Source organism: Sarcophilus harrisii, chromosome 1 (assembly GCF_902635505.1).
Source record: "Sarcophilus harrisii chromosome 1, mSarHar1.11, whole genome shotgun sequence".
NCBI lineage: Eukaryota > Metazoa > Chordata > Mammalia > Dasyuromorphia > Dasyuridae > Sarcophilus > Sarcophilus harrisii.
In genome coordinates, this window is record NC_045426.1 from 144,741,161 (window position 1) to 144,796,448 (window position 55,288).

Below are 55,288 nucleotides of genomic sequence, written 5' to 3' on the forward strand. Positions count from 1 at the left end.
AGCTCTGTGAACGGAGTACCCGAGTGAATGAAGTTTATCGAATGAAGCTTAAATTCATAGAAAGCATTCCAACACCCAAGAAAAACGAGACTTGAACGGGTCAGGTTTCCCGCGCTTTTTCATATTTATTACACTCTGCAGAATAAAGCCTCTGGCTACACTCTAGGGGACACCGAGCCCCCAGGTTGAACGGCGGGACTAGCAGCGCCCAGCGAGGGAAGTGAGGGCCTGGCACCGGCGCCGAGCTCCTTCTCCGCCCAACAACCGCGTCTCTCCCTCAGCGGAATTGCTTTGTAACCGTAAGTATATCTAGGGCCGCGGAGGCACGCGCCGTTTTTGGATCGAAGCCCCCATAGGAGACTTTCTCCTGCCGGCATACGCCTGGGGCCTCCGCACACAGTCTCGGGGGGGTGGGGGGGGGGAGCGCCCTGGCGGGAAACCGCCTGCCCCCCCCACTCCCCATCCCCCAGGGGAGCACTGAGCCGAGATAGGTTGCGGAAGGCTTCGCTTCGAGGGTGTGGGATTCGAATGCGCGGCTGCGGCGGGCGGGGCGGTGGCGGCAAGCGAGTTGAAGCTCGCCAGAGCTCTGATTGGCTACCGGCGCCCGTCGCCCGGTGCGATTTGTTGTTTGGATAGGGCACGTGACGCTGCCGGGACGCCGGCACGTGCGGCGGTTTAAGCGCCGGCCGCGTTTGGGCGGGACCGCTCAGTGAAGCGGTGGCTGCCTGTGGTCGCGGGAGGTGAGGAGGCGGCCCAGGAGATGGGACCGGGGGCCCCCAGACCGTCCGGCCGAGGCGTACGCCGTGCCTCGCCGCTGCCTCTTACCCCCCTTCATGGTCGGATGGCAGCAGCGGAGGGAAGGGAAAGAGGGAAGGCCGGGGTGGGGGCCCCGCATTGCCCGGCCTCGAGTAGGTGCCCGCGGGGGGTCAGCGGGCTCAGGCCTCGCCGCCTGGGGGACCTGGGTGAACCCAGGGCGGCGCCGGCGCCCGCTCTCGGGGACTGAGGGGATGGGGAGGGGCGGGGCGGGTTCCTTTGTATCCTCCATCCGGTCCCCCTGCCCAACTTAATTCACCTCCCCTTTGTTTAACTTTGTAGCTAGGAGCCCAAGTCTCTTGGGAAGGAAACTGGGAGTCTCCCCGATAGGAGTCCTAGAGTCTTCCGCTCCCTTCTCCTCTCTCCTGTTACCTCTCTCCCGGCCCCCCCCTCCCCTTTAGTTTTGTTCGGGATTCTTGAGTGGATTGCAGTTATTTCCCTTGGAAAGGGTGAGCCTGTAGTGTTCGGGGGATTGGGTGAAGGTGAATTTGAGTGTTAGATGGATTGAGCTCCCCTCGTAGGAGTCATTGCGCTATTGATGCAAAATTGAGATGAAAATAGTTGATTTATACATTCTTTTAAGGTGTTAAAGTGAGCTAATTGGGTAATTTTAAAAGCCTGAGTGTGTAATTGGGGTTTTGTAATTAATATCCTTATGATTCGGTGGTCAGATTATACAGAATTATGTTTTTGTTTAAATAGAAGTCGTGGCCAACATGGGAGATGAAGATTGGGACACAGAAATCCTCAAACCTCACATACCGTCTTTTGTCCCAGTATTTGACAAGGTGCGGTGCTTAAAGTTCGTAATGCGCGTTAAAATGGTGCACTAGGAGTTTTAAATGATGCAGTTTTAGTTGGCTTTCAGACACGTTTGGAAGTGATAACTGGACAACCTTATAGAGAACGGGAAAATAACTTTAAAAACAACAAGGTGTCTTAAACGTGACAAAGCCCTTTTATTCCTATGAATATTTTTATTTTTTAACAAGCAATTGAGTACATCATACAAGTTTGTAAACCGGAAGTAGTCAGATTCTGACTCAAGGTCACAACATAGGCGCGACAGAAAATGGCCATTTCTTTTGCGGAAATCAATTTTCTGTTAAGTTAAACAAAGTTATTGACTTGGGTTGAATAAAACCTTTGTTTAAAACAAAAATCAAGAAAGGTTAGCCAATAAAAAAAATCTTATGTCTATTCTTCATTAAACATTGGTATTAAATCCTTTTAAAAAGATTGTCATGGTTTTTAAAAGTTAAATTTATGTGATTATTTTATTTTATTTTTTTGTGTAAGAATTATTTTGCTTAGAAGAAAATCTGTGTTTTCTGTTTGTGGCAACACAGCTTAACCCTTGGTAAAATGTATGTACGTCTCTATGAAGAAGATAGATAAAAAGATGTAATTCTGTAGGGGGAGCCATGATTGCTTATTACTTGTGTGACTTTAAACAAGTATTTAGGTATTGGGTTAGACAATTTGGTATTTCTCCCACTATATCATACTATTTTTGAACCATAGCATTCCTTCACTTTTCTCTCCTCATTTTTAGGGAAACTTCATATTTTTGAAATATTTTGCCACCAATATGGGAGCAAAGACCAATCTTTCACCTTTTGTTGAATTTTGGACTTAAGGGAATCTTGAATATATATCTATATATCTATATATAAGAATTATACTATACTATAAGAATTAAGGTAACTCTAGATGTACTGGTTTTGGTAGTTTCAGGTCATGACTATAATTTAAAGTGGATAATTAAATTTCATCTATCTTCTTTTTGTAGGATACCTTTTCTTCAGGAGCAAATGGAGATGCTTTTAATAGGGCTTCAGATTCATCAGGTATGTGGTAAAGCAGAAATGTGAATCTTATCTAGGACACATTACGTAGAATAGTCTGAAATATTTTTGGACTTAACTCTGAATTTATCCTGATTTGGAGAATATTATTCTTCTGGATTAAAACTATAGGGTTCCTATTGAGAATAGGGTATAGAATTTAGAAAATGGGATGCTAAAAGTCCTGAAAGATGATGCTGAGGAAGAGGACACTCAAACCACAGAATAATTGTTAGATCTGTCAAGCAATTAAAGCACTTTATTCTCAAGGAATTCTCATCAGGAGACGGGGTTTTTTGACAAGTTTAACCCATATCCTCACTTTGATAACATATTGGTTGTTTGACCATAGGTAAATCACTTAATCTTTAGGGCCTCAAGTAAATTTTTTAGGACTGTAAATTACAGAACAATTGCTAATTTGGTCTGGTGTTGAAAGTTTACTCACTGAGCTTTCTACATTGATGAAAATACAACAGTTAATAAAAAATATTCCAAAATAGAAAATGCTGTTTCCTTTTGTAAAGAAGATATAATTGCAGAATAATGTGATTGAATGAGCTAATTACATACAAATTTATTTTTATGGTCATGATTCATTTGATATGTCTTTTAAATTAGATTTTAAGTCTTTTAGTGGAATGTGTTTGGTTCTGGCCACCACATTTTGGGAAGGACAGTGATAAAGTGGAATGTATCTCAGATGAAGAGTTTGGGAACACTTAACTTGGACAAAAAGATTATTTAGTTGAAGTTAGTGTTCTTTAAAATATGTGGAGAGTTTTCATGTGAATAATGGATTAAAAATTGGATGGTTGCATAGGAAAGAAATAGGGATAATGGGTGGGAATTGCAGAGTTTTCAGCTCTTTGTAAGGGGATACTTATTAATATAACTGCTCAGAGGTAGACTTTACTGCCCTGAGAGATGGATTTACCATTACTAGAAAACTTTTTAAGAAGAGACTAAGTGACTATTTAAAGAAGAAATTCACAAATAACACAATACAAATTGAGTGGATTTGAAATGAAAAAATTTGGATTCAAAAGCTGGCTTTACCACTTAACTACTTAACCTTCCTGGATCTATTTTCTCATTTGTGAGGAAATTGAACTAAATGACTTCTAATGTCTCTTAGAGCTCCACATTTATTCTCTCTTTAATTTTCCCTCTCTCCTTAATGATATTCTCATTCAACTCAATTTTAAAAGCACATTCTTGATGTATTTTCTTTTCCTCCTGATTCCTCAATTTGTATTATGTTTGTGTTTTTATTTTTCTTCCAGTTCTAGCAAAAACATCTCAAACAAAAAGATTATACTTTAAAAATTTTTGTATCCCCATAGTAGATGATTAATAAATTGTGAAAGAATGATTCTTGCTACTTGTCTTTTTATGTTACAAAAATTGCTCATTGTTAACTTAGAAGTTTGATCACTATCTCTCTAGACATCACTTTTCTAAAGTTGGGAGTTTTCAGGTTTAAGCAAAAACAAGAGATTATTCATACTAAGCAATAATATAGATTAACTTAATTACTAATAACTAATGTTTAATATTTAAAGAATAATTATAGAGTAATGTTTAACATAAGTATGAATATCTAGGTATATTTTGTTTCCTTCTTTATTAAATCTGGACTATTAACAATAATTGCTTATTCAGTCTGGGCCTGGGTTCAAGGTTGATTAAAAAAACTCAAAACAATTAATCTGAATCAATTTTTGGTTAGTTGTCTTGTTAAATAATAACTAAAGTCTATAGTGCTCTTTATATCTCCAGCTACAGTTTGTTTCCTTTTCATTCCACATTAAGTTTGGAAGCCCCCAAAGAGCATTTCTAGCCTCAGAAGTGCAAAGCTGCTTTCTTCTCTGTCCTGGTGAAGTAAAATAAGAAAAGATTATGGGGAAGGAGAAAGAGAAGTGGAGGAATCCCTAAACCTGAATAATAAATCTGAAGGCCCAACCTTTTTTTGTAGTAAAATGTTTAGTGGTGTACAGTGTTATTATTACAATTACAATTAAGGGAGAAGCCAGTCTTCCAAGTCAGAGAAAACATTTCTAGCTTATATTTAGAGAGCTAAAAATTACTTTTTTGGGTTTGGAAAATTTTGAATCTAATTGAGTTTGAGATTCACTACTAAATTGGATACCATATCAAATTCAACTCAAGGAACTGAGTTGTAATTTTTTTTAAAGATTTCTTTTAAGGTCAATCAGAAGCTGTATTTTAAAGCTATATTTAAAGTCTTTTATCAGGTTGTCATAAATCCTCACTAATTGGACTAATGAGACATGAAGGATGGCTTTGAAAAGGCACGGAGGTGGGAAATGGAGTACTGTGAGGAACTGATATGAGTATCGTCAACTTTTTAATGAATGTTTGCAATATATGGACTAAAATTAATCTGTACTTTCATTTTACTTAAAATATAAATTTGTAAAATACTATGTACTTACTCCTAGTGCTGTCTAGAGAATTGAATAAACCTAGGCTAAAAATAATCCAGAAAAGAGTTCCCTGTAATTCAGGAACTTCTACTAGGGTGAATAAAGTATTTTATAGAGATATGTAAATAATTAGGGAGAGTAAGGGAAACCTCTTTTAAGACTTCAAATAGACCAAGCTTTCTAAGAAGCTGAGATGTGAAGGAATGACGTTCTGGGCATGCAGGACAGTCTATGATAGAATTCTGAATTCTGAGGAACAGCAAAATAATCCAATTTGGACTATTTACACTTTGCATTGCAGAGTAATGTAAGAAAAGTATGGGAAGATAAGACCCACATTGTGAAGATTCTAAATCTTAGAACCAAGCTAAAAATTAGTTTGTCCTACAGTCTGCTAGAAGCCGCTGTAGATTTTTGAGCTAGAAATTGACAAGTTTGTTTTAGTAAATTTATTTGGGCAGCTCTGTGGAATATATATTAAAGAAAAGAGTGGAAGCTGGCCTATAACATAAAAGACATAAAAACATTAAAAAATCTGAGTTGATGAGAACCTGAACAAATGTGGTAGTCATTTGAGTTGAGCTATTGGTAAGCTATTGGTAACTTGGTAAGAAGGGAAGAATCAAGGATGACTGAAACTGTGACTGGAAGAGAATGATGGTATCCCTAAAAATGACATAAAGGAGGGATATGTTTAGAGAAGAAGCTGAATACTGTTTTGAATTTGAGGTGCTGATGGAACATCCAGGTGTAGATGCTGGCGGGCAACTTATGATAAGCTGGAACTTAGGAAAGAGGTCAGAACTGGATATACATATTTCAGTTATCTGCATAGAAATGTCAATTGAACTTCTGGGAGAAAAATTGAGAATATATGGAGAGAGAAAGAGTGTTGGGGGATAAACCATTGATAAGGAGAGAAGGATGTACTTAAACATGGCAGAGTAGATAGTGTTTAGGAGGGTAGTTATAGTAACGGGTCAGGCTGAAGAAGACTGAGAAGCAGCAATTTTAGCAATGTAGAGAACATTCATAGCTTTGAAGAGAGTAGTTTCAGTTAGTGGTTGGATTGGAAGCTAGATTGTAAGTTTTAGATAAGTGATTGGAAGTTTAGGATACTTTTCAGTTTAGGAGACAAGCATAGATAATTTCTCTAGGAATTTGTCGATAGAAGTGATAAAAATCAGGAAATGGCTTGAGAAGGTGATGGTCAATTGAAACATAAGGGTGGGAGGCAATGAACAAATTTTTAGGTAGAGAAGATAAAGGGGGGTTATTCAAAGAAGCAAACTCTTGAAGGAGAAGGGAGAGGATGGACTAATTATAAAAGTAGGGGAACAGGTTGTCCTTATCAAGAAGTGTGACCTCTTTTGCTGAGTGTAGCAAAGGAATGGAAAAATGGGGCATTATGTCAAGATGTTTCAGAGGGGAGAAAAGGAACTGATGATGGATAACTTCTGATTTATCAGTCAGGTAAGAAAAGAGGTCCTCACAAAATAAAGGCAGGGTGGTGGTGGAGGACTAGAGTGGGAGGCTTGGGGGGGGAAGGAAGGGAAGGTTTGGAATATTTATGAATCAGTTAATCAAATGAATAAAAAGGACTGCTTGTTAAAGGGCCCAGTTGAAAATAGCTTAAATTACAGAAAAGAAGTTAAGGAAGGAAGAAGAATTTTAGAAAAGTTAGGTATAATAGACCTTTGGAGAAAATTGAATGGGAACAGAAAGGAATATGCTTTTTTTCTTGGTGGTACATGGAACCTACACAAAAATTAACATGTTAGGGCATAAAAACCTCAAAAGCAGCTTAAATTTGTAGTGCATCCAATGGCATGATTGTATGATTTTCTTCAGCATGCTAGAAGGAAAGACAATAGATATTGAGATAGCTCAGTGTTGTAGTTAGGGTATGGGTGATATTTAAGAAAAATGGACAAAGGACTCTAGTGAAAAAGACATCAAGAAGTGGAATTGGTTAAAGTTATATTGTAAAGTGAGGTCAGAATTAAGGATAGATAGCATGACCAGTGATCACAGTGAGTATAATGACTAGGTTTAGGAGAGAGCCTCTAACATCAAATACAAACTCCTCTGTTATTTAAAGTTCATATTTTGGGCCCAGTCTACCTTTTGAGCTTTATTCATTACTTCCCTTCTTGGACTCTGGTCTATTCAGACTGCTTTTTTACTATTATTTATACATGACACGCCCATTTCTTGACTCTGCTTTTGTACTGGTATTTTCCCCATAGCTGGAATGTGATATCTTCTGATAAGCTCATTGAGGGAGCTTACTGTATTACTGTTTTTTTGTGCCTATCACAATATTCATAGTTAGCACTAAATTTTTTTTGATTGCTTTTTTCACACAATATATCTAGTAATATAAGGAAAAAAATACACTGATGTGGATTCTGATGAAGGGAGTTGAACATATTTGGAGAGGGAGCATGGGAGATGAATATTTGAAATAAACATTTTTCAGAAATTTTAGCTTTCAGGATGACGATATATGACAATACAACAAAGGAAATTTAATTTAAAAAATTACATAATTTCATTTTGGAATGAATGGAAATTTTGGAAAATTTCAGGGCATTTTTGTGGTTCTTATTGTGCTATATAGCCAATTCCATTTTGGATACTTACTAATTTTATTATTAAATAGTGCCTTCTAAATATTAACTGGTACTTTAAAAACATTTTTTAAAAAATCATTGAAATAAGTATATGTATGTGTGTGTCTGTGTATATAAAACACATATATACATACATAATTTTTCTAAATTTACTTAAAATGTGAATTGCTTTAGAAATCAATGATGTTCCTACCCGAAGAGATCAATTCATGAGAAGTGGATTTCCTTCCGGACGTAGTTTGGGAAACAGAGGTACAGGTAGGTAGCAGTGATAGTAAATAAGTTGCTTTTCTGTTTTCTGTTTTTGTTTTTTATTGGGAAGAGGAGAGACTGTTTTTTGTCGATAATGAAATCACTCTATATGACTGATTTTTTTTTGGTATAATTAATGTTGTTTTTTTTTAACTTGGAACTATTAATAAAGTTACTCATGAAATGTTTATTGGAAGACATAGGTGCCCATCTTATCTCTGAGTTGTTTTGAGGATAAAATGAGTTAATGAAAGTGAAAATACTTCATAAGCTATACATTGCTACGTAATTGTGAAGTGGTATCTTTCCATTTAAAATATGTTTAAGCATTTTTTGTGTATGCCGCCATCATAATTAGTATTTCCAAACCTTTAGCTTTTCATTTTTCTTAAACTTATGAAATTGTATTAAATGTCCCAATTATCAGCTTTATTATATAAAGAAAATGGTATTTTTCTAAGAATTTTCATTCATTTTTGTAATTGTGATTGTTTTTAACAGAAATTGGATCAGTAAACTACTATGCTATTTTAAAATCATAAATACTGAGGAATAATATCTTATACAAACACCAAAAAACTTGAAATATAATTTAGTTTTAAAATATTTCAAAACAGAGAATAATGTAAATATTGTTTTAATGAAATGAAAAGCAATGGGGAACACATATCCCTAACATTTTTTATGTTACTTTCTGTGGAACATTTGATAGGTGGGTGGTTTGAAATGCTTTCTAGCTGTATATTTTTGAGAATTCTTACATTTTTGGAAACCTAAATATTGGAGATTTTTGGAGAGGCAAAATCAACCACATATGAAAGAGTGAGTTTGTGGTTTAGAACTGATCCTCAAACTAATAGAATAAAATAATTCACTCCTAAGTTATACTGTTCTTGTTTTCATCAAAATTATCATAGATGTAAGTTTTGTAATCAAACATGTTGATACCTGAATCTGTAAATTTACTAAAGTTACATTCCACCCTTTAGATCCTCCCCTAAAGAATATGAATAGTAAATAATATTTTGGTAATGCAACTGAGGGAAATTGCTAGCATGATTTTTGTTGAGTTGTAAGATACTTACATAAAAAGAAAATAAACAAATGAAAATATACCCAACTGGGAATGAGTTAAATTAACTATAGCTTCCTAATGTTGATACAGGAACATTGATCAGTGAAGATTAAAACTGATATATCTTTTAAAAGAAAGCTTTTTTCCAGATGTCCTTGGTTGAATAGCATAGCTAAATTTCTGTTCAATGCCATTCATTTAGACTTACAGGATTGTAGATTTAGAAATAACAGAATTGTAGTATTGGAGGGCCAATCTATACTTGATAGCCTCTGCAACATGTTTTACTTAATTAGTATTTTTGAGAAAAATGAATTGTCGTCTGATTTCTTGTACCTTTTGGTTTGACCTCGCAAAGCCTGAAGAAATTTATAGAAAGAATTCTGAGTCCTGGTTTGGTTATTGGTATATGATATCAGGCAGATCTACCTCACTAGGACTCAGTTTTTAACAGATGTTTTTGTTTAAACGTCTTATTGAGTATTTGAACTAGGATATGTGTGTATGCACATATGTGTATTTATGTGTATATGTACATTCATACATAAACAGGGATTGTCCATTTTAAACTCTTTTAACAGTTTGATACTTAAGTTTTAGGAGGCCTTGGTTGTTGTGTTTTTTATTTTTGTTCTTTTAACTGCTAATATACAGTTGGTACTTAGAAAATAAAGTACTACACTTCTTTAGCTTGTCTTCTATTTTTAATGTTAAGCAATCTAGTCTGTTTTTCCTTAGTTCCCTTTGATATTTTTGATTTGGGAGCGTATGATCAAGGTGATGAGGGAACTTAAAGGTATGCATTATAAAAATTGGTTAAAGAAATTAATATGTTTAGCCTGGATAAATAACCTTCAAATTTTTTAAGAATTTCTCATGGAAGAGGAATTGGACTTGATTTACTTTGGTCCTGGAATGCAAAACTGGGATATATAAGTGGAATTGCTATAGAGGCAGATTTTGGCTCAGTATAGTTGTAAAGATGGTCCATTTAAATTTATTGAGTTGGGTCATGTAAGTGGCACAGTGGATAGAGCACCAGCCCTGAAATCAGGAGGACCTAGATTCAAATCTGGTCTCAGACACTTAACACTTCCTAGCTGTGTGACCCTGGGCAAATCATTTAGCCCCAATTGCCTCAGCAAGAAATAAATAAGTAAATTTATTGAGGCCTGTTTTTGGTTATCTTTGATTTGTTGGGGATGTATTTGTAGAATCATTGCTATGTTGGACTAATTTATTTCAGAGGTCTTTTCCAACTTTCAATTCTATGATTCTTTGTGTGGTACTATTGGTATTTACCGAGCTTATCTGTGGAAAAATTTTTTTTTATACAGTAGCAATAGGTTTAATATTATTTTAAATTCATGTTTGTTCTGGAGCTTTTTATTTTGCTTTTCAGAGTTAGTAGAATGCCTAGAGGTAGATCATTTTTAAGAATTTTTAAAAAATGTATTATGGATTTAATTCTGTCTAAATTTTTACAGATGCCAGTGATCAGTCTTCTAAGAGAGAAAATCTACCCACGATGGGTGGATTTGGACCTGGAAAGGGTTTTGGAAACAGAGGTAATGATCTCGTCATGAGGAATTACTTGCTAGAGTGAGAATAGTTACCCCCAAATTTTATTAATGCATAGAGGATAGAAGTAGAAGATTGCAATGTAATAGTAGTTTCTTATTTGGTATATGGTAAGTTCTTCTATAATAAAGTATATATTCCTAAAAATTATTGTCCTATGAAAAGTCCAATAAAACCCACAGGACAAAAGGGGAAAATGGGATTTCTGAATGCAACACTCAAAAACTTCAGTGAAACATAAAAAAGGAACTCAATGAAAACAGCACATGTATTTTAAATTATTAAGAAATAAATAATATCATAGTATAAATATATGTTGTACTGTTATATACATATGCACATATATAATAGTACACACACACACATATATAAATAAATGTAAATATTGTAGGATAAGCAAATAGTGGTAGTGTTAATAGTCTTGGGCTGCTTGCAGCCTTAAACTCACATTAGCAAAAACTGAGTTGCTGTGGGTGAAGGTGAGGTACTTTTACATATGACTTATGTAGTTGCAAAAAGATATGATGGTGTTTTTTATCCCTAGACATAGTGTTTTGACTACTTATTAACAGAATGATAGACTAAATAATTGTTGTGATAATTCGTATGTTTTTGTATTTTTCCTTAGGTTTTTCTAGTAACAAGTTTGAAGAAGGTGATAGCTCTGGCTTTTGGAGAGGTAAATTAAATGTTGTGATTGTGAGTTGTTCCTGTTGTGTGACATTTAGATTATATTTTGAAGAGAAATTAAGATTTCTCTAAGTTTATTTTTCTATCCCAGTTTATTTTTGCTTAGGTAATTTTAAAAAATGAGGTTGAAATTACTTTTTTTTCCTCCCAGTGGAAACTTGGGAATATTATTCTGGAAAAGATATATGGTTATGTTTTAGATTATAGAAAATCAGACTACATAGGCAGGACAAGTGTGGCTTAGTAAATACTGTGCTGCATTTGAAATGAGGAAGACCTAATTTTTAACATTCTACCTCTGTTACCTAATAATGTGCCTATGTACAAGTCAATAAGCATCTATTTTTTTAGTCTTTTCAAGATAATATTACCTTTGTCACCTCTATCAAAGGTAAGTTAAAAGATTGAAATGAAATAATGTATGTAAATGGGATTTACAAACTAAAAGTGCTATTTTAAATGTCAGTTAATCACTTTTATGGACTTCTTATTTATAAAATGAGGGAGTTGACTTAGATAATTTCCTCTATCCCTTCTAAATTTATGATCATAAAAGTAATCTCTGGATACAACCCTTTTAATATGTTGTATTATCAAAAATGAAACTAGAGATTCAAAAATAAAAATCTAACATATATAAAAATATAACTTTGATGTTTAGAAATCTGTTGGTTTCAGATTGGTCTCTTTTTAATCATTGAAGATCACATAGATTAAAGAAAATCATCACTGTCCTTAAAATTGTTAATTAATATTGAAAATTCTAAAGCCACATTTGCTAACACTTATGTTGTACCCAAGTTTTTGGAATTGGTGCACAAAATGAGCTTGAAAAAGGATGAAATTTATGGAAAAATGATCATAGGGTAACCTAGAGAATTGATGAGACCTGATTTTTCTATGCTCATGGCAATGTATGTAAAAATAGTGTATATGTAAAAAGAATTGGGGTAGCTGGGTTGTACATTGAATAAAATACCAGGCATGAAGTGAGCAAGCCTCATCTTCCTAAATAAATATTCAGCCTCAGACTCTTACTAACTGTATGACCTTAGGTAAAATCATTTAATTTTGTTTGTCTCAGTTCCCTCATCTGTAAAATGGGTTGGAGAAGGACATAACAAACCACTTCAGTATCTTTGGCAAGAAAACCCCAAATTGAGTCAAGAATAGGACTGAAAACAACTAAACAACAACAAAATGTCAACAATTGACATTTGGGCCTTGGTGATTTTTTTCTTTTATTGTTTAGTCATCCTTTCTGCTAATAACTATTCTTTTAGTTACACATATTTATGATGTCACATTTTCACTTACTTATTTTCTTGTTATGCCCTCTGAGCCACTTTTGCAGAAGTTTGAGTTTTACTATTATCTTGGCATAAGAGGTGTGGCATAAGGCATATGTGTGTGTACACACATGCAAGTTCTCATTAGTAACTTTTACAGATAAGCATGATTTCCATGTCCTTATGTTATTAAATAGGAAAATAGGAACAACTATCATCCATATCATATCTTTTTAATATGAAACCAATCTGAAACCAATATCTCCTTTTCTCTAAGATACTCATTTACTTAAAATCAGAGATTTAATTGTCTTGATCTCCCATGTCATGCTATTGAGGAAAAGTGTAGGTCTTAAAGTAGAAAATTTTTTCTCTGGACCTACCCAACTGTTTGGCTTAAAATATGCTGATAGTGAACTGTTGCAAGTGTTAATTACATTCTTATTTTCTCATTCTTTGTTAGAGTTCTTTTTCTCTTGTTCCAATCTAACCACCATTCCATCCAATGTTCACTCGCTTCTAGTAGTGGATTATCATTCCACTGGATTACATGTTCTGGGTATTTTGCAGGAGAACGATATTTATGTAAAAACTTTAGGCAGGAGTCAGCAGCCAGACCACATATATTCTTGTTGTTAGCCCTAATAGCTAAGGATTCTTTGCTCTAGTGAAACAAAATTAAACAGATTATATTTTACTTTAAATTGCCAGAAAGATGTGAAAAAAAGGATTTGAGCTTTAAACTGATTGATCATAATTGATGTTACAATTACATAGGAAGGAGGTGAAAAATTTGAGGTTGAACAAAACACCGTAAGGATGATCTATGCCTCTTCTGTTTCTGTTACTTAAATGTCCTACAAATTCTAAAGAATTATTGGAGGAAATTGGTATAAGTTTTGAGATATCACGGCAATGTTTCATAAAAATTTAGAGAGAAATATTGAATACATTAGGACTTCAATGAGACTAGGCCACAAACAGTGGAATAACAATTCTATTCTGAAGATATGATTCCTTTCAGATGTACTGCTTAACTATAATATATATTCATTTGTCGTTTAAGAGTCTAATGACTATGAAGATAATCAGACAAGGAGCAGAGGATTCGCCAGGAGAGGCGGTAAGTATGTTTTGTATTTAGTATTTTTTGCGAGTTGTGGTGGTTTACTACTGAATTCATTCTAATGAGAGAAGCATTACATACACACCCCTCCCCTACCCCTTAGATAGATATTTACCCTTATTTAAAAACTAGAGAGAAATTGTAGCAGAACTTTGATTCTAGAACAACAGTCTGGGAATGAGTTTTAGTGGTGAAGACAACCTTTGCAAGAAAACAGTATGCTTTTGACCATATTTAGCAGGTGCCCTTCTGCTTCTGAATTTACAGGAACTTTACTTCTTAGGTGTTTGCAGTATTTTTACCAACTATAGGCTTCAGATCATCTGAGTCTTCGTCAGGTGAGCCCAAAGTTGACTTTGCCTCTGAGGATGGGTGATAAGTTATTTTTTGCTGATGATCAGCAATCTTTCACCACATTCGATCAGTCAGATTTTTTAGTATTGATGATGAGGAAAGGTTATATCTAGAATATTTGTGATGTTGTAGGAATAGAGTTATATTGATAGCTGTAGTAATGTTTATATAGAGTTTTATAGTTTTCCAAGCTTTATATGAATAGTAAGTACCTAAGCTTGGATTTGAACCTTTGTCTTCTCTAAGAACATTGATGATTCACATTTCTTGACTTTTCCATTGGCCCAGTAGTTTTAATAGCAGCTACTCTTGAGTATTGCCAGCACTTGGGTTTTTAAGTATCCTGAAGATAACTCAGATGTGCGGAGCTTTGCTTTGTGAAACAAGGGATGTGGCTTGTGGATAAAGTTGCTCTTTATTTCTAGCCTATCCTTTTATCACAACTCTTGATTTTTGAAACTGTGAAGGACACTGGTACATCCTCATTGGAAATAACTAAGAATCATTTGCTTTGAGTGTCCATTTGATTTGAACATAACTATCGTAGAAACTGAGCTCTCTAATGTTGGAAGACCTGAATTCAAATCCAGCCTCAGACATTTACTAGCTGTGTGACCTTGAGCAAATTCCTTAACTTGTTTACTTCAATTTGTTCATCTATAAATGGGAATCTTTGGGGGTACCTATCTCCCAGGTTTGTTGTGAAGATCAATTGAGATGATAATTATAGAGAATTTAGTACAATGCCTGCCTCATAGTGCTACATAAATACTAGTTGTTAAATTATCATTATTACTGTTATATAACATAATACATTAATGAACCTGAATCAGTATCAGCTGCAGGAAATATCCATAATCGATAAACATGGCTTATTTGAGAAAAAAGCAGACCTATATTGATGATACGTATGACAATCTGGAACTGGAACATATTAGAGACTTTGGCTTATGACATCTGGTGACTGACAGTTGGTACTGTACTTATTTATGCCCTTTTCCAAGAATGTTTCTTTCCTTCCCATTTCCATGATCTACTTTTTCATAGCAGAATGTAAATACTGTATGAAGTAGTTACAAGAAGAACTGCTAGAAGGTAGGTAGATTTAGGTACAGACCTAGTTGTTAAACCACTCTTTTAAGGCATTAGTGATTTTGGATCACCCTGATAGAGCAATTTTTTAATCTCAAAATCAAAGCGAAATAACCTGTTCAATATAATTAGAAACCTTGTAGTTTTAGAGGAATAAGAGCTATTTTTGTGGTCACCAGGCTATCTAACAAATCTCCTTACCTTTGACCTACTTCCTTGTCTCTGTTTTTTGTAGAATGTTTAGCAATGAAGGGAAAAAGCTAAAAGTAGTCTTAACATGAACATTCCTTGTTTAATATTACCACTAATGTTTATATTCAGAGCACAGTCAAGCTTAGAGTTTGAGATTTATGTGCTTTGAGATAGTATTTTCTTTTTAAAAACTTAAGCTGGAGGGATTTAGGGATACTATGTTTAAGAGATATTACGTTTTGAATTATGTGTGTTTAATTAGTAATAAAGTTGGTATCAGGTGTAGGGATTAGTCTAGAGGTAGAGGTAAAAAAAATATATAACATTGATAGTGTTATGATAGGGAAGAGGGAAAAGGAAAAGGAGCTTCACAATTGTGAAATAATCTTGGATGAGATGTTCCAACAATTTTCAGGAAACTTAAATAATGTCCAAAAGCATGAGAAATGGAAGTCAGATATAAATTAGTAGATGTGACAGGACAAAGATAGAAGAGAATTTGAAATTTACTCACCTGAAAAATAAGTAACTAAATTCCAAAGCCTCAGAAGATCAGTGAATCATGCAAACAACCAGGAAGAAGAAATTTACATTAAAAACCAATACCGGTTCAAATTTTTAAGACATATGGAACATGTCTTACAAAGGATAAGAATCAACAAGGATAAGGAATATGAGACTGGGATGTAATAAGTGAAATTGAGTTATATCATCAGAATTACCTATGTTGTATAACCAAGCCATAGTGATCCATCATGAGAATGGATGGCTCTTCAGTGAGCAGAAAATTTAATTTATCCCTGTTGTGAATTTTAGAACAGGGAAGAGCCTATGATGTACACATTGACCAAGCAACTGAAGCTGTTGGGTAGTCTGTAATTGAATGCAAGTAAGAAGTAATGGATGACTCAATATTAATGTGCTATATAAGGAGATGAAAAGTCTATTCTAGATTTTCTCAACTTGGAGAAGGATCTATACAAAAGCAAACACAGAATTTTAGGGATTAATCTCGAGAAGGGAGCAGATGGAAATAGATTATCTGATGGACAGAAAGAATAGTTAGAGGAAAAGTGAACTCTAGAAATGGGATAATAAAAATAAGGGCTAATCAATCAGTGGGGTATGAAGGAAAGATAACTTTTACAAATTATATCAATAAAAGTGAAATTTGGTTGGAGGTGAATAGATAATAGATAATTAAAAAGTGAACATTATTTTTGTGTTTGGTGAGGGCAAATGTGTGTGCATGTGTTAATGCAAAAAATAATGTTGGATTAATAAAGTGAAATAGTTGATAAAAACAAAAGAGGGTAGAATAACATAATAAAGTCTAATGGAGGAAAGCCAATTAAAAGCTTTAGTGTTAATAGACTGAATTTCTCGATAAAAAGGAAACAATTTGTAGAATGGATTAGGAATGACAACCGTTGGTTGATTTGATGCTTACATTCATTTAAAACATAGGGATTGATGACAGTTTCAAATGAATGGCTAGATTAGCTAACATATAGAATAGCATAAAAAATATTATACTTTAACGCAATCCAAAAAGAATCAGCAGTGATTTTTTTTCCCCCAATAAGGCATTAACAGATAACAGTGAAAGACAAGTGGGAAGACTTACATTATAGTTAGAGGTACTATCAAAAATATTAATAAAATTACATGCACTAAGTGACAAATATAGCAGCTGTTTAAAGAAAAAGCTTACTTTTGTAAAGTTGATGTGTTAAAAAAATGACTCAGATTATAAAACTAATTCTAAGCTTCTTTCAGATTTTTCTGGCAAAGCTTAACAAATCCTAAAGAAGGAAAAACAAAAATGAAATGATAGGTTTGCCCAAAACATTGGAAAAACTCTGGTCAATAGATAGAGACTTCTGGAGATCTTCATGGGTATTTGATAAGAATGATTAAATGCAGCTAGAATAAGATGAAGAAATATGGACTGGGGAGCATCTTTGCACAAAACAGAACTCCTTAAAAAGTCCCAGAATCTTTAGGAAATGAGTATCTGTAAAGTTGAGTCATTCTTTAATAGTTAAGATCACAATTAAAGGTCACTGGATATAAACAAGTGCTTCTCAAAAGTAGAAACATAGTATCTGCTAAATTGCTAGTCACCAGAAAAATGCAAATTGAAGTGTTCTGTGATGTACTTTTGGCAGATAAGGCAAACATTTTTAAAAGAAAATATTTATGGGGATTCTAGAAAATTAACATATCAATTTACTGTTGGTAGAACTATAAATTGATTCATTCTGTTAGGGCAGAGAATTTGAATTAGACACAATTGGGGAATAGCTGAACTAATTATAGTTGGTTAAAATGGAATATTACTACATCTTAAGAAATAACATGAAGCTTTTAGAGAAATATGGGAAGAAATCAATTAAGTGAGTGAACATTGTAGAAATAAGATCAATTATGTACAATTGCTACAAGTACTATAAATGAAGACAATTTAAATTAGCAAGAAAACTCAGATGAAGATATTGGACACTGTTAATAACTTTTAAGTATCTGGCAAATAGGTTATGCAGTGATAAAATATTGAACCTAGAGGCAAGATGACTCGAGTTCAAACCTTTAAACCAACTTTTAGACACTTGTTAGTTGCATAATAACCCTGGATAAATTGGCTAACCTCTCTGACCGTTTCCTCATCCCTATAATGGGGTAATAACATCGCCTTCCTCCCAGGGATGCCATGAAGATAAAATTAAATATTTATGAACAAATACTACATAAATACTAGAAATTATTGTAGATGTTAATAGCGTGTGTTTGTGTGTATAAAAACAATTACTGAAATGAGGCTATATTATATTTTTCATGGATTGCATGTTGGAAATGCATCAAATTTTTGGCGTGAAATAATATATATATATATATATATATATATATATATATTAAATTTGAAAGCTTTAAGTGAAAAATTAATTTTTTTCAGTGATATGCTAGCTTTAGCAGCATTTTCAGCAACTGTAGAAAGATCTGATAAATCCTGTTTTCCTTTATAAGATTTAAAAATTGTTAATAAGAATCAGATTTTTTTTGTCTTTTTAACCTCATTTTAACTTCCTGTTCCTCTCTCCTCAAATAAAATAATCCTTTGTAACAAATAACTTGTCAAGCAAAACAAATACACTCCTTGGTGGTGTTTGAAAGGTTTTTATCTTGTTCATTATCTATGTTCTACTTTTCTCCTGAGAACTTTTTATGTGATCCAGAATATATGAAACAAAAATTTACTGATAATCATAATTTCACAACCTCCACATTCAGATACATGGCCTCATTTGGGGTCACAAAGCACAATTAGAAAGTTTGATCTCTATCATCTCTCTGCTTAGAAGTGAAAAGCATGCTTCACCAATAGTTTTCTATAATCTTGCCTAGTAATTACTGCATTATCTTATATCACTGCATGTAATGCTCTCCTAGTTTTGCATCATTTACTTTGTTTCAGCTCATATAAATTTTTCTGATTCTATCCTCTGTTATTTTTATGTGGCAGAAGTTTCTATTATGTTCATATACTTTAGTTTGATCACTTGTTCCCCAATAGGTGGGATCACTTTTTCATATAGTTATTAGTAACTTAGATTTCTTATGAAAATTCTGTTTCTTTGACCATTATTTGTGGTGGAATAGAACTTTTTTTTTGAATAATTATAACTTTTTATTGACAGAACCCATGCCAGGGTAATTTTTTTTTCAACATTATCCCTTGCATTCACTTCTGTTCTGATTTTTCCCCTCGCTCCCTCCACCCCCTCCCCCAGATGGCAAGCAGTCCTATGCATGTTAAATATGTCCTAGTATATCCTATCCTATCCTAGATACAATATATGTGTGCAGAACCGAACAGTTCTCTTGTTGCACAGGAAGAATTGGATTCAGGAGGTAAAAATAACCCGGGAAGAAAAACAAAAATGCAAACAGTTTACATTCATTTCCCAGTGTTCTTTCTTTGGGTGTAGCTGCTTCTGTCCATCATTGATCAATTGAAACTGAGTTAAATCTTCTCTTTGTCAAAGAAATCCATTTCCATCAGAATATATCCTCAGACGGTATCGTTGTTGAAGTATATAATGATCTCTTGGTTCTGCTCATTTCACTTAGCATCAGTTAATGTATGTCTCTCCAAGCCTCTCTGTATTCATCCTGCTGGTCATTTCTTACAGAACAATAATATGGAATAGAACTTTTACATTTATATCTTTTCCTTGTGTATCTTGGCTAGGAGACCTTTATTATAGAAGCTTGATAGATCTTCCCCATTTGACTATTTCTTTTCTAATTTTAACTAGTGATAGTGTTCTGCAAAATCTTTTGTCTTATGTAATTGAAATTTTGTATTTTGTCATTTGTTATCTTTATATCTTTTTGGTTAAAAACTTTCTTCTTATCTATGGGGTTAAGAGATTTCTTTTCCTCTAACTTTGTTATATCCATTTGAACCTTATGGTATATGGTATAAGCTTTAAGTGCTATCCTAATTTTCCCATATTGTTTCTGACTTTTACTATCAGTTTTTGACAAATAATGAATTTTTAATCAGAAATTGGTATCTTTGGGTTTACTGCTATTCTATTTTGATTGTTTTTGGCTTTTGGGGATCTGATTTGACTGGTCAATTTTTTTTCCCCTAACTTTTTTTTTTCCTGAGGCAATTGGGGTTAAGGGACTTGCCCAGGATCATACAGCTAGGAAATATTAAATGTCTGAGGCCAGATTTGAACACAAGTCCTCCTGACTTCAGGGCTGGTACTTTATCTACTGTACCATCTAGCTCTGCCCCCTTTTCCTAACTCTTAACCTAAGTTCCTAGAATTCCTTTCATACCTCCCCTCTCCCAGATAATTTCCCTTGAGATTAACATTTTATTCCTCCTGATGAATTGTTATTATTTCACTTTTGTTCTATAGTGTTTGGTAGTTTGTTATGGCACTGAATTCTTAAATTAGTACTGTCATTTTTAGACGTTATAATATCCAATCATAAGCAAGTAATATCTTTCAAGCCTCTTTTTATTTTGGTAAAGAGTATTTTTTAATTGTATTCACATAATTTTCATTTTTATTTTGATAAGTTAACTATTTTATATAATCTGTAGTTATTTTGAATCGTTTTTTTTTTTTGTTTGTTTATGCTGGGTTGGTCATATAAAAAGAGTTGATTATTTTTTTTGTGGTTTTCTTTTATGTACTACTATTTTATTGAGATCAGATACTTTGGAAGTTCATACGAATGATATAATAAACCCACGTGGGAATTTTCTATAATCCTATGGATTTTGAACAAAGTTCCAAAACTCTCAATGTTGCCTAATGCATGTGAACAATTAGACTTTACTGGAGGAGGTGCTTAGCTAAGCACCTAGAACGACTGCTAATCGTTTCAAGTAGAAGGGAAAATGAAAACTTTTCTAACTTAAAGGAATTTACCCTTACCATTGTTTATTAAGCTTAGGAAATAACTTTGTTTTTCTTTCGTATAATTAAAATTAAATTTTTGCAATTTGTGACACTTGTGAATAAATGTTGCTCCCTTAGCTTGCCAGCAATGTGGGCAAATTATGCCCATATCATCTTCTTCTTCTCTCTCTCTCTCTCTGTCTCTCTCTCTCACACACACACACACACGTAAAATGTAAATCTCCTATTTTCTATCATGGTAATCTATCATTTTCACTCCCTAGTTAGACACTGTCAAATAAGAATAAGGAAATCTATGAAATTTTAGAGGTTTGTGGTGAATTGCTATTTCCAAGGTAGCTGTTTGCGAAATTTTCCATTAAAAGGGTCTTTATGCAGTTTTAATACTAACCTGTCCCTAGGTGTTTGTATTCATATGGTTTCTGTGTGCCTTATTTTGATTTTTTTTCCCAAAGAGAATCTGATTACATTGGTACATTTTAGTGTCTCATCAATTTAAAATGAATTCCTGTTTACAATGGCAAATTTTGACTTATCCAAAACTTAGTGTCTAGGCTTACAGGAATCATTCATTTCAACTTAAATAAAAAAATTTGCTTTTAATGACTCCAAACTTATTCTTGTAATAAAGAATATGAATGAAATCACATCAGTTTTCTTTCACCAATACTGTATGTCATATAATGCCTCAGTCTCTAAAGAATTAAAGTTTTAATTTATTCAAAGGACAGTGTTTATAAAGCACAGTGAAAAATATGCACAAGAAAAGTAATATAAATATATTTAACACACTCTGGGTAAAATTGGGCATTTCTGTATTAGTTGATAATTTCTTAAATAGTTGTTATGTACTAATTAAATTCCATGAATTTGAGCATCAAATTTTAATTTGTTGTAACTTTGTAGGTTATCAAGATGGAAATGATTCAGAAGCTTCAGGGTCATCAAGAAGAGGTGGACGTGGCAGTTTCCGAGGTTGCCGTGGAGGATTTGGTCTCACTCACAGTTAGTAGAGTGGTGAATTGTGTACCACTTGTGATTTAATATTGATTGGTACTAAGATACTTTCTGGAAGTGAAATTGAGAGGTATTTCACAGCTTACTTCAGCCCCCTTTTGATGAATGAATCTCTTTTGAAACAAGTATTAATCTACCCCTATTGTACTTTACCCTGTAATGGGAAACTTAGTGTGTAATCCTTCTGTTTGAAAAATCAGAATTGCTGGGTAATTCTGATTGTTGAAATTTTATTTCATTTTTACTTCTGTTTATTATTTCTGGTTCTCCACTTAAAGTAAAGCAGAATAAATGTAATCATTTTACATAGCAGATCTTTAAATTTATGAAAACTATTATTGTGTTCTTCCTGCTCAGATGGCTACTTCTTAAGTTTTTAAAAAATGCGTATATATAAAAATGAATGAAAATTAGAATGGATTTGGGGAATGAACATTTCTTCAGGATTTTCAATGATAGACTAACTTTGTTATATACTTCATTTTATATGGTATGATTTGAGGAATTCTTCCAATGCCTTTTTTGTCTGCCATTTTGTCCAAAGTGCTCACTTTGGTATTGCTTCCAGAAAGTCACCATTTAAATAAATGTATGTGCTTCTTGAGAGAAGAGATCATTTGAAGACTAGGACAATAAAGTGTTTTTGATTTAGAGATAGTGGGGTTGGGTTCTAGTTACGGACTATTTTGATGGAGAGCTGGCTAGAGTGAGATGCTGTAGGGGGATGTTTTGGAGAACATGAAGATATTATTAAGAAGTGTAATTTTGGTTTACTCAAATGATTTTGCATGTGACCAGTCCTAACTAATATTAAGGAATTTCTTTTTATGAAAGGGAAAAGATGTTTCTGAGAGAAATTAACTGCAAGACAGCTTTCTTAGTTTAGAGAATTTTTAAAAAATATATTTCTTTAGAACTTAAAAAACAGAAAAAAAGCAGAAAAAGAAAAAAATTGTCATGTGCACAACAGAGCATAAGAAGGGGATTCAAAATATATAACAAATTTCCATTTCAAGAAAGTATATAATAGAACACATTGTGTTCATAACTGCTTCTTTTCTTTGCTTCCTTGTAAGTTTTCTTTCTTTTTCTGCTATGCGCTTTTTAACTTTATTCTTTTTCCTCCTTTTCTTCTCCAAACCACATCGCCCTCTCCCTCCCTCCCTCCCTCTTTGATATACCGACACACACCCATATATACATAGATTCTTTTAATCACATAAAAATATATTCACATACATCTGTGTAAGTCTATGCTATGCTTTGCCTTTTTTTTTTTCCCCTGAAAGTGGATAACATCATTTTTAGGTCTAAGTCCTTCCATATTTTTCTAAATTTACCAATTCATTTCCTTACACCGCAACAGTATTACATTATACTATCTGATTGTTTTGAATAGTCTAAAACAATGTTAATGTTTTATATATTATGTTGTTTCCTTATTTTTTCTTTTGATTGGATTTTTAAAACTAACTTTGTCTGAGATCAATGATTACTACCCCTGCCTTTTAAAATTTTTTTAATAAATTCTACTCATGATCATTATTGTGCTTGTATGTATCTCTTGTTTTCTATCCCTGCTGAGTCTTCTATTTAAATTCCACCTGCTAACTAACTATCCTCCCCTGCCCAGGAATCCCTCCCATATCTTTTCCCTTTTTCTTTTTTTACTCCATTCCCATTAATCTGTACACTTTATCTCATTTCCATTAATCTATGTGCCTTTCTATACCCAGCTTTATCCTATTTCCTCTCACATTTTATTTCTTTTAAGTTTTAAGGAGTTTTATACTCTTCCAGACATGTACTCAAATGTTCCCTCTTTAACAGATTTCTTATGTAAGATTTCAGAACTACTAGCCTTCCTCCCCATCTACTCTGTATCACTTCTTGCTCTCACACCTCATTCATATAACATAATTATTATTTTTATATTTGTTTTTTTGATTCACATAATTTTACTCTTATCTTTCTTTTTGAACTACCCAGTTACCAATCACAATCTTAGACATGGTTTATATTTCCACGTATAAAACTTAAGCAGTTTTTCCTTATTGAGTCCCTTAAAATTAGTCTTTGATGGTTACCTTATTTCTTAATGTCAATTTTTCTATTAAGTTAAGGTTTTTTTTTTGTTTTGTTTTGTTTTTGCAACAAAGTCCTGAAAGTCTGCTAATTTGCTGAATATCCATTTTTTTTTTTTTGTTCACAGTTATGGTTAATTTTGCTGGATATATTTCCAACTGCTATCCTAGTTCTTTTGATCTTATATATAGTATTCCAAGACCTGTTGTCATTTATTGTAACTGCTGATAAGTTTTGTATGATTCTAATTGTGGCTCCAGTGTATTTGAATTTTTGTTGTTATTGCTTGTAAAATTTTCTCTTTAATTTGATGGTTTCAAAATTTGGCAGTAATGTTCATGTAGTTTTCCTTATGGGATCTTTTTTAGATGGTGATTGGTGGTTTTTTTCTATTTCTATTTTCCCCTTTTGTTCTAACATTTCAGGACAATTTTCTTAAATTATTTTTTATCGTATGATATTGTTTCCATTTTTTTGATCATAGCTTCCAGGTACTGCAATTATCATGTTTTCTAGATCTGTGGTTTTTCTTATGAGACATCTCACATTCTCTTCCCCCCCCCCCCACTTTTTATTACTTCTTGGTCTCATGGTTTCACTGTATTACCCTTGTGCAGTTCTAATTTTCAAGGAGTAATTTTCTTCCTTAAGACTCTGGATCTCCTTTTCTATTTGGTTAACTTTCTTTTCATAATCTTGTTTTTTTTTTCCCTAAGTTTTTTTTTTCTCAGTGTCTCAATTTTTAAAAGTCTTTTTTTTTGGTTATATTTCTTTTCTAAAAATTCTTTTTAGACAGATAATGTATGTGTTTTTATCCCATGGGATAGAAGAAGCTTGCTTTTATTTATTTTTTTCACTTCATTATCTTTCTTTGAAAAAGAACGCTGGTCTTTCCTATTCCCATAGTAACTGTCTATGGTAAATTCTTTTAGTGCAACCTCCTCCTTGGCAAGGTGGAGAATGTTGGTACCTCTGACTTCAGGTCCTCCTTTAGTTCTCCCCTTTAACTTGGAACCCAAAACTAAGAACTCTGCCCTCTTGTTAGTGTTGGCAGCCAGCAGTATCCCTGTCTCACTGTTTTTGCACTCATTGAGCGTAAGCTGGTTCTTTCTTGCCCAGAATGTCTAGTTTCTGCAGTATAGCTTGGCCTGGCATTCCTTATCTGTAGAGGTTCCCTCAAACATCTCCAGCTCAGATTTCTGACTTCTATATTGTGTGAGAAGTGAAAATTGCTGGGATTGGACCAAGGCTACTTCCCAACCCAGCAAACTCCAGGATGCCCTGATTGTTTCAGTGGAATTAACCTGGAGGTGTTACAGTTCACAGGGGCCAAATCTCCTTCCTGGTATCTTTCTTGAAGTTTTCTCTGATTGTCCCTGGAGGTCCACTTTTCTGCTCCAACTTCTATTTGTTTTTCATTGCTCTATGATCAATCTGAGGTGCGGTTTTGTTTTTTTGAGGGGAAGAGGGAAAATTGAGAGACCTTGGAGTTTTCTAACCTACTCTGCCATCTTCCCAGAATCTCCAGCCTATAGAATTTGTGGGAAAACTTTTGAGATTTGTTGGTGAGAAAATATTATTCCCCAATCTGGTTAAATTTAAAGGATTATTCATTTTGTAGGCCTTTAGTAAACATTTAGCAGGACAGTGATATACTATACAAGTTGCTGAAGATACAAAGACAAAGTGATAAAAGTCCTTGACCTAAAGTGGTATCTTTTCAAATGGTGGATGCAGAGTGATGCTTATCACATTTATAAAGGTACATTAAGATTAGATTGAGAAGGGAGAGAACAGTTTTGAAAGGTCGGGAATGGCTTTCTTCAAATGTTGATCTTTGAAGGAATGAAATTATTACCAGAAGCAGAGAATGCATTCCAGGATTGCAGAATAGGCCTTCTAAGGGTATGGGGACAGGAAATGAAATGCCTAGTCATAAAAGCCAGTAAACCAGTTTTGCTGAATTGTAGAGAGCACAAATGTGAAATCGGTCTTCTGAAGGATAGGCTATGACCAGGTTATGAAGGGCTTCACAAACTAAGCTGAGGAATTTTAATTTTATTCTGGAGGCAATGGAAATTTACTAGAGGTTCTTTTCATGAGGAATAACATGGTCATATCTGTTCATGGTTATTTAGAGTGGTTGTGTGAAAAGTGGATTGATGAGAAGATAGATCTCTGCCAAAGTCCAATGAAGAGATAAGTGAGTAGAGAGAAGAGGGCAGAGATAAATGAGAGCTGTTATGGGGAAAGGATTGACTAGAAGCGGCAGCTAATTGAATGAGCCTCTAATTATCTTTAGGCAGTTTAAACATAAATCATTTAAAATATAATTAAGTGATTTTAAAAACATTTGAAAAACAACAAATAATAAATCTATTTGAGGTATATAATACATTTTATATCTATGAAATTTAGATAGTGAATCTGAACGCGAAGATGGGCCTCAACGCCCTGGTGGATTTTTTAGTTCAAGAAGAACAGGATTAGTTGATCCAGCAGGTAAGAATCTAGAATTTGTTATTAAAAAAGGGGTGTGTGCGCGTGTGTGTGTGTGTGTGTGTGTGTGTGATGTATTCATTATTTAATTTTTAATAAGTACTGTATATGCTATGGTAAAATGCATACACATTCTCTCCTCATTCTTCATTCTCTATATTTTGCTCTGTTGAAGTATTGAAGTCAAGCATAAAGAAAGTAGCTCATTCCCTTTTTGTATTTGTGTAATTGGTTTAAGAAAAATTTTGTGGCTTTTTAAAATCTATGTACTAAATATTGTTATCTTTGAGTTAATTTCAGAGTATAAATTAAAGCTGATTAAAATCATTGGGGGGGGGTGCGGGGAGGAGATGTCTTGGACCAGTGTCAGGGAATGAAAAAAAGAAAATTAGAGGAATGGATAGAATTTGGGAGTAAATGAAAAATGAGAGCATATTAGTTGTGGAGAGATTTAACTATAAGGAGGAAAAGTTTGAATTAGATACATAAACAGAAGAAAGCTTTTTACTTAGAAAAATTAAAGTAATTCCTTCTATCAGTCCAGCAGTGATGAAATAGACTTCTCCATTTTGGCTTGTATGCTTGAGGAGAATTAAAACGTTTTAAGTTTGTTGTCAAATACTTTTCAGGTAATGGTGACAATTTCCGAGGCAGAAGTGTTGGTGGAAGAGGTGAGGTTTGGGGGTTGGGGGTGCTTACTTTAAAATTTGATAACAGTAATTTAGATTGAAATAAAAGTTATCCATTCAGCATGTTGTCTTGTTCTGCCTTAACTTCTTATGGGGAAGTGCTAGTGCCTAGAAACAACTGTTTTTATATTAAGTTGAAGGGTAGGGCATTTGACCTGGAGGTGACTGACGAAGTAAGTAGCTCTATATGTCAAAATACTAAGGCATTGTTGCAAGTCATGTAAAGAAGTTTTTAAAATGCTGAAGCCTTTCAGATTGGGAGGAGCTTGTTTTGACTTGTTTTACTGTGAAAAATGAGCAATATTTATTTTGATTCTTTGTCTCATGAGCTTTCTAATATCGTTTCCCTTCAGTTCTTTCCTACTTAATGGGTTTTCCATTGCAGAAATAATTAGTGAAGGGCCATTTAAAACCATATACCACTGTTTTTTGATATTTGCTAGCAGAATTTCCCATGCATTATGTGATTCTATTTGCAGATGCTTTAGTAGTAAGGTGTCTGATTACTTAGGTTGCATCTTTTGGAGGTACCAGGTGAGAGAATTTGTTAGGTCTCTCCCAATCTTTATTTCCTTTTGTGACTATCCTCTTGGTCTGTGGAGTGGTTCTGCACCTGAGAGGAAAAATTCTGATTTTCCTGGAGCTCCCTCCAGTTGAAAACCAAATTCTGGAGTATGCCTTTAGGAAATAGAGAAGAAAAATTGACTTGGTATTAGTAGGAGGGCTGCAAAATTGTACACATTTCTGGATATTAAGATTAATTAATGTAGGTTCCTACTTCTGATACTGAATTCAAACACTTATTGAGTGATAGTATGCTTAACTTGTCTACTTTTTGAGCACTAGTGATTATTGAAAAAATAAGGAGTTCACAAATAATTGTAAATTTGTATATTTACTGTTTTACTGTTATCTGCTTTAATAGGTGGTTACAAAGGATTCAATGAAGAAGTAGTGGCAGGTTCTGGAAGAAGTAAGCTTTAATTTTATACAATGATTTTATTTGTTTGATTTTATTGTGGCAGTCTTTCATGGATGATTTTGTTTAACATATTTTTCTTTTTCTTTTTCCTTTTTTATTTCTTACTAAGACACTTGGAAATCAGAAGCTGAAGGAGAAAGTGGTGACTTTCAAGGTAAGCTGGTTCACCTTATGTATGGTAATATATACATAGTACATATTTAATATGTATAGTATATTTAGAGCATTGATGTGTTTTCATGATCACACTGAATCAATAAGTTTACAACACAATTGATTCTACAAACATTTTGTGGATAGAGTTGTGTAACTTTTAAAGTCTTATTATGAAGGAAATGTAAAATCTAAAATGCAGTGGCTTGTTTTCCTAAACCAGTTAATTTCCCCTATTTAAATATTAAAGACTTTATAAAAGGGTGGAGAGTGAAGGAGCATTTAAAACTTGATCATCTATTTAACTTTTAATATTTACAAGACTTTAACATATCTCTAATCCCTTATTTTTTTTTTTCAGTCAATAGTTCATTCTTTAACTGTTGGAATGTTTTATGTTCAAGGACCGAAAGTGACCTACATACCACCGCCCCCACCTGAAAATGAAGAAGCTATCTTTGCACACTACCAGACTGGCATAAACTTTGATAAATATGATACTATTCTTGTGGAAGTATCTGGGCATGATGCTCCACCAGCAATACTGGTTAGTATATTTATACTTTGTATACTTTTTTCTTTTACCAAGTAAGCCTTTTCCTAGTATCTTTTTATGACTACTATCTGAAAATACTTAATGTCAGAGAATGTCAAGGTCTTTTCCAACTTTACTATCAAGTGTATTAGGTATGAAGTTTAGGAACAAATGAACTATTCAAAATGGAATTTTGTACTGTTATATAATAAAATGGACACAATATTCTTTCAAATATGAAAACTTAAAAAAAAGTTTCCTGAAAGCCAGAAACATAAATTCTCCAAGCAATCCAAAATCTTTACTTTTTTTCAGGAATAAGAGAGAAGTTAGTTTTGGTTCATGTTTTTGACATTTTGAGAAGTAGTTAAATTTCTTATTTTTTGGGAGGGGGGAGGCAATTGGGGTTAAGTGACTTGCCCAGGGTCACACAGCCAGGAAGTGTTAAGTGTCTGAAGCCATATTTGAACTTGGGTTCTCCTGACTTCAGAGCTGGCTCTATCCACTTACACCAACTAACTGCCCCGGAAGCAGTTAAGATTCTTGTATATGGCTTTTAGAGTGAGAAAACTTGGTAGTATCACTTTAGGATTTTAAATGAATTTAAATTTTTAAGGAAAATGTGAATAATACATGATTTTTATGGAATTTAATTTATAATTATGATTTTACCCTTTGTACTTTTTTCTTAGACTTTTGAAGAAGCTGATCTCTGTCAGACACTCAATAACAACATTACAAAAGCTGGTTATACTAAACTTACTCCTGTTCAAAAATACAGTATTCCTATTATATTGGCAGGGCGAGATCTGATGGCTTGTGCTCAGACAGGCTCTGGGAAAACTGTAAGTTACTTTCCATGTATTTTGTACTATATTTGAATGTTGTAGAATTGAGAATTTTGTAACTTACATACAAGTACCTTGATTCTGTTTTGTTTGTAAGGGAGAATATTAGCTTGCTGTAGATTATCATAAAAGTGATATAGAAATGTTATACTTAGCTTTCTTTGCTTTTTAATTCCTAATTTTGTTGGGCTCTACTTATGTTATGCTATTTCTAATATTGTTTCAATCTACAGAGGTTATTTTCATTTAAAGGATGTTTGATCTATAGAAGGTGGTAATGTCTAAAAGCCCAATCCTGTAATTTAAACACAAAAGTTTGAAAAAGAGAAACTGTTGTCTGTTATACATAAAGATAGGAAGTTGGGAACATCATCTTGTGGATTGTTCCCATTTGTTTAGGTTAGGGACAGCTGGTTAGCTTTAGTTTACAGGCATGTAGGGAAAACGGCTTAGTTCTGAAATCATTTGGGTTTAAGTAGGAAGTTCAGATCTTGGGTCTTGGAAAAATTATCTGGATTATGAAGTTCATTCTCTATGCTTCCACCAGGGTAGGACTGGAAGGAAAAGAGGTGAGGTGATTGAGAGCAGTAATGATATGACTCACTGAGGAAATGATAGCCCAGAATGTTAGTTGTATAAGAAAAGGTCATAGTTGATTATCTGTGTATGGATTCCTCTCCCAGTGCTCTATGTTTAGAATGTTTGTCTTCTTCCAGTCAGCCTCTCTTACTTTTTTCATGTATTAAGCCTACTATGTGCTAGGTAGTATGTAAGATGCTAAGAATACAAAGACAAAAACTAAGCAGTTCTGTCCTCAAGGAATTTAATTCATTCTTTGATGAGCTGGAGATATGATACAATATGTATATGTATGAATGTTGCAAAATTAATGAGGGAAGGCTAAAAGCTTAGGGGATCAAGAAAATTTTTATTTATAAGGTATTGAGAATACATTCTGTGAATGGAGGTCAAACAGTGCAAAGTTGTCAAGGAGTGCAAAGAAAAGTCATGTATAAAGCATAGCAAGAATACCAATTGACTGTATAGGGTATAAAGTCATTTAATAATTTATTTTAATAAATTAATCAATTTTTTTAATCAGTTAATTATTAATCAATAATTTAATTAAGCTATTTAATAAAGAGTGTATAGTCATATTTAATATTGGAAAGAGTATATGACCAAGCTATGAAATATTTCCAAAGCTAAAGAGAGGTGTTTGTCTTTGATCTTAGAGATAGTATGATGCCACTTGAAGGGAAAATGGAAGGGAATAAACATTTGTATAGAATCTATGTGCCAGGCATGCTAAGTGCTTTTTACAAATATCTCATTTGCTGTTACAAAAATCCTGTGTGATAGGTGCTATTATCACTACATTCTTGCAGTTGAGAAAACTGAGGCAGACAGGTTAAATGACTTGTCCAGAGTCTCGCAAAGAGTGACTGTGCAGGATTTGAACTCAGATTTTCCAGATTCAAGGCCCAGTATTTGAATTATTGCTGTATGAACTACTGCTTCTTCCACTTGAGTCAGAGTTTTGATTAAGGAAAATCATTTTGGCATTTATGTACAGCAGGGCTTCTTTTTCTATTTGTAATCCCTTTTCATCTGAGAAATCTTTACCTGAATGCAGATACATAGGTATATAAAATAGGTGTACAAATCAAATATTTACAGATATTATAATTTTGTGACCCCCCATATTGTTATATGACCCACAATTCAAGAAGCTTTGGTGTAGTGTAGAGAATGTATTGAAGAGGAAGAGACTTTGAAGTCTCTTCAGTTAGACCCATGAAATAGTTTTGGTGGGAGATAAATGGTACCTTGAATTATAATTGTAGGTATGGGAGTAGGGAGAAGGGATGACAAGTTTTTTCATCTATTTCGGTGTGTGGAGAAGCAACAGTAAGGACGCAAAGGCAAGGCGAATGTTGTGAACCTACGTGAATGAAAGGATAATGGTATCTTTGATAGAAATAGGGATCTTTAAAATGCTGGTGTTTGAGAAACGATGAGTCCTGCTTTGACTATATTGAATTTTTAGATGCCTATTGAGCATTTAATTTGAGATAACCAGTGAATAATTAGAGATGTGTGACTAGAGCTCAGGTGAGAAACTGAATTTGAAATATAAATCTGAGAATCATTTGCATAGAGATGATAATTAATCTGTGGGAGATGATGAAGTCTTCAAGTGAGAGAGCGTATGGAGAGAAAATAGAAGGCAGCCCAAAATACAATTTTGAAGTACAACCAGTAGGGTAATGAGATCTAGAAGAGGAACCAACAAAGGAGACAGAGAAATGGTCAAATATGTAAGAGGAGCAACAAGAGAGTGTTGTCTCAAAAACCCAGAGAGGATCTAGGAGGATATTGAATGATGGTTCTATAATTACCTCAAAAGATGTAATTTTGGAACAGTGTGCTAAAGACATCCTTTGGTGATGATAAGCCTCAGATTATGTTTATATTTTTAAAGAATAAAGGTATCTTATTTTCATCTTCCTGACTAATATATCATATAATCAACAAATATTTATTAAGAATCTATTGTTTACATTTAAGATACAGTCCTGGATCTTGGGAATAAAATTAATAAAAGAAAAGAAAAATCCTAATTCTCAAGATGTTTCTTTTGGTGGAGACAATATACACATGCATAAATATATGTAAAGCTAAATATGAAGAGAAAATAATTTATTTAGGCAAGGAAGGAAATCAGTAAAAGCTTTTATAGAAGAAAGTCATGTTTGAATTGAGTCTTTTTAAATGTTTGCTAAGTTCTTTTTATATGTTACTTTAAATTTTTTTAATATAAGGAAACTTCAGAATATTTCCTCCCTTTTCCAAAATGTGTATGTACACATAAAATACACTTGCTTACATGATGGAGAATTTTTAACCATAGATTTTTTTTCTCAGTAGTATTTTATTTCTCCAAATACATATAAAGCTAGTTTTCAGCATTCATTTTTATAAGATTTTATGTTCCACATTTTTTCTCTCTCCTTTCTTTCATCTCCCCCTTCTTCAAGATAGCAAGCAGTCTGATAAAGGTTATACACATACAGTCCTTTTAAACATTTCCATATTTGTCATGTTGTACAAGAAACATCAGAGCAAAAGGGGAAAAAAGGGGGGAAAATGAGAGAAAAAACATACAAAAGGGTGAAAATATTATGCTTCCACTCACATTTGATCTCCATAATAATAATTTATTTATGCAGACAGCGTTTTTTTCCATCACAAGTCTAGTGAAATTGTCTTAGATCATTGAGATCATGCTGTCCAAGTTGATCATTGTACAGTATTGCTGTTACAATGTACAATGTTCACCTGCTTTTGCTCACTTCACTCAATATCAGTTAGTGTAAGTTTTTCCAGGCTTTTCTGAAATCAGCCTCCTCTAATTCATATACCATATCTTATTCAGCCATTCCTCAATTGATAGACATCTACTCAATTTCTAGTTCCTTGGCACTCTAAAAAAAGAGCTGCTACAAATATTTTAGCACATAGGGTCAATTTCCCTTTTTTATGATCTTTTTGGGATACAGGTCCAGTAATGATACTGCTATATCAAAGGTAACATTTTTACATTTGCATTTCCCCTCTTTTCCTTCCTGCTGCTTCTGTTCTTTCTCCCTCAATGAATGAAAAAACAAGAAAAATAAAATCCCTATTACAGATGTACATGGTCAAGCAAAGCAAATTTGCACATTGATCATGTCCATAAAATATGGCTCAATTTGTACCCTTTTAGACCATCAAGGAGATGGAAAATGTGTTTCATCTTGAGTCCTTTGGAGTTGTGAGTGATTGATTACTGGACTGATCAGAAATCCTAAATTCATTCTGTATCAGTTCATAATGAGCTTTTCACACATCTCTGAAATTGTCTCTTTCATCATTTCTTAAAATGCTGTCATGTTCTGTCACACCCTTAAACCATGACTTGTTAGTTGTTTCTACAAGTAATGGACATTTTTTCATTTTCTAATTCCTTGCCACCACAAAAAGAACTGCTTCAAATATTTCTGTCCAAATGGTTCACTTTCTTCTTTTATTGATATCTTTAGTGGTATCATGATAGTGGTGTTACTGGTTCCAATGTATATGTGTGTTTTAATAGCTTTTTTGTCATAGTATTTATTGCATTCCAAAATAGTTGGATAAGTTCATAGTTCCCTCAGCAATGAATTAATGCGCCTGTTTTTCCACAGTCCTTCCAGAATTTTTCATTTTTCTTTTTTGTCAACTTAGTGAATATGATTAATGTGAGATGGAACCTCAGAGTAATTTTAATTTGTATTTCTTTAATTAGTGGTAATTTCAAGTATTTTTCTTTATGACTATCAATATCTTGGAATTTTTTTCCACTGAAAACTGCCTATTCATACCCTTGATTAGGAAGTGACTTATTTTTATAAATTTGAATAAGTTCCTTATATATTTTAGAAATGAGAGTGTTAGTCTGTAGAGACTTACATGAACTGATTCCAAGTGAAGTAAGTAGAACCAATAGAACATTGCACACAGCAATAATAACAATATATGATGATCAGCTGTGATGGATTTAGCTCTTTTCAGCAATGAGGTGATTCAGGCCAATTCCAAAAGACTTTGGTAGAGAGAGTCATTTGCAATCAGAAAGAAGCTGCTGGTCTCTGAATGTGAATCATAGCATAGTATTTTAGCTTTTTTTGCTGTTTGCTTGCTTTTTGTTTTCTTTCTCATTTTTTCCCTTTTTCATCTAATTTTTCTTGTGCAGCATGATAACTGCAAATATGTTTAGAAGAATCACGGGTTTAATCTATATTGGATTACTTGCTACCTGGGAGAAAGGAAGGGTGGGAAAGGAGGAAGAAAAATTTGGAACACAAGGTTTTGCAAGAGTGAATATTGAAAACTCTCTTTGCATGTATTTTGAAAATAGCTATTATTAAAAAAAAAAAAGAAATGATACTTTTATCAGAGAAACTTGTGGAAAAGATTCCTCCTCAATTATCTGCTTCTTTCCCAACTTTAGCTACATTGATTTTATTTGGACAAATTTAAAAAATTTTATGTACGTAGTAGTGACCATTTTGCTTTCTCTGATCACTTCTCTATATTTTATGTTCGCAAATTATCCTTCTACACATAGATTTGACATGCAATTTCTTGTTCAATTTTTAAAAAATATGAAATTCCTCTTTGTGTCTTAAGACATAATTGTTTGGAGATTATCTTAGTATACAATGTGCAGTTGTATAGTTCTATGCCTAGTTTGTTAGGCTGTTATTCAATTTTCCTCCACAATTTTTGTTGAATAATAAGTTCTTGCCCCAAAGTCTGCGATGTTTTGGTTGATCAAAAAGTGCTTCCATGTACTAATTTGCTTCTCTATATTATAGTATAGCTAATCTGTTCCACTGATCAGTCTACTTCTTAATTAGTACAAATGTTTTGATGATTACCGTTTTGTAGTATAGTTTGAGCTGATACTGCTTTTTTCTAACCATTTTTCATTAATTCTCTTTATATTCTTTTTTCATTTTTCGGGCGAATTTGATTATTGTTATTTTCTAGCTCTGTTAGTTTATTGTTAGTTTTATGTAGTGTGGGCCCACTTGAATTGAATCTTTAGGAAAGAAAGCAGTTTCATGAAAAAGGAATATCTTTCAGGCCTAGGAGACAGCCAGGGCAAGGTTTTGAGGATAAGAAATAAGGTGAGTTATATATAAAGAACAAAAAGAAGGCCAGTTTGTGGAAAAGATTCCTCCCTCTCATTCATCTGCTTCTTTCCCAATTTTAGCTACATTGATTTTATTTGTGAAAAATTTAAAAAATTTTATGTACTCAGTAATGACCATTTTGCTTTCTCTGATCATTTCTCTATATATTATGTTCACAAATTATTCTTCTACACATAGATCTGACATGTAATTTCTTTCTTCAATTTTTTTTTAAAATGAAATTCTTCTTTATGTCTTAAGACATACTTATTTGGAGATTATCTTGGTATACAATGGGAAGGGGGGAGTATTGTATAATGAGACTGTTGAAATAGGTTGTTAAGGTTTTAAAAGCTAAAGAGAGAAAATTTTTAGTTGACATTAGAAAGTGTATTGAGTTAGGATTGTACTCAAGAAAATCTGCACATTTCTGAAAAGGTGATATTTAAATGACATTTCATCTCTCCTATGTAAGATGAACTTTATAGATCTTAAATGTTAAATCTCTTGATTAGAAATTTCAGTTTTCTATTTCCCTATTTTTAATTTTTTTCTGTAGAAAAATGTCTTATTTTAGAAAATATTGTAAATTTTATAATTTAACCTTTAGGCAGCTTTTCTTTTGCCAATTTTGGCTCATATGATGCGGGATGGAGTAACTGCCAGTCGTTTTAAAGATCAGCAGGAACCAGAGTGTATTATTGTTGCTCCAACTAGAGAGTTGATCAACCAGATCTTCTTGGAAGCAAGAAAATTTTCTTTTGGGTAAGTGTGTATGAGTTTGTTTTCTTTTCATAGTTTCTGGAAAAATAACCTTTTTCTCATCATGGATAGATTTAAGAATAGATATGATGTGATGTGATGTTATATTAGCACAATAATAATATATTGCCCAGTTCACTGAAATATTCCAAGGTTGACTAATTAGTTTTCAGGAATTTTGTTTTGCATAATTATTGCATCTTTTTGTTCATTTGTTATTTCTCAGTTGAGTTTCAAATTAAAGAAGAGAAAATTTGAGTCTTTTCAGTTCTTATTAAATTTATCCAAAAAAGTGGGTGTGGTTATTTTTCAGCATCATTAGTAATATCATATGCATATACGTGTTATTTTTCATGGTGATTCATACAGTGACTTCTTAATGAACTTTATTTCTTTTTAAAGAAATAAAAAATGGTATTCTTTTTGTTCAAAGGACTTGTATAAGACCTGTTGTAATCTATGGGGGAACACAATTGGGACATTCAATTCGCCAAATAATGCAAGGCTGCAACATTTTATGTGCTACACCAGGAAGACTAATGGACATCATAGGTAAAGAAAAGGTAGGCTTTACAAGGTTATATAAAAATTTTGGAATAATCACAAAATTTCTATATTGGAAAAAATCTAAATATGTTTCCTAACAAATATTGTTGTGGTTTTATACTGGAAGAAAGCTTTCATAGTGTTTAACTCAGTTTCTTATTTTTTTTCTTACTTCTTTGCAAAGTAAAGGCAATTCTCCGTGATATGTACTTAGCTTATTAGGTCTTTATATGGGGTCTTATGAAGGAGGAAGGTGTACTAAAACTCCTAATAGGTAACTATTTTGAATCTCTGAATCAAGTTACATTGCATTTTACACACACACACACACACACACACACACACACACACACACACACACTAACTTAGAAGTAATTCATCACTTTTTTTTTTAACTAACCATCTATGTATCACAGAATCAGGAAAATACCTGACTTGAAATATATATTATTTATGTTTCATTCTATATACCATTATGCTTTTGTTAAGGATTAGTTTTCTCTTTTCATAGATAACTTTTTTTGAGAATATTAAGTTTAGTGAAGAAGTTAGCTGGTTATTTCTCCAGATATTTTCTGTAGCAATTTCCACAACAAATCTTGAACTTTTCATCAAATTTAACCTGCAAAAATTTACAAATCTACTTTTAATTTTCCTTTCCCCATATTACGATAATTGCTGCTGCTTCTTTTTTTTCTCTTTTTTTTTCTGTTTTAAACATTTTGCACATTGGCTTCTGTGAGAGTGAGATTCTTGGTAGTTCCTGGATGGTGAGAGAATGGGATGCTTATTTGGCTTATTACAAGATAATTCTGGGAGCCTAAACAAAAATAAACTCTTTTTTTAGGTTAATGTTTTAATTTAACCAGTCATAAATGTTTTTCTTTCTGTCTTTTGGAAAAGATTGGCCTCAGGCAAGTCAGATATTTGGTATTGGATGAAGCTGACCGAATGCTGGATATGGGTTTTGGCCCTGAAATGAAGAAGCTAATTTCCTTTCCAGGAATGCCATCAAAAGACCAACGTCAAACCCTGATGTTTAGTGCTACTTTTCCAGAGGAAATTCAGAGGTAAAATTTTTTGTTTTAAAAATAGCTTTGATATATTCATCAACATTTTTATGAACAGTTAAGTAGTTTATCTTAACAATTTTTAAAATTTTAGGTTTTAATGCATCTTTAGTTTTAATTTATAGATCAAGCACATTTCTGAAAAGGTAATACTTAAGTGTATCTTTTTATAATTACCTTCCTTTTATAATTTCAGAGATCTTTGTTTCCTTCATTTCTGCTTGTTACTAATAACATTATAGTGGAAAATAATAACTGGCATATATATATATAGTGCTTTAAAAGATTGAGTGTGTTAGATATATTTCATATAAGCCTTATCATAACCTGTAAATTATAAGTAGTATATATAATTTTCCCCATTTTTGAGATGAGGGAATAGAGCTGCAGTGGTTTAAGTGTTGTGCCTAAGGTGCTTAAATATCAAGTCTTTGGATTCCAGATCCTTTTCTCTTTCTCCTATGTGGTGTTCTTTTTCCAAAACATAGCCAGGTGATAAAAGTTCAGATCTTTTATTGTGTCCTTCAATATTGCCCGGTTAGATCAGAGACCTATCTCTCCGCTTGGTTCTAAGAGCTCCGTCCGAATGTCTCCAAATCCAAAGGTTTGTCCTTCCGACTCCAGCCAGCACCAAGGTAGAAGATACAATGAATTTCTCTTGCCTCGAAGATAGGGCTTGTGGGCTTCCTCCCAGAGTGCTCCTCTCCGACCCCTGGCAATGTTCCCCAATAACTCTCTCAAGTGGCTCACTGGAGCTGTATTTATGCTACTTCTCCGAGAGTGGGATTATGGAATATCTCCCAGCATGCTCTCTGGCCCTAAGAGAGATGTGAATTAGGATATCTCATACTGAGCCATACTAAGCCCTGAAATCTCCCAAACGTGTGAACTCCATTGAGTGCTTAGATACTTATGAGCTCTCTAAAGGTGTGAACACAAGCATCGTTTCTATCAGTTGTACTTAGTACCTTGTTTCAAGTTCTGCCCCAAAATATCTCCTTCTAAGATCAAATCAATCATATAGTAGAACCATGCTAAATTAGACAATTATTGTCTCTATCAACTCTAATGGCTTAACAGTTTGTAAAGATTCCAACACTCCTATAACCTCAGCTGTGTTGGTTCTAGGCTTCTTCCTCGTGTTAGTATTGGATCTGTATAAGATTTTCTGGTGCATCCTTTTCTTTATGAAATGTAAACATTTGAAGAACTAATCTGTAAACATTCCAAAAATAAGTCTTATGTAACATATATAAAATAAATGCTCTGATTCTGCATTCTTTTATTATTCATTTGTATAAATAAGGTTAATACCTTAATTTCTTCACTCTGTCAGACTTCCCTTATAACTTTTGATTTTGCTATGATAGGGTCAGAATAGTGGGGAAAAAATGTCATTCACAGTTTTTAAATCATTGTAAATACTGATTTAACTTTTGGTTCAATAAAAATTAACTTTCATGCATTGACATATTTCTATTTTATTTGAAAAATTCAACCATTTAATATTGAAGTTCTTTCTGTATTTGAAACCAGAAGACAAAAGAAGTGTCAGCTAAATGGAAGTAGGGTTTTTTGCAGGCTTTCTTTGGAGAAGCCAATAAAGAAAACACTAGAGTAAATTTCAAATTGTGCCTAAAAGCAACAAGAAATATCATTCCATTGACACTCTTGATAATTTCATTTGGCAGAGGATAGAGTAGTGAAATATTATGAAGAATGTGACAAGATTCTCCAAAAGGAATCATTATATACATTGATAATTTTTGTTGACTTCATCATGAAGATGGAGACTGGGAATCCTGAGAATAAAAAGTAACTAGAAAATGATTCTGAATTAAGAAAAAAAGGAAATCTGTCCAAGGCTTGTAGAGTACTCATAGTCATATATCATGAATATGGGTTTTTTTTTTAAGGGACTTTTTTGGGAGGAGGTATTCTTAAGAGGTGATTGATAACTTCTTTTTTTCTTACTTTTCTTTCTATCTACTAGATCTTGGCAATTTTCCTTTATATAAAATTTCTTGAAATATAGTGTCATGGTGTATAGTCTTTTTTTTTTTGACACAGTGACACAGTGATTATTAAATTAACTCTTCTGGACCAGTTTTCCAGGTCTTTTCTTTTTGCTATCTTATAAATAATTTAAATTTTCTACTTATAAAATTTTTAATTTCTTTATAATATTTTTTGCTGTTTCATGAAGTCGTTAATTTCTACTTTCTCTGTTCACTTTTTCAGCAATTGTATTTCTTAGGGTTAAGTTTACTACTTTCTCTTCTAAGTTATTTTTTCCATTTTTTTCTAGTGCATTTATTAAGTTTTAATTTTTTTCTAGTTATGTATAGAATCTTTGTAGTAAATGCATTCTTTTTCTTTTGAGTCTCTGCTGGCAATTATAGTATTAGACTGCAATAATTTTTTATACTGGATGGTATTTTCTTTGATTTAGTCATCTTTTCAGCTTTAGTTACTGAATGGGGGCTTTGCACCAAGGGCAGGCTCTTCTGATTCTTTGCTTTGGGGAGAGAGGAGGTTATTTTGTGTTGTCTCCTTGGACTCTAATATTTACCTCTACCTGATGAAGTTAAAATCAACTGGTTCTTTCAGGATTAGAGTGATGGATTATCAAGACCTTCTCTGCCATCTTAGAACAGAGTTTTAGGAACTTTAGAGTCATTGGCTTTGGGCTATTCGAGTTTGAGGGCTTGGGGACTGCACTGACTCCTGACTATTGTTTTTTTTTTTTTTTTTAATTTATTTAATAGCCTTTTATTTACAGGATTTATACATGGGTAACTTTACAGCATTAACAATTGCCAAACCTCTTGTTCCAATTTTTCACCTCTTACCCCCCCACCCCCTCCCCTAGATGTCAGGATGACCAGTAGATGTTAAATATATTAAAATATAACTTAGATACACAATAAGTATACATGACCAAAACATTATTTTGCTGTACAAAAAGAATCAGACTCTGAATTATTGTACAATTAGCTTGTGAAGGAAATAAAAAATGCATGTGTGCATAAATATAGGGATTGGGAATTTAATGTAATGGTTTTTAATCATCTCCCAGAGTTATTTTTCTGGGCATAGCTAGCTCAGTTCATTACTGCTCCATTAGAAATGATTTGGTTGATCTCGTTGCTGAGGATGGCCTGATCCATCAGAACTGGTCATCATCTAGTATTGTTGTTGAAGTATATAATGATCTCCTGGTCCTGCTCATTTCACTCAGCATCAGGTCGTGTAAGTCTCTCCAGGCCTTTCTGAAATCATCCTGTTGGTCATTTCTTACAGAACAGTAATATTCCATAATTTTCATATACCACAATTTATTCAGCCATTCTCCAACTGATGGACATCCATTCAGTTTCCAGTTTCTAGCCACTACAAAAAGGGCTGCCACAAACATTCGTGCACATACAGGTCCCTTTCCCTTCTTTATAATCTCTTTGGGATATAATCCCAGTAGTAACACTGCTGGATCAAAGGGTATGCACAGTTTGATAACTTTTTGAGCATAGTTCCAAACTACTCTCCAAAATGGTTGGACCCGTTCACAACTCCACCAACAATGCATCAATGTCCCAGTTTTCCCGCATCCCCTCCAACAATCATCATTATTTTTTCCTGTCATCTTAGCCAATCTGACAGGTGTGTAGTGGTATCTTAGAGTTGTCTTAATTTGCATTTCTCTGATTAATAATGACTTGGAGCATCTTTTCATATGACTAGAAATAGTTTCAATTTCTTCATCTGAGAATTCTGACCATTGTTGTTTTAAGCCTTTTAAGGTTACCAACCTGGAGCTTTCTGATAATCCTGGAGATTTTTCAGGGCAGCTTTTGCTCTCTTTGCCTTTGGACACAGCCTAGGAACATGGTGTTTCCTTAGTCATTTCTGGTAGCTTTGGAAGTAACTGAGTTAGGGGGCAGTTTTGGTGGCAGGACTTTGCCTGTCTTGCTTGTGTGTGTGTGTGTGTGTGTGTGTGTGTGTGTGTGTGTGTGTGTGTGTGTGTGTAGTTCAGGGGAGAAAGAAATCACTTACTGTAGTTTCTTCTTAATAGATTTCTTGATAATTATTCATATAGCATGGACTTTTTTTTTCTAGTTATTTTGTTGGAGTAGGTATATGAGAGCAAAGTGGTCTGCCTCCTATTCAGATGACTATTAGCAGGAGATATCTTTCACATATTTTCTTTTGCAAAGAAATAGCCAACATTTTTGTAGTGCCTACTATCTGCCTGCCATTATGCTATACAGATATCTGATTTTATCCTCACAGCAATCTTGGGAGATAGGTACTATTTTAATCTCCATTTTTCTCTTGAGGAAGAAAAGTTAGCTACATACGCAGAAATGTTCTATTTGTTGGATCAAAAACTCTGAAATTCCTTTATCTGCTTAAAATCTATTATCATTTTATCTCTGCCTCAGTCTTTCTGTCTCCAGGACTGGCACTCTATCCACTGCATTACTTAGTGCTAATCTTTATAATTACCAAGGGTTTAAAAATTTTCAGATCTAAAGACCTTTTGCTCTCTGTGATGTTTGATACTGTTGATTGACCACTCAGATCTCTAATAGTTTCTCTTTTCTGAATTTTCTTGATACTGTTCTTTCTTTGTTGTCTTTATGCTTGTTTGGTTACTTATTAGTTTTCTTTGCTTAATCATGTGTTTTACACCATTTAAAAATAGATGTATCTCATAACTTTGTCTTGGGTCCTTTTTTCTTACTTTCTATATTCTTTTATTTGGTAACATCATTTTTTTTTTTTTTTTTGTGCTGAGACAATTGGAGTTGTGACTTGCCCAGGGTCACACAGCTAGAAGGATTTGAATTTGGCCCTCTTGATTTCAGGACTGGTGCTCTATCCACTGCGCCACCTAGCTGCCCTGCTCATAACTATTTATACAGCTTTTTTTTTTTTTTAATTTTGTTTTTGTAATTTGATTTAGGTTCACCTTAGTTTTTATGATGAACTATAAGCTAATTTTATGTGACTGAAAGTGACAGTTATCTTGTAGAACTAAGTTCCGAAAGTTATTTGGTATTATTCTTGTCCTAATTTGATTCATTCTTTCATCTCCAGTTTTTATAATGTTTACCCCTTTAATAATTAACTTTTCAAATAGTATTTGATAAATGTATTAACCAACACATGTTTATCTGTGATTGAAATAGAAACAGCCCATCTAGTACATTTTTAACTAATCCTAAAAGAATACCAGAGTAAAAATTATTATGGAGTGTGTGGGGGAAGAAACACTTTAAAGATTAAATAATTAAGGTTTTTCTTTCTAGATTGGCTGGAGAATTTTTAAAAACTGACTATTTGTTTGTTGCTGTTGGACAAGTGGGTGGAGCTTGTAGTGATGTTCAACAGACTGTTCTGCAAGTTGGCCAGTATTCAAAACGTGAAAAGCTTGTGGAAATTCTACGAAACATAGGTAATATTTGATATACTTACTCTTTGTAATGAATTTAGTCTTAAAAATTTACTGACTTTAAGAAATATTTAAAGATCTTGCTACATAATTTTAAGAATAAAATATTTGGATTTTGATTCCCAAATAATCTTAATGTTTCTCTCTATATATTTTAAAGAAAAATGCAGATAATTTCTGCTTTCGTTTTTCAGATTGCTTTGAAGTCTTTGAATAAATGTGGTGATTCAGACTCAAGATTCAGAACTTGTTTCTGCTATCATGACCAGTTGTATATTTCTTTATTCCATATTTCTTTCAATTTGAGTTTTGATCTGTGAAATCATTCTCCCCTGAGAAATAATTATCCCTGAAAATGGAATTTCTAAACTGTCTTGATATTGAACCATATCTTGTTCACTAAAAGCTGCTATCTTGATTATGCTTTTGAATCCACTCCCTTTCTCTCCCTTCCCTTGCCCCCCCCCCTCCCCATGAGGGCCCTTACTTACTACTTATCTCTTTTCTAATCTTTCTATTCTGTCTTTTTTTTTTTTTCCTTTTCAATATGTATAAATTTTCTTTGTGTTTGAGGTGGGATTACTCACCTCTACTCCTTTGGATACTGACCTCTACTCCTTTGGATACTTTGTCTGACATTTTATTGTCTACATGGCATTCATTTTCTTATTTACCTTGTACAATTTCTATCTGTCCTCACCACTCTCTGAATGTTTCTTTTAAAGCCACTAATTCTGACAGATTTTTCTTGTTCTCTTTGTCTTTATGTACTAAATATATGAAGATTCCTTTGAGAATCATCTAGTCCAATACCCTAATTTCACAGATCTCTCAATAAAAATTCATTAAGCATCCACTGTTTGCCAGGCAGGTCCAGAGAGGTTAAGGAACTTGGTCTGGCTGCTATTTATGCCTGAGATGCATGCCTTTCTCATTTTTGCTTCTTAAGAATATCTATGGTTCCCTTCAAAATTCAGGTCAAATTAAATTTTCTATAAGAACTTTTTCCTGATCTCCTCTCCTCCCTCCCCCAAGCTGCTACTGTCCCATTATGTTGAATATATTTTATGTGTACATTGGTGGTGGTTTTTGAAGAGAACCAAAATGACATCACCATGTTAGAGTTGAGTTGCAGCATGTCAGACCACAAACTTAAGAGTGCTCTGCCATCAGTCAGACACAGATAATCCCTATGAATGTTTGGGGTGCCTTCTCTAATTTTGTGCGTTTTATGTTTCCTTTGGGCTACTTCAGTTCTGTTTTGCTCATAGAACACAGCACCTTCTCTGATAAGGACACACCACGCTGGGTAGTCCTGTGCCAGTGCCTCCCATGTCATACAATTGATTCTAAAGTTCTGAAAAGAGAACTTGAAGGTGTTCTTGTACTGCTTTTTCAGATCACCTTGTAAGTGCTTGTCCTATGTGAATTCTCCATAAAATATTTTTTTTTTGGCAAGTACTCATTTAGCATTCGAACAGTATGGCCAACCCATTGTAGTTGTGCTCGGTGCAGTAGTGTTGTAATGATTGGCAGTTTGGTTCGAGAAAGGACCTCAGTGCCAGGTGATCTTCAGAATCTTCTTAGGACAATTCAGAACTTTTTGTTTTGTTTTGTTTTGTTTTTGCTGAGGAATTGGGGTTAAGTGACTTGCCCAGGGTCACACAGCTAGGAAGTGTTAAGTGTCTGAGACTAGATTTGAATTTAAGTCATCCTGACTTATGGGGTAGTGCTCTATCTCCTTTGCCACCTAGCTGCTCCCAGAACTTTTTTTTTGCCCAGACAATTAACAATTAACATATATTCATATACATGTACAAATATATATATGTGTGTGTGTGTGTGTGTGTATATATATATATATATATATATAATGTGTCTGCTAAGTTGCAAGCACTGTGCTAGGTGCTTGGTGAAATATAATAAAGCAAAACAGCTTCTGTTTTCAAATAGCTTATGTTCTTTTTTGGGAAATAATATGCACATATATAAATATTTTTGAAACACAAGAATTATTAGAAATGAAGGTGAAGATGGAGACCCTTGCAAGCATAAGGGATATCCAGTGTAAAGGCAAAGAGATTGGGAAGTGTAGTATCAAAGAAAGAACAATAGTATTACTAGATAAGTGTGCTGATTTGCAGATCTAAAAGAAGAGATAATTGTAAATTCATGAGATAGCCTGGAGAGAAAAGCAAAGAGGACCCAGAACAGAGCTTTAGGATACACCTACATTTAGGAATTCATGAAGATGATGATCCAGTAAAGCAGAATGAGAAGGCATGGTCACATAGCTGGCAGCAGCAGGAGAGAATGCTGTTATGAAAACCCATAGAGATGAGGTCATCTAGGAGAAAAAGTGTGGCCTATTGCATAAAGTGCTACAGAAAGGTCAAGAAAAATAAGTTTTGAGAAAAGGCCATTAGAGTGGTTGGTCATTTTAGGGATCACTGGTAATTTTGGAGAGGAGTTATTTTTCTGTTAGAATGAAAGCTCATCAAGGGTAAGGCCTATTGTGTTTTTTTTTTTTTTTTTTTTTTTTTTTTTTTTTGCCTGTATATCTTGAATCTATTCTTGACACATGATAAAACTTAGTAAATGATTCTTGATTGATGTTTGACTAAGGTTACACCAAGTAATTGACAAATGGATTAGTTTAGAAATATGTAAATGATTTTGAAAAAATCTAGGAGAAAGCTACAAAATGTTTTAGGTAAATCATGTTTAATTTACTTTTTTGTCTAGCAAGACACTTGGGCTAAGTGACTTGCGCAGGGTCATACAGCTTATGTAAATATTAAGAAGACAAGCTGTTTTTGCTTTTTTTTTTTTTTTTTTTACTCTTCTATTTTATTCTTTTCTATTCTTCTACCTTAATACCAGAATTTCATAGAAATAGCAGTTTGGTGTTTCTTATAGTTAAGTGTTACACTAGTTTAAAATAGTATATACTTGGCACCATTGTAACTTTTTAAAGTTGGTATTTAATAACCATGACAACAACAAATTATGAAAACAGCATAAAAATGTAATCTAAAATTAAATATGAATGATAGTTATACTATAATTGGCTTAAAAACATTTTGGCATGGCATGATTATTAAGCAAAATGACTATTTACCTTTATATATAGTTAAAATATTTTCTAGGAGAGAGAGAATTTACTGGGTTAGGGAATAGTTCTGAAGCCCCTCTGAAAATCTTTGAATCTGTAATCCATGAGTTTCTATGCGATGAAAATTTTTTCACTGATTGTCCTCTAGAGTAGTTGTTTTAAAAACCTTATCCTTATTACCTTATTATATCAAATCTGATGTGTTTTGAATCAGAACAGGGAAGAAATTTGGATAGGACAGTAGACTGGGCTTTCCATGATTGGAAAATGAGAGTTTTTTTCTTATTGGGAAAGTGATGAAGGAAACTTTGGCATTGTGAAGGAGGGAGAATATTGATTTCCCATCTTGCTTTTGAATGATGGCTTTTATGTAAGGGAGTAAGTAAAGTTGAAAGTGACTCCCTTTTAAACTCCCTTTCAGTTATTTGACGCAAGGGAATAAAACTATTCACCTTTCACATTATTAATAAAAACATATTCACATAGAACTAGTTTGCTTTTCCCATCTAGTTGGAATAAGCAAGATAATTATGTAATATGGGACAGCAGAAATAGGGCAGTTTTGTGGGACTTCTGGAAAATAACAGTGGTATGGAGATTAGAAAGTAGTGACAGAAAAAAAGATTAAATTTTGCCTATGGACCAAGTATAACTGATGTATCACTTCTGGAAATGAGAGATTTCCCTCTATTAATAAAAGTAGTTTTTTTCAGTTTGTCCTTAGATCTGCCTTATCCCTCTTGAAAAGCCGTTAATCCTTTCTAGTTCACTTGACTCAGGTCTAGGTTCTACTTGTTAAATAGAAATCATGTGGAGGAATATGTACCTTGGTAGGAAATAAACTCAGAATATTAAACATATTAAATTTTTTTTGGAGGGGGCAGTGGTTGCAGGGTTACGGTAGTAGGGAAATTGAGGAGGAAGAGGGGTGGTTTTTGCCCTGAAGGAGCTGCTTATTATTTAGATGAAGAGGGAAAAAAAATCATAGAACATGGTTAATTATGTGACCCCTTGTATTTTTTAAAGTATTATAATTAATGGCAAAAATACTAAGTACTTTAGCAAGTCAGAGATATGTTAAAATCTTATTTTTATTTAACTTCATCAGAAATTGATTGGATTTTTATTTTTCCATAGTGTCAATTCATATTCTTCACAGTTCATAAGCAGATTTTATCATAGATGTTTTTCAACATCTTATTAATGATGATTTTTAGCTCATGTGCCAAGAATCTGTTGGAGAGGATAAAGTAGAAAAATTCTATAAACAATTTGATTAGATCCTTAAGTATTCTCTCATACTCACTTGATTTCAATGTACCTAATGACAAAGGAGAAAACAGTGGAAAAATACAGTTAGGATTAAGGGATGAAAGAAGCAAAAAACTGTTAGGCTTCTTAAAAGCCTTGTGCCTATATATTACGAATTCTTTCTTTTGACATAACAGTCAGGAAATCTTGAATATGGCAAACACCAAGTATTCATACTGAAATGGATCTGTGATCTCATCATTTCAGGAGTTCCCTCCAACTCTGAAGGAAAAATCAAGTGGATGAAAATTGCCTGTTGTTGAGACTAACATATTGAGTTGGGTGGTTGACCTGCAGGACTGTGGGATTGACATTGCAAATGGATATTAAATTAGACTCAGAATTGAGCCAGGAGGAAGAGAGTGAGTTCAGTTGTCTTTGGAAGATTGTCCAGTTTTGTTAATGATTCCAAGATTTTCCCAAAACAAAGACTCATTTTTTAAACCACTACAGACTAAGCCAGCATTACCCATAGGGGAATGGAGAGCCACTTGGTGGGCATGAGCAGATTGCAGCTCATTACAGATTAAGAATTATGCAGAAGTGGTATAAAAATGCCATCATAGCCAAGACAGTTCTAGAAGACTCATGATGAAAAATTCCAACCACATCCAAGAGAAATGATAGTCTGAATGTAGCAAAGCATATGATTGACTTTCACTTTATTTTTCCCCTTGGTTTTTTCCTTTTGTTTTGGTTCTAATTTCATAAGATAAGTAATATGAAAATGTCTTTCATTATTGCACATACTATAAAAATTTGTTTACTGTCTTAGGGAGCAGGTGAAGGGGGGATGGGGATAGGAGGAGGGAGAAAATTTGAAACTCAAAATTTTATAAAATTGAATGTTAAAAATTGTTTATTTGTAATTAGAAAAAATAAACTATTAAAAAAGAATGTCATCATAGAAATATAGGGATGAGATTGGGAGAGGGAGATATTCTAGTCACATAACTAAGAGACAGTCAAAAGAGTAAATGAATGAAATCCTATGGCTACATTGGATTTTACAAATTTAAACATTTTAAAATCAGGACAATATAAATTTAGATTGTTAAATATCTTGAGTTTAATTTTCATCTTATTCCTATTTATTCACATACTAAGATAAAAACCATTTTCCTAAATGGTTTTTATATTTTTAGATTGGCTCATAAGGTGAAAAACAGAATTTGTTTTTGCATTTTTTTATTAAAATCTATTAAAAGCTGTTTTTAATGCTTCGGATAAAGAGATTTAAACATTTTTGACTAGTTCACTGGTGTTAATTTTCAAAATCTTTGAAAATTATCAGCAAATTTTTTTTGAAAGTTTGCCCTTGTCAAACTCTCCCTTTTGTTTTAATAGTTGATGTTACTGAATATTAAAATAAAGGTTACTGAATTTTAAATTTAATTAAAATTAAATGTTATTGAATATTAAATGAGCTAATGACAAAATATATCATCTACTTCCTTTCTAAAAGGTTAAATGAATATAGTTTTAAATGGCCTGTACTGTTAGAATGTCATTCCATGGCATTTTTGATAGTTCATTTATCTTAAAATACCTTGATATATTTTATATTGAATGTGTCTTTTTGGCTTTAGGGTATTTAATCAGAAATGACAATTTAAATTTCTTAAAAATTTGCACATTTTTTGTTTAAAAAAATTTCAGCTTGAAGCATTTTAGGTATCATATAAATTATATTATAGCAGAGGAAAAGCAAAACAATGTCACTAGGCAAGTGTTCATAACTTAATGTTGAATTTGTTTTAAAAAGTTTTGATAATTACATTTAATTATAGTTGGTTTCTTATGTAATTCTCTGTATTTTGCCCATTTAAAAACTTTCTGTGTGCTTAGTGTGTTGTTCGCAATATAGTAGGGTGCTTGAAATGTTTTTGATATGAGAAGAAAGGTCCATAGGTTGCATCATACATAAAAAATTTAAGAACTTTTGCTTTAAGGACTAATTGTGCCCTTTATTAATTTTGTATTTGGATATTGACCTGTTATGTTGCTTTGTAGGTGAGGAAAGAACAATGGTGTTTGTTGAAACTAAGAAAAAAGCAGATTTTATTGCAACTTTTCTTTGTCAGGAAAAAATATCAACAACAAGTATTCATGGGTAAGTGAAAACTTTTTTTTTTTTTTTTTTTTTTTTACCACCTATAATGATAATTAATTATAATTGAGTGGTGTGGTGGCCTTAACTCCATTGAATTTAAGCTTTTGACCCTGTGGTATTTTATTTCCCTGCCTTCTCCACACTAAATTTAACTCTATTGATAATAGGACGGCTTGAAAACATTTTTTACTATTAACTAATCCACCTTTTATCATTCAGTAAAAGATTACTAAATAACTACTTGGTTTTTGGTGCTGGTGGCATAATAATAAAGAATTATACAATCCCTAATTTTAAGGAATTTATATCAATGCAACAGAACATTAATTAATGTTAAATGTTTATACTTAAAATTGGACTCAGGAGGCAGCATTGGTACAGTGTAAGAAATACCAACTCTTGAATTAGAGAATGTAGGTTCAAATTCAGTTTTTTGCATGTCTGCTTTTAGGTAAAGCATTTAACTTCCCTGAACCTCATTTAGTTCCCTCATTTTTGATTGTATGACCTTTAAAGTCCCTTTTAGCTTTATAGCTATGATCCTAATCTCAGAAATGTTTCCTAAGAAATAATTAAATAAAATTAGCTTATGTCACTAATTATAATTTATATTATATGTTAGCTTTCTCATTTGCAGCGTTTCATTTTAAGAGTCAGATTACTTGAATGTCAGTTTTTTTTTGACTTTTTAAAAAAGCTGTTTTAATATATACTACTTTCTCTTTCTCTCTTTTTTTTCCAAGTGATCGGGAACAAAGGGAGAGAGAGCAAGCTCTTGGGGATTTTCGATGTGGAAAGTGTCCAGTTCTTGTTGCTACTTCAGTAGCTGCCAGAGGCCTAGATATTGAAAATGTTCAGCATGTCATTAATTTTGACCTTCCTTCCACTATTGATGAATATGTTCACCGAATTGGACGTACTGGTCGCTGTGGCAACATTGGCAAAGCTATTTCTTTCTTTGATCCAGAACCAGATAGCCACCTAGCACAACCATTAGTAAAAGTGCTGTCAGATGTAAGTTTTATTTTAAACATATAAGAAATTGCTCATATCATATGATGTAAAATTTAAAAGTTTTGAGTACATGTGAAATAAAACTCAGGATATAGGATCTATTCTGATAAAGATAGTAATTGCTGGTTTTAAGATGTGTGTTTTTTTAGGCTCAACAGGATGTTCCTGCATGGTTAGAAGAAATTGCTTTCAGTACATATGTCCCTGGCTTCAGTGGTGGTACTTCAAGGGGAAATGTGTTTGCCTCAGTTGATACTCGAAAGGTTTGTTGAAAAAAATTATATTTCAGAAATATTTTCAGTTAATTTAGTTGTGGGTGTCAAGTCTTGCTAAACTGATGAAAATGACATGAATATTGTTGTATAATACTTTTAAACAATAATACATACATACAGATATATCTGCTTAGATTCTTCCAACTTATTGAAATCACAGAATTTGAGAGTTTGAAAGACAGCTCTGAGCACATTTGATTTATCTTTTAAAAAGAATCTTCTTTATAACGTAGAAAAGTTGTCTGTCACCTAACCTTTCCTTCAAAACCTAGTTAAGAGTTAACAGACTATTTTCCAACTTAGTCTATTTCATCTTTGGATAAGTCTCATCATATAGGAGGGTTTTCTCATGGCAAGCCAAAATTTGCTTCTGTAAATTTTATCCATTATTCTTGGTTCTGCTTTTAGGCAGGAAAAAAAGAACAAAGTTAAATCTCTTTTCTAAATGACAGTTTTTCAAATACTTAAGGACACCTATTTTGTAAATCCTTCTTTTCTTCTCCAGATTAAATATTTTACATTTCCTTTGATTAAAAGTCATGTGGCATGGAATCCAGGCATATTACCATATATATTTCTCTTCTGGATAGTATCCATATTAATTAGCAATATACTCTTTAAATCATGGTACCCAGAATAGAATATGGTATTTCAATTATGTTCTGACAAGGGCAGAGAATAATGAGACTTTTTTACAGCTCATGATCACATTAGTTTTTTTGATTGCCATTAAAATACTGTTTTTTGCTGTCTAATAAAACCCCTAGATCTTTTTGTTTTTTTACTGGAAAACTGCTCTCCAACCATGTCACAGAATTTGTGAATTGTAAAGGACCTCACCAATCTCCTAGTCTAGTACAGACATACAGGGAATCCCCATTAAAACATTCCCGGCCAACCTGTACTTTAAGAAACTAACCACCTCTTGAGGCAAGCCATTCTTTTGGGCGGCACTCTATTTCTTGGGAAGAATTCCCTAACCTAATTTTGCTTCTTCCATTGTCTTTTGGGCCAAATAAAACAAGTAGAAACTCTCTTATGTGGGACAGTCCTTTATGTACCAGTTTCTTCAATCCATGGGATTTTTACTATGCTTATTGCCATTTTTTATTAGATTTATTTATGATTTATTACATGTTTATTCATATTTTTTGTGACCCAATTGAAATTTGCTTCCCACAAAGTCTAGGTGTGTGTCAGACCATGCTTAGAATTCCTTTTCTTTATCTTAGAATATGATCATTTATTTCTCTTCTTCCCTCAGCCCCCTTTTTTTTTCTTTTCTATTCTCTTTTCTCTTTTCTTTTCTTTTCTTTTCTTTTCTTTTCTTTTCTTTTCTTTTCTTCTCTTCTCTTCTCTTCTCTTCTCTTCTCTTCTCTTCTCTTCTCTTCTTCTCTTTTCTCTTTTCTCTCTTCTCTCTTCTCTCTTCTCTCTTCTCTCTTCTCTTTCCTTTCTCTCTTCCTCTCTTCTTTTCTCCTTCTTTTCCTCTTCCTCTTTCTCTCTTCTCTCTTTCTCTTCTCTCTTCTCTCTTCTCTCTTCTCTTTTCTCTCTTCTCTCTTCTCTCTTCTCTCTTCTCTCTTCTCTCTTCTCTCTTCTCTCTTCTCTCTTCTCTTCTCTTCTCTTCTCTTCTCTTCTCTTCTCTTCTCTTCTCTTCTTCTCTTCTCTTTTCTTTTCTTTTCTGAAAGCGATCCATTTCTTCTTACAAGGAATACAATTTCCCCATTAGAATTTCTTTGCCTTTTGAAGGATGAAATTATCAGTTAGGCAAGTCAAGAAAATTATTACAATGTTTTTGAGAGAGTTAGATGAGGAATTTAAGTTGTTAGGGGTTAGTGCTTATAAAGTTTTTGTAATGTTAATTTTCTATTTTCTTAGCTGGCAGGAAAAAGAAATGTTAATTTAGCAACATCAACCTTGTTAAAACCTATTTCATCTCTGAAATCCTATAATAGGGAAGACTATTTGATTTTTGACCATAATTTTAGAATATTAACTTTTTACTGCACTTGATATGAATACAATTATTATTGCCTGTTCATTTAAGAAGGTACTCAAGGGCCAAAATGGTTAGAATTTTTTAGACAAAATTTAACATTTATTTAACTGTTATTTAATCTTCTAATTTAAATTGAACCTGTGTCCAATTAGAATTAGTGAGGTTTAAATTCTATTCTAAATTGTTGGGGTGGGGTAAAGCTTCTCATTCTGGGTTAGGGTGCTATATTGTGAGATTGAACTAACAGGATAGTTTCACAATTTTCTTTTTCAATTTCTTTTGTAGAGTTACCAAGGCAAGAGCAGCATGAACATTGTAGGGTTTTCTTCTGCACAAGCTCCAAATCCAGTAGATGATGAGTCATGGGATTAAAGCCAGAATTATTCAAGTTCCAGATATAGTTTTGATGCAGTGAAGATGGTTTTGAGTTTTGAGTTTTAAAGAAAGTATCACACTGTTGGTAACTCCCTGTCCATCCTGTAATCTTCCCTCCTTTTAAAAAATAAAATTCTTTACTGGCTAGTTATGTGAAATGCTAAATGTTGAAATGTTGTAGTTACTAATACAAATGGTGTTTACTGGAAAGATTTAAGCATTCTAAATGTCATGTTTGCCTCTATTTTATTATTTAGGAGTTCGACATGTTTCATATCTATATTAAGTCTTAAAATATTAATAGTGCTTTTTGAGCCTATAAAATAAGCAAGAAGATGTGAAACATTTTTGATTTAAAAATTATTGGGTCCTTTTTATTTTTCCTTAAAAGAAACCTTTAAAAGCAATAGTGTAAGATTCAGTGATTTTGATTTAGATGATTAAATATACGGTGAAGTTTGTTAAATACTTGAAATGTGATCTCTGTACCCAATGACATGACAAATGCTATTACTTTTTGTAGTCTCTCTGCTTTCCTTGTAAACGTACTGAATAAAAGTCCAAACACAGGTTCTTAGATCGCTGTTTTACTGCTTTAAATTTGAATGCTAATTATAAGTGTTGAAGTAAGGAGAAAGGAAACTACTTTTCATCCTCCTATTATATTTGATTCCAAAAGAAGAGGACTTAAGGAAGATGATTATAAAGAAAAAGGGAATCATTAATGATTTTTTGGAAATTGTCTCTTTTTTTGACCTGAATTTATCTCTTAAGTTCACGATTATCACCATTACCTCTATCAAAAGGTAGAGGTATCTGGTAGAGATCAGATAACTATAGATAGAGGTCAGAATTTCATGCTTATTAACTGGTAGAAAAAGATAGATGTAATTTTATAGTGATGGGATGCTAAGTATGACTTTTTATGATATTTTAATAATACCTATTATGTAGACTTAAGAATCTCAAAGAATACAAGATATTGTTAAATTAGTTCCTTTTAGATTTTTCACAGATGTTCTGCTTTGATCTCCCCTAGTAGAGTTCTCAAAAGTTGTGCCTACAGAGCAGAAGTTCTGTCAGCTCTCGTGAAGCTGGAAAATGAACTAGTGATAATTCTATTCTGAAAGGATGAGTCTAGCTCAGCAGAAAGACATTACCAAAATTTTGGGAAATCCATAATGAATTCTATATACAAACACACAGCTCACAGCTTCTTAATCAGATAATGCGACATTTCATGATTTTGAGTGGATATAAACAAAAATTTTGTAACCCTTAACTCAAGGTGCTAAGACCAAATATTTCAAACCCTGAATTTGGGTCAGGTTGGATAATATTCCTGTTTTAGCTAATCATTTTGAGACTCTGGTGACTTGAGAAGATTGAAAGTAGATAACTCGAAAAGATAGGTCTCCTCAGTTATTAAAAAAACCTCAGAACTTGAGCTATTAGCGTGTTACCTTCTTTTCCACATGCATATAAGAGCTCATCAGTGTGGAGATAACAAGATTTTTCTGAAGCCCCTGGTCAACTATTACAGAATATCCTGTTTGAGCACAATTTCTCCAGTCATCATGGAGCTGGCTGACTATACTTATATTTAAATAAATCCGTTGGACACAAGTTAATACGTGAATTGTCTTCTCTCATTTTTATTGCATGATACTGCCACATAATTGCCTCTTTAGATAGCATTTGCTACTTAATACTAAAGAATACACCTCTCAACCTCAGAAAATTAACTTACTGAACAGTCTTTGAAAACTTCAGTAAATGAACCAAAATTATACAAAATAGTCTCTTTACAAGTGATATTTGGAGGGAAGTTATTTAATTTTGGAGTGAATCCTGGGGCAAATCAGACCTGGTTGAGATTTG

The 55,288-nt window shown here is 33.3% G+C and overlaps 1 protein-coding gene across 4 annotated transcripts; it reads left to right on the forward strand.

The window, feature by feature from the left end:
* Positions 1 to 215: 215 nt before the first annotated feature.
* On the forward strand, positions 216 to 53,986 carry DDX4 (DEAD-box helicase 4). 4 transcript variants are annotated; one of them, XM_031965168.1, is made up of 22 exons: positions 216 to 299; positions 1,516 to 1,601; positions 2,606 to 2,663; positions 7,921 to 8,004; positions 10,561 to 10,641; positions 11,283 to 11,333; positions 13,700 to 13,756; positions 21,751 to 21,849; positions 26,365 to 26,448; positions 27,075 to 27,116; positions 28,060 to 28,107; positions 28,226 to 28,270; positions 28,674 to 28,816; positions 29,497 to 29,649; positions 35,986 to 36,140; positions 36,571 to 36,700; positions 37,587 to 37,753; positions 43,066 to 43,211; positions 49,648 to 49,747; positions 50,491 to 50,761; positions 50,911 to 51,024; positions 53,318 to 53,986. In XM_031965168.1, the coding sequence occupies exons 2-22, from the start codon at positions 1,530 to 1,532 to the stop codon at positions 53,402 to 53,404; spliced, it is 2,187 nt and encodes a 728-aa protein (XP_031821028.1). In that variant the 5' UTR covers positions 216 to 299; positions 1,516 to 1,529; the 3' UTR covers positions 53,405 to 53,986. The 4 variants fall into 4 exon arrangements, with proteins under 4 accessions (XP_031821028.1, XP_031821022.1, XP_031821015.1 ...); XM_031965162.1 differs by lacking the exon at positions 216 to 299 and adding an exon at positions 642 to 740; XM_031965155.1 differs by lacking the exon at positions 216 to 299 and adding an exon at positions 764 to 908.
* Positions 53,987 to 55,288: the final 1,302 nt, after the last annotated feature.

Excerpts from the sequence above, each read along its gene's own strand:
- DDX4 (XM_031965155.1), top strand. The coding sequence starts at position 842 with ATGGCAGCAGCGGAGGGAAGGGAAAGAGGGAAGGCCGGGGTGGGGGCC. Across the intron at positions 28,108-28,225 it reads AGTGGCAGGTTCTGGAAGAA|ACACTTGGAAATCAGAAGCT; the intron begins GTAAGCTTTAAT and ends TTTCTTACTAAG. Across the intron at positions 28,817-29,496 it reads ATGCTCCACCAGCAATACTG|ACTTTTGAAGAAGCTGATCT; the intron begins GTTAGTATATTT and ends CTTTTTTCTTAG.